The sequence below is a fragment of the Alligator mississippiensis genome, chromosome 3 (assembly GCF_030867095.1).
Source record: "Alligator mississippiensis isolate rAllMis1 chromosome 3, rAllMis1, whole genome shotgun sequence".
Classification (NCBI taxonomy): domain Eukaryota; kingdom Metazoa; phylum Chordata; order Crocodylia; family Alligatoridae; genus Alligator; species Alligator mississippiensis.
This window is the reverse complement of record NC_081826.1, coordinates 172,405,196-172,477,284: the sequence shown is the minus strand read 5'-3', so window position 1 is coordinate 172,477,284 and position 72,089 is coordinate 172,405,196. Positions and strand designations below refer to the sequence as shown.

Below are 72,089 nucleotides of genomic sequence, written 5' to 3'. Positions count from 1 at the left end.
ATTTATAGTTTCATAGTTTCTAGGGTTGAAAGGGACCTGAACAGATCATCAAGTCTGACCCCCTGCTCTGTCTAGGAACGAGTGCTGGGATCATAATACCCCAGCCAGATATCTATCCAACCTCTTCTTGAAGACTCCCAACCACCTCCCTTGGGAGCCCATTCCAGAGCCTGGCAGCCCGAACTGTAAAGTAATGCCTCCTGATATCAAGCCTGAACCAGCTCTCAATCAATTTAGTTTGCATTGATCTTAACTTGACCAGGGGATTGGTCTAGATGACCTCCTACGGTCCTAGTCCTACTTTTCTTCTATTGAGGAAGTGTACTTGGTACCCAGAAGCTTGTCTATACAGTTGGTCCAATAAAAGATACTACCACAAAAATCCTGGCCTTGTGCATGTCTTCTGAACCACAACATCACTCCAACACTACCACAGCTTTATTTATGTCATTGCTTACCATTTTATCAGACTGGGCAGAAATAAAACAGGATGGGAACAACTGGATGTTACTGCAGAGTAATGATGTCAAGTCAGGGAGAGAGTAGAATAGAAGAGACGTCAAGTCAGGGAAGGGGAAAAGAAATACAGAGTTGAGGATGGGGAACGAGGAGTGGTGAAGGCAGGAAGGAAGAGAGATAGTGGTGACTTTAAAACTCATGTTTTCCAAAGAAGTGATGCTGAATATGATAATAAGGTACTTAATAAATCATAAAAAAAAATGTAGGCACTATATAGAGATCTTATTCTTCCCTTGATCTGTGTCCAGACCTCACATTGAAATTTCAGGGAGTTGTGCTGTAGATTGAGGTGAGTATGAAGTCTTATAGTTATACTCCAGTTCATGACCACAATTAAAAATAGATTTAGTCTTCTGCCATGAAAAAGCCTCTTCATGTCAGAGACACAGAGACATTGATAGTAGCAACAATTATCATAGCAGATGTAAGAGTAAGGTGAGAAATCTAGAACAAGCTCCTTTTGTTGGATGGGAGACAGCAAAAGGACATGCAAGGGTGAGAAGAAAATGTCCTTACCAACTATCTGTGATTTCCGATTATACTTCCTTGCAGTTGATCTCACCTCCACCTCCCATAGCCAGTTCTGACTGTAACAGAATGAACCAACTGACTTTTTGTAAACCAGGATTGCACTTCATGAAAAAATATTAATCTCAGTTCTTTTGATACAAGTTCTTTTGAACATTTCTGTCACTCTGATGGAAAGGTTGTGACAGCATGATTTCATAGATTTCATAGACATTAGGGCTGGAAGGGACCTCGGAAGATCATCGAGTCCAGCCCCCCGCCCAAAGGGCAGGACGTCAGCTGGGGTCATAGGATCCCAGCAAGATAAGCATCCAGTTTCATCTTGAAGGTGTTCAATGAAGGCGCTTGAACAACCTCCGGCGGCAGGCTGTTCCAGACCTTGGGGGCTCGGACAGTAAAGAAATTCTTCCTTATGTCCAGCCTGAAACGATCTTGTAGTAGTTTGTGACCATTCGTCCTCGTCATCCCTTGGGGCGCTCTGGTGAACAAACGTTCCCCCAGATACTGGTGATCACCCCGATAAACTTGTAGGTGGCCATCAGATCACCCCTGAGCCTGCGCTTTTCCAGGCTAAAGAGCCCCAGGGCTCTCAGCCTGTCATCGTAGGGTCTGCTTCCCTGACCCCTGATCATGCACGTGGCTCTTCTCTGGACTCTCTCAAGCTTCTCCACATCCTTTTTGAATTGTGGAGCCCAAAACTGGACGCAGTACTCCAGCTGCGGCCTCACTAAGGCCGAGTACAGGGGGAGAATGACGTCCCGGGATTTGCTTGAGAAGCATCTATGGATGCAAGCCAGCGTTTTGGTCGCTTTACTAGCCGCAGCATCGCATTGCAGGCTCATGTTCATCTTGTGGTCAATGATGACCCCCAAGTCTCTTTCTTCCATAGTGCCAACCAACATAGCACTGCCGAGCCTATAAGGATGCTGCGGGTTTTTCTTCCCAAGGTGGAGAACCTTGCATTTATCGGCATTGAACACCATCAGATTCTCATCCGCCCACTTGCTGAGCCTGTCCAGGTCAGCCTGGATCACCCGCCTGTCTTCTGGCGTGGATGCTTTGCCCCAAAGTTTGGTGTCATCGGCGAACTTGGGCAGTCCGCTTCTGACTCCAGTGTCCACATCACTAATGAAGATGTTGAACAGTATGGGTCCAAGGACAGAGCCCTGGGGGACCCCACTGGTCACAGGACACCACGATGAGTGACTTCCATCAATTACTACCCTCTGGGTCCGACCCCGGAGCCAATTTTCCAGCCAGTGGATCGTGGGGGACCCAAGGCGACAATTGGCCAGTTTCTCCAAGAGACGATCATGGGACACCAGATCGAAGGCTTTTTTGAAGTCAAGATATATGACATCAATCTCATCTCCCTTGTCCAGGTGATAGGTCACCTGGTCGTAGAACGAAATGAGATTGGTCAAGCAAGACCTACCCGCAACAAACCCGTGCTGGCTATCCCTTAAGATGTTGGCGTCGGCCAGTCCATTAAGGATGGCCTCCTTAATAAACTTTTCTAAGATCTTCCCCGGGATAGAAGTCAGGCTGATGGGCCTATAGTTAGCCGGATCCACTTTCCTCCCTTTCTTGAAGATAGGCACCACGTTGGCCTTCTTCCAGTCTTCGGGCATTACACCAGAGCGCCAAGAGTTTTCAAAGATCCGCGCTAGAGGCTGGGCTATGATGCTCGCCAGCTCCTTGAGTACCCTGGGGTGAAGATTGTCAGGGCCGGCTGACTTGAAGGTATCCTGCTTCTCAAGATGTTCCTTCACAAAGTCAGCATTAATGGAGGGCAGGGGATCACCCTCACCCGGACTTCCCGGCCCTGTAGCAGGCACAGGCGTCCCATGGGGCTGATGAAAGACCGACGCAAAGTACCTATTTAATAGGTTGGCTTTTTCCTGGGCGTCAGTTGTCAGTTGCCCCATCTGGTTCAGCAGGGGTCCAACGTTGCCCCTGCTTTTCCTCCGGCTCCCCACATATCTGAAAAAGGACTTTTTATTGTTCTTGATGCTCAAAGCTAGCTGGAGTTCAGTTTGCAGCCTTGGCTTTCCTGGTCTGCTCCCTACAGGACCGGACCAGTGCAAAATAATCCTCCTTGGAGGTGACTCCCATCCTCCATCCTTTGTAGGCCTTTCTTTTTAGCCTCAGGAGGTCTGCTAGGTCCCTGGAGAGCCAGGGGGGCTGCTGTGCCCTCTTGCTGCCTTTCCTCCGAGATGGAATAGACTTAGTTTGTGCATTGAGGATCGCTCCCTTGAGGAGCAACCACTCTTCTTGAACTCCCCTCTCCCTGCGGTCACAGTCCCTTAGGGCCTCACTGACAAGCCTCCTGAGCTTGTCAAAGTCGGCTTTCCTGAAGTCAAGGACTTGCATGTTGCTGACCGACTTGCCAGCTTTTCGGCAGATGGTGAAGGTGATCAGCTCGCGGTCGCTGTCACCCAGCTTCCCATCGATCACTAGGTCGCCGACTAGGTCCTCCCCAGTAGCCAGCACCAGGTCGAGAAGCGCTTTGCCTCTCGTTGGCCCATAGACTTCTTGAGTCAGGTAGAGGTCATCCACGCACGAGAGGAAGCTCTGCGACCGCTCAGATTTTGCTGAGCGATCCTCCCACGAGATGTCTGGGTAATTGAAGTCACCCATGACAACCATGGTCCTGGAGCAAGCTGCCTCAGCCAGTTCCTGGGCAAACTCCTGGTCTAGCTCAGGACTTTGGGTGGGAGGTCTGTAATAGACTCCCACCATTGTGTCCCCTGTGCCGTGTTCCCCACGGATTTTAACCCAGAGGGTCTCCAGCCGTCCACCCTGGTCGCCAATATTGGCTTGCAGGGACGCGTAGCTTTCCTTAACATAGAGAGCATATTTATTCTTTTGATATGGGCAACAATATTAAAAGCCATCAAATACCAGCATCACTATATGATGATGGATATCACTCTGATGGCCTCACTGCTGATCCTTTTATTTGGTCTCATAAATGTTTTATGCAATCAAGAAGAAATTCAATCAGCATTTTGAAGTGATGGTTCCTATACAAAGTGAGATATGTTGATAAAGCTTATGAAGTCACCTATGGTATCACTGTACAGTAGCCTGAGCGTAAGAAGGCATAGAGTATCTATTCCTAGCTGTTCTGCACACAGAACAATTCACTCCAGTGAATAATAAGGGCCTGATTCAACTGCTACTTCACAGTATAAATCAGGCATAACTCTGTCAAAGTTAATGGAATTATACCAGTGTCACCCTGGTGTAAAAGAAATCAGAAGCAGGCTTTGAAACTAAAGATTTGCCATATTGTATTTGGATGGGAAAGAGGGTTTGATAGCTATTTTGATTGGATCATTGCCAACTTGCCTTAGGCATTGTGTTTGACTTGCCATCATTTCTTGACTGTTGGGAGTGTTAAAAATGAGGAGTATTAGATGTTGTCTTGTCATTCCTGGAAGAGCTGTAGTTTGGGGAATTACATCAAACTACCATGTATAAAGCACTCAGAGGAAGGGGTGGGTGGTTTGGGAGGTGGCCACAGGGTATTTGCTGTTGGCTGGCGTGATGATCCTCACTGTATAATGTAGCCTCTTAGTTTGAAGTTCTGTTTCTTTGTTTTCTTTAATCTCTGACAATACTAGTATAACACATTGAAAAGTTTTGTAAATTACACACTGCATTATGGTTGCTGCTGCTAATATTCTTTCCAACTCACTCACTGGACATGGCATGTTACCAGCAAACAGTCCTATCGGTTGCTATCAGGGATCCTTATTGATACTTGGAAGCATGGATACCACTTTAATGAAATAATTACTGGGGAGTTAAGAATAGGTAATATTGATTGCATTTATTTATTCTTTTGATATGGGCAACAATATTAAAAGCCATCAAATACCAGCATCACTATATGAGAGGCCATTTAATCCCAGCCATGTGTTTCCATAAGAAGAATTGAGATATAAATAAAGGAAGTATGACTTTCCAGTATTAATTAGGATTCATATTGCAGTTGGGAAATAACATCCTATCTCAAAATATTGTGGAACAGAGTAGGGAAACTAGGTTTGAGCTGAAAATGTTATGATGGTAAAGAGGAAAGGGGAACAATGTATCCAATGCATTTAAGAATCTTTTGTGTTAAACTTCACTGAAACTGATGAGTGTAACAACTGCCCTTTATTTAAATTAATTGCACTGAACAATAAAGGGAATCAGACCAAAACTCCGGTTCCCCAAAAAGGCATATGTATGGTTCAAGAATTTGAACTGTGTGCATTGCTAAGTACTGTAGAAGAGGGTGTTGGGGGGATGTATGTTTGTCAGACCATAACGATTAAATATGGACATTCCCTTTAAATACGTGGCATTGGTGAGAGTACTGGTTTGTGAGCAACTGGTTTGCAGTGTACATGTTGTCTTGTCCCCAAGACCAGAAGCCATTGTGGCTAAGTACAGAAATTACACATACCAAATACATTGTTATAAGTGATTGGAAATTGGTTCAAAACTGTAACACAACAGAAGTTCAGCGCACATAAACCACTTTAAAAATGGCTGAAACTAATCTAAAACAAACCTGGATTGTGTAGTATCAGACATAACTGATTTAGATTAAATCAGTTTATTGAACTTCTGTCCCAGATCCCCTCCAGATTCAAGTTAACTCACAGTCCCCCAGCATCCCAGGATTCTCTGCAACTCTCCTGCAAGTTCCTCCTCATAGGGTGGGTGAGTTAGCTTTAGCTCTAGCTGTCAGCTCCAGCTGAGCAAGGATGTTTGCTTTAGCACCCGCCAGCTTTTGCCCTGGGCTACTGCAGACATGTGGCTGCATTTCTGGAATCAAAAGTGAATGCCTGTTCATTTGCTTATTGGTTCAATCTATGCAGCTTAGAGTAACCTGCAAAGATTGAATTGATTCAGCCTCAGGTTTTTTGATTGTGCCTAGCCTATAGGAGCTACCTGCTATTATAGCTTTCCAAAATGAATGGTTGAAAAAATTAACATCCATGGTCTCAGAGGAATTTTATATACGAAAGTTCTTGTGGATCTGAATCAGGAACAGATTCCTGCTTATTTACTTCTGACAAGGAGCAAATAGTAGCAAAAGGGAACAAGTGCAAAAAAATGAACCAGTGAATCTATAAAGGAAAATTAAACGGGGGAAAAGTGAGGTTCCGGAGCTTTAACTAGACTTGTTCCCTTACAGTGTCTTCTCTTAAATAAGAACATAAGAATGGTATAAAAGGCTTTCTGTTTACAAATAAGGAGCTGTTCTCTCCACTTATCAAAGATAGAGGTTGTACTTCATTTGACCAGCACAAGATTGATACCACAGGACTATTAGCCTCCTTACTTAAATAAAATTGCTTTAAAGATGCTAACTCATAATCATGAATCAATGACACTCTAAATACTGTAAGCCAGGTTTCAACTTGGGTTTTCCACAGTGGATCTTGAGAGTGGGTACCAGCAAATGGAAGTCAAAAAATACTTACGCAGCAGGGCAAGACTTATGGCAATTTCAAAGTGATGACTTTTTGCTCTACAATGCACTCAACACATGTGAAAGGTTAATGGAGGAATAGAACATGAATCTTTCAGCCTGTTTGTGATACCTAGATGATACCCTGGTACATGCTGAAAGCTTTGAGCAAGAACTGATAACTTTTCAGATGGTGTGTAATAATCTTGAGTCTGCCAGTATCAATTGGAACCCAAATAAATGTGAGTTGTTCCAAAAAAAAATAAATTACCTTGGGCATACAATCTGTGAAGAGGGAATTTCCACTGACCAAAAAAAACTGAGACTGTTCAGAACTGACCAACAGTTCTCAGTTAGAATGGCCCAAACAGCCTTTCATGTACAAGGAGCATATATTTTGGTTCCAGCAAGCTGGAATGCCTTATCAGTGGGTGTGTGTCTTTATGAGACAGTACTTCACTGTAGCTTTGAGCTACAGTTATGTAGCTCATCGCTACGGCGATGTAGCATTGGTAGGTACTAACTGTGATGCCACTGCTACTGTGCAGTAGCAATGAGCTACTGCACAGTAGGGTTGAAAACAACCCATGCGCCACTGGGACTGCACAGAACCAACTGCACAGTCAGGGACATATGTAGATGCACCCAGTAGCACTCTAAATTCTATCAGGTTGTTTTGCTCAACCCTACACTAAGTATGTAACAACATATGAATACAGTATAAACTGGAAATATGGACTGAAATAAATAGGATGATATTCAATAAGGACAAGGGCAAAAATACTTAGGAAAGAGCGATCACAAGCACAAATACAAAATAGGAGACAGCTGGCTAGGCTGCGGTACTGCAGAAAAGAACCTTGGGGATTGTAGTGGACTATAAGATGAATATGAGACAACAGCATAGCATTGCTGGAGGGAAAAAAAGCAAGAGCATACTAAGAGGAGTTTGGATACAGGTCATGAGAAGTGATTCTTCCACTCCATTCAGCACTGATGCGACCTCATTGGGAGGCCATCTGTGTCTAGCTTTGGCCACTGCACTTTGAGTAAGACTTAGAAAAACTGGAAAGAATCTAGAGGAGATCAATAAAAACTACTGGAAACTGAAGAGGAAAGGTTGAAGAAATGGGGCGATCATATTTATTCAAATCTAAGATGACTGTGAATTCTCTATGGGTATATTTAAGTGTGACTAATGCTCAATAAGATAATGTGCATTAAGCAATTTTTGGCAGGTGCCTACACATGCAGAGACTTTCACTAAAATTAGTGCCAAATCCCTGCAGCCCTACCATGTGCCCCTAGTGTCTGGGCAGACCTGGCACTAAAGTTAGTGCCACATTGGATCCACACATGAATTAATGCACTTTAATTAATCTAGTTAAATTCGCCTAATTTTGCCATTTTTAATTCCCATTAAGGATAAGGATGTACGCAGGTAGACACGTGCCTGTAATGCATGTTAAATTAAGCTAGTGCACATTAACGCATCACAGGTAGCTGCACCACATGTATAGAATCTATTTCAGAGTTATCTTTAATTCACCCTTCCCACTGCTGCAGGGGGGACCAGCAGTGGGGAAGTGGGTGGTGTGGGGAGGTCAAGTAGCTTGCTCCCTATTTTTGCTTGCCCCTTGCCTGCTCTCCTGTAGCTTGTGCTCCCCAATTCCTCCCAAGACTATATTCCCTACTTCCCCACTCCTACCCCTTCCGCAGCATCTCCCCCTTCCCCCAGCATCTGCTCCCCAACTCCCCTTAGCCTCTGCTTTCCCCTATCCTCTAGCCTCTTCTGTCTTTATCCTCCCCCCCCCTCCCCCCCAGCCTCTGCTCTGTACTGGAATGCTCCATCCCTGTTCTAGCCTAGGGCACTGAGCATTGTCCCAGCCCACCCCCCTGTAGCAACCATGCAGGCTGCACACTGCCGCTATGGGGCTAGGCTGGGGCTGTGCAGTGTGCATGGAGCCTGCTAGCAAAGAGCAAAGGTAAGAGCAGTAGGGAGAGGGGCACATGGGGGAGCAGAAGCTGTAGGGGGCAGGCAATGGGGGAAGAGGCTGAAGGGGGGAGATCGTGGGGAGCAGAGGCAGCAGGAGGAGAGGGGGAGACAGGCAGCAGCTGCAGCTATGGCCTCAACGCTGGGCAGGGGCTGGAGCCTGAGGCACAGGAGCAGTCTGCCCCCATCACCCTCATCTATGAGTCTAAGAGAAGGGGCTTTTTCTCCATGTTCAGTGGGGGGAAAGCATCATCTTAGAATTGAGTAAATATGGTACTTAATCTGGGGAAGTGAAGACTAGTGGGGGATATGAAAATATCAAATTCAAATATAAAAAGCTTATTGAGAAATTGATGATCAATTGTTTTCTGGATCTACAGGGGACAGAACAAGAGGTAATGTGCAATCTTTGCATATAGCATGCAGCAGACTGGTGAGGGGACAGGCAACATAGTGGTATATAGGGCAGAGAGCAGAAAACAGAACAGTCAATCAGGCAGGGGAAGGGGAGTGAAGTGGTACTTGGAGAGGGTGTGGGTCTAATTTGTGGTGCACCTGCCAAAAAAGTTGTCCCCCCACTGCTATACAAAATGCTGCAGAAATAGAATAATGGATAGTAGACAAATTCACAAAGTCCTGTGGGTGAGAGCTTCAGGTGGTTAGACACTAACACCCAGTTAACTTCCAGTGGGAGTTGGCAGCTTGACTATCCTTTGGGCGTTTGAAAATCTGCCTCATTGCAGTAATTTTCATGGTTGCAAAATATGAAAACCAGCAAAATAAAACTTTTAACCTTTTATGTCAGGTTACACAAAAGGCAACTAACATTTAAAATCACCTCTCTGTCTAAAAATTACAGTACCTCTGTCTTGTACATAATGCAATTTTTTTATTTAATATTTCCACAATCACTGTTATTACAGCAGTGTCCAGGAATTCCAGTGAAGATTGGGCCTAATTTTGTAGGATGATGCATCAACAAAAAATAAGGGTGAAGTTACAAGTTACACTTAGAGCAGAGTAAATCCAAGGATGTTAGTTGCTGTTAAAGTTAGAATGTGCTGTGAGCAGTCGCACATTAAAGGTTAGTACTGTTTCTTGCCTGCATATCTCTGATTTGCCACGAGATAGCTGATGAACAGGGGCATGGTTAGGAGCCAGGGCACCTGGGCTCTATCCTGCTCTGGCTTGCGGGGTGGAGTGGGATCATGGAACTGGGAAATGTAGAGGCATAGGGGGAAAAATTTCATGTCCCCATCCTGGGGTCGAGGTGCAGAAGAGGGCTGTACTGCAGGGAATCCACCAACCCTTGCTTACTGGATCCCAGCCTCCATGAGTTCATACCAGTCCCTCAACCTTCCCTGGAGAGGGTTTCATCTTTCACCGGGAGCTGGGCAAAAGCTATGGAAAATTAAATTAACTTCACACGGTGCCCCATGGTTCCATGCTCCGATCACTCCATGCTGGGATTGGAGCTGCCAGCACAGCAGCAGCATGGAGCAACAGGGAAACATGCTTCCCTGCCCCTTGTGACTATTCTAACCTCCAGGGGCTCCATGCTGGTTGCACAGTTCTCTCCTCTTGCAAGTCCAGGAAAGGAATGGGAGAGCATGGAAGGAAGCCACAGCCTCTATTAAGCCACCTGGCCAGGGGGGAAATGTACCAGGTGGCATGAGAAAATTTCAATTAACTTCAAGAAACTGAGGTTAATTAAACTTTTCCATGGCTTTTGCCCAGCTCCAGATGAAAGCCACATCCCTGTCTGGGGAACATTTCGGAGGGGGAAGTGGGGGGGGGCGGGGGAGAGGGCTGAGATCAGGTCAAAGGGGGGCTGGGACCAGGTCAGCAGAGGTGGATGGAGATCTCCCCAGCACACCTCTTTCCCATCACCATCCATCTTAGGACAGGAACTCATAGGCCTGCAGAAGGAAGCCACAGACCCCACGCCCCCATGCTTCTCCTAGCTCCATGTTCTCATTGCTGTAACCCCCTCCTGGCACCAACAAGTCCCTGCCTGGAAAGTACCACAGCCCAGGCAGTAGAGTTTAGGAGGCTAGAAAGTACATGCACAGGGCAGGAGCTGGGGCAGGGGATGGTGAAAGTAATACATCCTGGAATTCTGGAGGACTGCAAGTTGCTGATTTTATCTGCACAGAGCAGACAGAAGTTACCCTAACACAAGCTGGGTATCAGCCCATAGTTAACCCTTGCCTGCAGTGGCATCATTTTGTAATGCTTAGAGAACACTTAGCACAAAATAACAAGCGTTAACATGTGGCTATTCACATTTTAAGTCCCCGTAGTCTAAGTGTAATGTGTAACTTCTTCCTAAAAGGCCAGGAAGTCTTTATAGTTTTTAAGACAGAACATAGCAGGTATTCTAAATAGAGTATCAGAAGAAGAATCAAATGATACCACATGTAATTGTGACATATAAATATTGGTCTATATAACTGAGACCTATTCTGGCTTCCACTGAAGTTAATGCCAAAACTTCAAGAATGGTGCCTGTCCTTGGAGATTTCTTGCCCCATATACAAAACAGAAATTATCCGTGTTCAGCATTTACACCAATAGAGAATTTGTCTTGGTCAATTTTGAACATATTCAGCTACCTCCTCTTTTATTCTCCATTGAGAAGGCCAGCTCCTGTCTCCCATTTGTGAGTGCATAATGCTTTTTATGGCAGTGACAGTAATGTTAACATGGACAATTAATAATACAAAATATTACAATTTTAACTTCTTTCAATGTGATTTGTCATCTGGAAATGAGAAGGGGAATCCATGACAAGCAAAATCTCTGCAAATGATCAGAGATATTCTATTCTATTTGGAAATTCTGCACTAGGTAATAGTGGACACATCTACACAAACCGCTTAATGCTCAGAAGACTAATTCTACTGCACATTAGTGTGGTGGGCCAATGCCCATGGTAATGCGCAGTAGATTTAGTCTAATTCACGGTATCATCACATAAAAACCGTTTATCAGTGCTAATGAGCAGCAGCACCGATTTATGGCTCATTAAGTTAGTACCTGTGATTACAAGTACTAAAATTAATGTGCCATAATTACAGCCCATTAATGAATGTGTAGATGTGCTCAGTGTGTTCAAGAAGAATTTGAATGGTGTTTTAATCCGTTTTCTTCTACCTATCTTCTATCTACCTATTGCACATGGCCACACACAACATAGCTCAGAGTGAAAATAATTTAGTAGATATAGTCTATTTCTCATCTATCACCCAGCTGACATGAGCAACTCTAGTGTTTCTTAGGATTAAGAAACAGAAAATAATCCACTCTTCAGTTGTCAATTAATATAAATATAACTAATCAATCTTCTATCCATCATGCTAGTATAATAGACTTCTGAGTCTGTCCATCAATTGTTGACTAAAGTTAAAGGTGATTGCTTTATTGAAATCTAGGACATTATATTGTCCTAGATAATTTTCAAATTCAAAATGTTTTGTGATGCTTGTACATAAAATGACATAGAAATATATGACACAGCTGCTAGCTGCACAGGCCAACAAACAGGAGAGTTGAGTGGGAGTCCTTCTTGGGAGATGAACAGAAAACAACGCATGCCTAGGGAGAGTGTTTGGCAGTGCTGGTGAGTAGGAAGGCCTGCCTGAACTAGGCTTAGTGATGTAGTTTTAGTCCTTTTAACAGGAGATATTTTATACAGTTGTTGGGAGGAGTAAACTGTTTGTGGCTGGTTGCAACTGACTGCATTGTGACAAGGAAATGGGGCTTGTCTAAGCAGAAAGGTTAGATCAGCCAGACCACAGCAACACAGGACCCAGTGGTGCAGGATCAGTAAACAGTCCAGCAAATGGGAGTTTGACAGGGAGCTTGCCTTGACACTTTCTCTTCCTTCACTGTAAGCTTGCTGAGTGGAAGCAGATGCAGGAGGAAGAGCAATTTCTTTCCAGGAAATAGCAACAGAAGAGGAAGGCGGCATAAGCAGGAGAATCAACAAGATGGCTGGAAAACATTGCAGTGACAAAGCTGCTGCCACTGTCAGCCCTTCCTCTGCCTGTACCCGTGTCCAGGCACAGACACTGACCACTGGAGCTTTCACTCAGGTCCTGATCTGGCTTTGCATGTCCCTGCCACGGACAGCCGGGTGCAGAAAGTGCTTGCAGTGCAAGAGGTGCCTCCTGGTGGATTCTCTCACGAATCAGGTAAAGAAGCTGAAGAAGGAGGTCAGTGGGCTCGGGAACATCTGCAAGTCATTGACACAATGTACAAAAAGACTTCCAGCATCATGCAAGAGGGGCATCCAGAGAAGGCACTGAAAGACACATGTACTCTGAAAGGTGGGGGCTGGCAACTTGTCACCTTTGGCAAAAGACAGTACTTCTCTTCCAGAACTGCAGCTGTCCAACTGGAGAACAGGTATGAAGCCCTGGAACTGGATGAAAAGGAGTCCACTCCGGTGGCAGGAGAGGCCAAGCCATGCACCAGTGGGTGAAGAGGAAGTGACAGGAGGTGGTGGTTGATGACTCCCTCCTGCAGGGCATGGAGGCATCCATCTGACAGTCATATCTGTTGGATCAGGAGGTCTGCTGCCTGCCAGAAGCCCACATCTGAGATGTCACAGAAAGGTTGCCGAAACTCATCTAGCCCTCTGACTACTATCCCATGGTGCTCATCAATGGGGGTGCTAAAGATACTGCTGGGAGTTACCTTGAGCAGATCAAAAGTGACTACATGGCTTGGGATGCAAGGGTGAAGGCAACAGGGACTCAGGTAGTATTCTCATCAAATCTTCCAGTCAGGGTAAAGGCCTGGTTAGGAACAGATGCATCCTGGAGATCAACACATGGCTGTATAGATGGTGTCACCAGCAAGGCCTTGACTTCTTTGAACATGAGGTGGTGTTACAGGAAGGTGGACTGCTGGGGGGAGATGGGGTCCATGTAACTATAAGGGGAATGAGTGGTTTGCATGTAGACTTGTTAATCTAGGGAGAGGGCTTTAAACTAGGTTCACTGAAGGATGGAGATAAAAGCCCAGAGGTTAGTAAAGAAACTGGGGACCTGGATGAAAACCTAGTGAGGGGAAACAATAACAGAAGCCTTAACAGTGTTCTCAGGGAGACAATAGGACAGTCAGTTAGATACCTGAAATGCTTATGTACTAATGAAAGAAGTATGGGGAACAAACAGCGAGAACTGGAGCTCTTAGTACAAGCACAGAATAATGATGTAACTGGGATTACAGAGATGTGGTGGGATAGTTGACATGACTGCAGTATGGTCATGGATCGTGTTGGCTTAAGAATGGAATTTAAAGGTTTGTGTAACAGGCGGCCTTCTCAGGGCTGATTTAGCTATGGCCCGCCCACCTGTTCCTGGGCTAACTGCCCGCCTTCTTGCCCATCACGCCTTGATGTTAATTACTGATCTTAATAAGTGGGAGGCTACCCATTTCTTGCCCCAATGCCAGGGGATGCTATCTGCGGCTCCGTACCTCCCCTATACCACAGCCCGTGCCTCGCAGATAGCATCCAGATGTTATTAGTCACACCAGCCCCACACTAGGCTCCAGAATCCTCTGGGCAGGACCCTCCTATGATCTCTCCACTCAGGTGGCCTACGCCACCTTCATTCAGGTGGTGAGCTCCTTGTAGCTGACTCCCCTCTCGAGAGTGGTCCCCACTCAAGAACTTTGGCCACACACAGGCCCTGGCCTCACCTCCAAGGCCAAGTGGGGTCCCAGGCCCACAGCTCTGAGTGCCCCTCACAGTGGGCATCTGGCCTTTTTGACCTTCTTGGTCCTGGACCCAGCATGGACCAGTCAAGGGGGCACTCTACCTCTGGCCTCACTAGCCCCACACTCTCTCTAGATCCCCCTTCCTGGATGTGGGGAGATGGAGTGACTCAGCATCACAACTGGTGCTCCAGGGTCTCACAAGGGACTCTCACTCCCCACCTGGAGCAGCAGGTCATGGTGCTACCCTGAGATCTTACACTATGCCCCCTCCACTCGGAGCTCCACAACGCACCCCCTCTACTCGGGGTTTCGGGGCCTCCCTCTTCAGGTGGGCTCAGGTGGCCACAGCTGTGCCTGGCCCCCTATACCTCGATGTCCGGACCCACCGGAAGGTGGGAGCTGGGGTTAAGATGCCCCAACCCGCCTTTCACTGGGGTGGTAACTGGCCTGGCATTTCCTGGGGGCTCCCGCACCACTAAGAGCCCCACCAGGCCACCCACTCCTGGCAGGATGCAGTTTTAGGTCATACCCAGGACCGGGAGCTTCCTGACCAACCTCTACAGCTCCTGCCCTTACCTCCAGTTGATACCTGCAGCCAGACTATGTTGTTGCCTCGCCTTCCAGCAGCAAAATGCCCTGTTTATATGGGCAGCCCTGGATCCAAAAATGGCTGTCCTAATCAGGCACCTGCCAGCTTCTGGCTTCAGGCCCTTAAAGTGGCAGGCACAAACAGTGCCCTGCCACAGTTTGCTTTTGGGGACTTGGCTTATAGGTGTGTATATGTGTGTGTGTATGTGTATATATGTGTGCGTGTGTGTGTATATGTATGTATGTATGTATTAGAATGGTTTATGATAGGCAGCAGGGGTTAGTTGATTTCTGAAAGCCTGGGTCACACACACACAGTTTCACACAGCTTTTGAAGCAGGCAGGCTGTCTAACGCAACAAGGCCAGCGGACACACATGGTCTGAGAACCTGGGCGTATGTACCATACTGTTCAATAACATAAGAAAAAGTGGCACCAGCTAACAAGACCTCAGGGGGAGGTGGGCCTGAGTCACAGAAGTCATCAGGAGGGAAAGAGAATACAAAAGCAGAGACTTGAGAGTAACAAGGGTCCTCTGCCCAGGTCCCTCCCTGTCCTTCCTCCCTGTCTCTCCTCCTCCCCAGTATGGGGCCCTGTCCCCTGGAAGGGGTCCCCAAAACCGCCATGGATAGAGGGCACACTACCAGCCCATCTCATCCACCCCACTCGGGAGGTGGCAGGGGGGAGGCCTCATCATCCCACCTCCAGACTGCTAACATCTAAGAGAGAGCCTCAGAGTGAAGCCTGGTCAGATATATTTTGATTCTGATGACAGCCCTAGGATTTGGTAGATATATAGAATTTCTTGATTGTTTGTATTTTTTTTTCTGTTTTCACTGTGTATCAATAAATTTGCCTATTATCAAATGGAAAGGTTGTGGTCGGTTCAGAACAAGATATCTGGGTCCTAAATCCAGAGCCAACAATTGGCACCCAACGTGAGGCTCGGGACTTTGACTCAGGGAACTGGGACCAGGTCCAGTGCCAGCAATTGCTGACTGGAGCCCTGGGACTAGAAGTAGAGGGCAGTGACCTGACCAATCAAGGAATTTGTTGATATAGAGTGACCCTTCCTAGAGGGGTCAGCTAAGACTTGCAGTAAGGTACAGCTGTATGGTAATTGTGTAGGTAATTGTGTCAGTTTTGTGAGAGAGAAACTGGGCTTGCTCCCTTTATTGAAGATTATTTCATCAAACCTGATAACTACTGTGGGATTGTCATATCTTTTGACCATAATTTTTTTCAGTGCTGCAATCCTCTGATACACTCCCATTTTTAAATGCCAAATTTAATGGGAAATAGCCTTCTTTATTCCGTTTACTGCTTTACCAGCTAACAGATACTTTCTTTTGCAAAGAATCTTGAATGCTGTTAAACCCTATTTATGACTTTAATAGCTTTGCATTAATGAAAAAAATCAGATACCCTATATATACCCACCTCAGGGGTTCAACTTGAAGATGTTCTATTGATGTGAAACAGAGTCAAATTGATTTCTACTAAAGATGAGAAAGTAGTTAAAAAAACTGCCTCTGGATAATAAAATTACTTGTTTTATCGCAAACATTCACTACAAACTTTATGAAGTTGCATATTGCCCATGTAAAATATAAAGATGCCCAAAGGTGTGTGCCTCTGAAAAAAACCCAACATTTTGACCAGTTTCATAAAATGTTCAAACTAGAAAGAACAACTGTCTGCATGGCTGATAAAATGTACACAATTGAATAGTACTGTTCTGCAATTTCCATTTTTCAACTTAATAGACCCAGTTCACCAAGATCTGGGCAGACTGCGGATGTTGAGTCCCTGAAGATGTATACCATTAAAGGAAACAGGAACCAGGAATGTGAGGGTAAACCACTATTGTTAAATGGCAGAGCTCAGGAGGTTGTTGATATCAAATGTAAATTCCTTGGCATTTAGAATATGACCCTAGGGAAGGCAGTAAACAAAATGTAAATTACAACAGACATTAAGTAAACTAGAAATGAGACGGGCCAAAATGGATTTGGAAGAATAGATAAAGGTCCAAATAGTAATGAAAAGTTCTTTAAGTATGGAAGTACTAAGAATGAAAGGACCTGCTGGATAATCTAGGAAGACAGATTAACTTTAAGGAAGATAAAATATTGCTGAGAAGCTAAATAATTTCTTTTATTAGCATTTACCATTGAATAGGATCAGGAAACAGGTACACCAGAACTGTTGTTTTCTAGCCATAAAGATTAAATCTTTTAGAGAAATAAGTTCTGAAACATATTGCTCATTTTAAGAGCAAAGAGCCCCCAGGCCTAGACAGTTACATCCAAGAATTCTAAAACTACTTAGGTCTGAATTGGCCAAGCTGCTAACACAAATTTGCAATCATTCACTCATTAAAAACATCCACTGTTTCAGAGGACTGACAGATAGTAAATGCTTAACCTATATTTTTTAAAAGGGCTTGGGGGCATACCTGAGAATTATAACTCAGTAAGCCTTATGATTCCCTATTAGATCCTGAGAATATCGCAACACACATTAAAGGCTGAGAAGATTGCCAGGGAAGGGGAGGATGCTGGACATTTTGTGGGGTGAGAATTCTTGCTGCTGAGTAGGTAACTATGAAAAAAAATAGAAACTGAAAGGATGAAGGAAACTTTTGTCACATCTCAAATTTTGTAGGTTCATAACTACCAAGTTTTTTAGTTAAAATTTCCATAGAACAGTTATTTTTCTCTGGAATACCAAGAGCTTAGACGCAGATCTTCAGTGGTAGCTGAATTCCTGTTTAGGTGCCAAGCTACCCTTGAAATGAATAGAAGCTTGTTGCCTAAACACTTCTGAAGATGTGAGCCATAATGTTAGCTCCAAATAACGTTAATAAAAATTGGATCAACACATGGGGCAGTGGATAACTTTATGTTTGGTAGTAATTTATACCTGGTATATATGAATTAAGATTGATTTTTTTGAAATACTCGTTGCATCCATTCCATTGTATCATCTGTATGAAAGAAACATGAGTCAGCTTTAAAACCATATTGCTAAAGTTTTGGCTGAAACAATTTAGTGAGTTTTTTAAAACTTCTTGTACCTTCAGCAAGCAAAAAAACCCTTGCAGACTCCTGAATTGTTTTTCATTCTTTATGGAGATGCAGGGAGACCAAAACATAACCTTTAGACCTGAATTCTCAGCTCAAATACCGTAAGTACAGATATGAACTGTAATTCTTAAAGGTTACATATTTTTATATTAACCAAGGGACTGGGAGCATAAAAATGGTCCCCTTTGATCTCTCCTTAAAGAGAAAGCATTTTTTTGCTCTCTAACAACCTGTCCTTTTTTCAATTCCAGTTTTATGAATAATAAAATATTAATATTTAATCTGGTTTACTTTTTGGTCAATAAGTTATTCCAGAATGACTTCACACAAGGTTCAGTGCTGTGTTATCAGTGACCAGTGCTACCATTCAGGTCTTAGTTAATTTAAGGGGGCTCTAGATAAACTCCAAGAGAAAAATCCATTGCTCTTTCTGCATAAATTAAGGAGCCAAAGATTTTGCATAAAAGAGACCCAAAATAATGATATGGAAGAAGGGATATTTTGACCAACAGACCCAGCCAAGAAAGCCTGACAGAAAAGAAGGGGTCCCAGGCTGCAGCAAATGAGGGAAGAAATAGTTTCTTCCTGGAAATTAAAGTATGTAATATCTTCTATTTTAGGAACAAAAGAACATCACCAACACTACTTAATGAAGCATCACATTACCTCTGGCAGTTACATTTTTACTATACAAAATCTTTAGGCTGTGAATTATATGGCTTCTGCAAGTTCACACGAGCTCCCTTCTTTGGACCAAAAAAAGCCACAGAACACACAGGAAACCAACCACAGTTATATGTTAAAACCTCTCCAAGTTTTCTTTCTTTCTTTCTTTCTTTCTTTCTTTCTTTCTTTCTTTCTTTCTTCTTCTCCTTTTGATGAAATGGTAAGAATGCCAGTGATATAACTTCCTGGATAAAAAGAGAGCAACAGACCCCAGAATTATGGCCTTAATTTGAACTCTGTGGATTCTATCAGGCTCTTTTGCAAATTACATAGTAGATCACAAGTTACCCCCATACGTGGTACTGGGGCATTGATCTTGTTTTTTCCAACAATAACATATAGCAATATCAAAACAATTCTGTTTCTGCTTTGCTGAAGAGTCAAAATATAAACAAGTAATCACTTCTTTCCCTCCGTCTCTCTCACTACCTCCTATTATTGGGATGAGCTTGTTCAATATCCACTATTCAGGGAGGACTTTTGTATATTGGCCTGCCTCCTTGATTACATGCAATGAGCATTAATTTCTGTGAGATATCTAAACCATTGTAGATGAGTCATTTGCAATAAAAAAGGAGGAAAAACACGAGGAAGGTAAAGCCTATGAGGAATATTATTTTGTTCTGTCAATATTCATTTTCTTAGTGCAAGTACCAGAGAACATTCTATTATGTACAGGTATCCTACTCCTAGAAATAGACCAGAAAAAAAAATCTCTCCATCATAATGAATTCTATATCATGTTTTAGTTTTAGGATTTTATTGAATTTGCAAACACACTAGACATCGCAAATACCGTGTTGAAATTTTATTTCAAGTACAGATCTAAAAAATAAACAGCAAAAAATACATCCAGTAAGGAAACAATTAAACTCAGTGAAGTGAGGTGGGAAAGAACAGTTCATGAATCATTGGGTATATCTTCAAACTAATAACTGCTAAGAAAAGTAAGAGGGAAAAAATTACCTTAAACTAGAAAAACTAAGCAGCAGAAAGCCTTGGTTCAGGAAAGTACTTACGCATGTTTTTATAAGCAACCTTAGTCAGAAAAGCATAAGCAACTGATTATTGTACATTTCTGACTCATTGTCTTAAAGCTTAAGTGCTTTCTTGAGCAGGGATGTTTTCAAAAGGAGGGGATGAAAAGAGGGAGAAACCGAACCGGGGAGGAGGACTACAGATGAACAAATCCTACTTGCTTTTATATGGACTAGCAGCCACAGCTGGATTCTGAATCCTTGCCCTTCCCTGACTGCTTGGGGTTAGGACCAGAAACTTTAGAATTTTCTTCAAGAATAAAAAAAGAATAGAGAAAAATAGCAGCCCACAGAAGTAAAATTCTTGTACAATAATAATGTCCTGATACCTGTATTTGTGTTATGAAAGAGTAAGAGAGGAGCAAAAAGAAGATGGTGACTCATCCAGATAGGTAGGATGCAAGGCTAAGTTATTAAATAATAAAATCCCTGGTAGCCTGACTTTCTGTTATTCTTATAATGAATCACCAGTTTATTTTTGAAAATGGAAAGTACCATTTCTGATTCTTAGAGAAGAGTATGGCAAAAGAAACACAGGCTAAGTACAGATGTTCAAAAAGCCTGAGGCCAAATCACTCATTTTACTCAATGCACTTTAGAATAGGTCAGAATCAAACAGAACAGGCGCATTCTGTTTTGGGGAGGGGAGGGGCTTGAAGCCTGCCTGCACTGGACAAAGCCAGCAGCTTGGGGGTGATCTCGCACACCTCCCAGTGTGCCCTGCGGGTTCCCTGGCCTGCCAAAGACTCCCAAATGCAATCAAATAGGTATGCCATCCCTGATTGGCTGCCTGGTGAAGGGGAGCAGTTCCCCCCCACCCCCTAACTTCTGCTCTGCCAGCAACAGAAATCACAGAGGTTGGAAGGAACCTCTGGGCCAGTCCTATGATGCCGTGAGGCTAGGATCCAGGCAGGGGAGCCTATCTGCTATGTACCTGCAGGGCTAAAGTGGGCACCAACATCTCCATGAGGCCATGGTGGGGACTGGGGGGCCTGTGTCTCATCTGGATCTGTGAGGGATTGGTTGTGGGGATGGTGCAGGGCAGGGTTGCTTGGGGCCAGGTTGGACACACACATGCAGATCTCTCCTGTGATCACAGACACACACCTCTCTCTCTCTGTCTCACTCACTCACTCAGTCACATGCACTCCCCCCAAGTCTCACTCCCTGCAGAGAGCCAGTGCCAGTGGCAATGGTGGCATCAGCTCTGCCACCCTCCCCTCCGTGCCATGGCCCCACTTGGGACCAGGCAAGAATTGCACACACACACACACACACACACACACACACACACACACACACACACACACACACACACACACACACACACACACACACACACACACACTTGCCCAAAGCCTCACTCCCTGCAGAGAGCCAGTAGCAGCAGCAGTGCCATGCCTAGGGCCACTGTATAATGATAGAAAAATACAGAGATACAGACACTCCCTTCCCCATCCCCTCTTCCTGCCTGTGATTTACAGCTTGGAGCAGCTGACTGAGCTGAATTCCCGTGCATCTCTATGCAAGTTGGGGGACCGTTAAGTCACCTGGGATGCTGGTGGAATGCAACCTATCTTGACTTGTGATGGGATCTTCGATGGATGGGATCTTCAATGAATGTTTGATAAAGCACTCTAATGTAAAGCACTTTAGTCTGATAGCACATCTATCCAGTGTTAACTTAGAGCAGGATTCATCATTTTTAAAGTGCTCTATGTGCCGTAAATGTCTACTCAGTTATGGTTGTAGAGCACGTTCTGCATGTTTATTGCATGGAAAGTGTAACATCTGTACCTAGCCAACGTTGCTAGAAACTTATAGAAAATCTTTGGGTGTGTGTAGATGAAATGGATGAGATGGAGGATGGGAGTCACCTCCAAGGAGGATTATTCTGCACTGGTCTGGTCCTGCAGGGAGCATACCAGGAAAGCCAAGGCTGCAACTGAACTCCCACTAGCTTTGAGCATCAAGGACAATAAAAAGTCCTTTTTCAGATATGTGGGGAGCCGGAGGAAATGCAGGGGCAACACTGGACCCCTGCTGAACCAGATGGGGCAACTGACAACTGACACCCAGGAAAAATTAAATAGGTACTTTGCGTCGGTCTTTCATCAGCCCCATGGGATGCCCATGCCCGCTACAGGACAGGGAAGTCCGGGTGAGGGTGATCCCCTGCCCTCCATTAATGCTGACTTCGTGAAGGAACATCTTGAGAAGCTGGATACCTTCAAGTCAGCCGGCCCTGACAATCTTCACCCCAGGGTACTCAAGGAGCTGGCGAGCATCATAGCCCAGCCTGTAGCGCGGATCTTTGAAAACTCTTGGCGCTCTGGTGTAGTGCCCGAAGACTGGAAGAAGGCCAATGTGGTGCCTATCTTCAAGAAAGGGAGGAAAGTGGATCCGGCTAACTATAGGCCCATCAGCCTGACTTCTGTCCCGGGGAAGATCTTAGAAAAGTTTATTAAAGAGGCCATCCTTAATGGACTGGCCGACACCAACATCTTAAGGGATAGCCAGCACGAGTTTGTTGCGGGTAGGTCTTGCTTGACCAATCTCATTTCCTTCTACGACCAGGTGACCTATCACCTGGACAAGGGAGAAGAGATTGATGTCATATATCTTGACTTCAAAAAAGCCTTCGATCTGGTGTCCCATGATCACCTCTTGGAGAAACTGGCCAATTGTCACCTTGGGTCCTCCACAATCCACTGGCTGGAAAATTGGCTCCGTGGTCGGACCCAGAGGGTAGTAATTGATGGAAGTCACTCATTGTGGTGTCCTGTGACCAGTGGGGTCCCCCAAGGCTCTGTTATTGGACCCATACTGTTCAACTTCTTCATTAATGATGTGGACACTGGAGTCAGAAGCGGACTGGCCAAGTTCGTCAATGACACCAAACTTTGGGGCAAAGCATCCACACCAGAAGACATGCAGGTGATCCAGGCTGACCCGGACAGGCTCAGCAAGTGGGCGGACGAGAATCTGATGGTGTTCAACGCCGATAAATGCAAGGTTCTCCACCTTGGGAAGAAAAACCCACAGCATCCTTATAGCCTCGGCAGTGCTATGTTGGCTAGCACTATGGAAGAAAGAGACTTGGGGGTCATCATTGACCACAGGATGAACATGAGCCTGCAGTGCGATGCTGAGGCTAGTAAAGCGACCAAAATGCTGGCTTGCATCCATAGATGCTTCTCAAGCAAATCCCGGGACGTCATTTTCCCCTTGTACTCGGCCTTAGTGAGGCCGCAGCTGGAGTACTGTGTCCAGTTTTGGGCTCCACAATTCAAAAAGGATGTGGAGAAGCTTGAGAGAGTCCAGAGAAGAGCCACGCGCATGATTAGAGGTCAGGGAAGCAGACCCTACGATGACAGGCTAGAGCCCTGGGGCTCTTTAGCCTGGAAAAGTGCAGGCTCAGGGGTGATCTGATGGCCATCTACAAGTTTATCAGGGGTGACCACCAGTATCTGGGGGAACGTTTGTTCACCAGAGCGCCCCAAGGGATGACGAGGTCGAATGGTCATAAACTACTACAAGACCGTTTCAGGCTGGACATAAGGAAGACTTTCTTTACTGTCCGAGCCCCCAAGGTCTGGAACAGCCTGCCACCGGAGGTGGTTCAAGCGCCTTCATTGAACACCTTCAAGACGAAACTGGATGCTTATCTTGCTGGGATCCTATGACCCCAGCTGACTTCCTGCCCTTTGGGCAAGGGACCGGTCTCAATGATCTTCTGAGGTCCCTTCCAGCCCTAATGTCTATGAAATCTATGAAATGGGGGCCCTAAATTGAAATGGTGGGATTTTAAAAACACCACTTCAATTTAGGGCCCTTTAAATCCCCATGACATGAACACGCCCGAACTTACCTGCCTCTCTGGCAGTGGGGAGGGGAGGGCAAGCTGCCAGCAGGTCGAGTGGTCCCTGGGCTGCAGGGGGAGGAGCTGGTGCTTCCCTCCGCGGCAGCAGTGGTCCCCCCAGGCAGCACCCACCTGCAGGCACCCAGCTCAGGCAGTCCCGTGGGGGACTGCAGCCACAGAGGGAAGCACCAGACCCCGGTGCAGCTCAGGCAGGCAGGCAGGCTCGGGGAGGGGGGGAGATCAGGCTTGCCACTTTTTTTTTTTTTTCTGGAGTGGAGCCTGCCTTCCCAGGCTGCTGCCAGACTGCCTGCATGGGCTTCCTGCAGAACCCCTGAGCTGCACAGAGCCAAGTGCTTCACTCCATTGCTGTAGGGCAGCAAACTAAAACTTCTCCTTGGAATTTTAGTTTGCTGCACCCCAATTCATTTAAGGCGCATTATGTCACCAAATTTGCTACAGTGGCTGAAATTACTGCGCAATACACTGCCGACGCATGCAAACACAACACCAGTGAAAAAGAATTTAATCCATTTTAAAGTGTCTTGCACACATGCCCCTTGTTTCATCTACACATGGTTTTTATTTCTCAAATCATATACCACAGATACCACAGTATTTAAATTAGACCACATAGTTCAAGGTCAATAACAAAGAGTGCTACAGAAGTCTGAGTTTGGGAATATTTGATTCAGGATCTGACAGAATTAAAGCGGCAAGTTTGAAAAGTCCTGCTTTAATATAATGTGAGAGGGGCAGTGGAAGCCCCTCTAGGGTGCCCCGGACCCCCGCCCCATGAGCCCTGATACTTACTGCAGGGATTTAAACAAGCAGCAGCTGGAAAGAAGCGTGGATGCAAGCTCCACGATTCCGGAGCTGCCTGCAACTGCGGATCAGCCAGGGACAGGGGCAGAGCCTTGAAGAGATGCGGGCTGCTCAAAAAGCAGCTGGGAGAACAGCTGAGTGGCTGGCAGAGAGAGAGCAGGAAGCTGGCAAGGAGATGACTGCTGCAGGGAGGAGGATCACCAGCCTGTAGACAGGAGAAGAGGAGGAGAGCAGCAACCAGAGGTCTCTGTCAGAGCAAGGAGGAAGCCCAAGCCCGAAGAGCCAAGGGATGTCCAGGAGCGATGCTGCATCCCCACCAAGAAGCTCAGGTATGATGGCAGGAAGTGGCAGCAGGGAGCTGCTGGCCTACACAAGCAGCTCGGTGGGTAGGCAAGAGCAGCATGGTGGGGGAACCGCATGCCCCACCAGCCCAGGAATAATGACCAGAGAGTGACCCCAGGTCAGCCGGGATTCCAAGGCGGTCAAACCGGGGAGACAGATCAGGGTGGGGAGCGGGGTGGCTGCCCGCCCCCATAATCACTAGGAGCGGAAGGACAAGTGAGTCCCCTTCCTTTCCTGTTATTTCCGTTATTGGAGCAAACAAGAGGCACTGGGAGACAGGATCCCAAGAGTCCGTCGGTGGAGGTTGGAGGTTTATTTCTGTTGGGGCGGATTTATGTGTCCCCGCCGGCCTGAAGCCAAGGAACCGGCTGTAGGGAAGGCTGAGCTGGCATGGAAGGCTCGATCTGTTCTGAGGTGGGCAACCTGGGTGAGAGGAGAGATCATCCAGGAGAAGACCTGCAAAGTGTGGTGTTCGTCCAGACCGTGGATGTGGTAAGGATGGGGTAAAGATCCCATTAAGGAAGAGGTTTGGAGCCCCACGAAGAAAGTACTGGGATCGAGACCTCTTCGCTTGTGGACACCACCTGAAGGGGACTGCCTCCCCAGTAAAAAACATCTAAGACATGGCAGGCGAGTAGGAGCAGCACCCATAGGTGGCACCTGAGCCTAAGTCTCATCCTGACATCACTTGGGGGCAAGGCGCCTATCAAGAAGGTGCCAAAGCCCTACAACACCTACAGGCAACATATAAGTATACTGAATATAAGTTAAACTTCCAATGTGCCCCTTACAAGGGCATAACCTAATGAGAAAAATAACATAGCAGTTACAAAAGTCTAGCTTTCCTGATCCTGAATTAAAAACCAAGGACATGGGTCAAACATAAAATAGAAACTTTTTCAAGAAATGTGGTTTAGAAATCATGGGCACACACTATAGAGTAAGGAGGGCTCAATTGCCAAAGGATGTCTTTGATACCTAGTTGGCTAAACTAAAGTTAGTAAAAGGAGTTGTGTAGCACCATATTGATATAAGAATAGTTAAAAGTTACATTGTCTAGAACTCCATCTTTTCATGATTTTAAGGTCACAAAGGGACCATTGTGATCATCTAGTATGTTTGCTCTGATCTTTGTTTTGCTTTTCAGAAAGAATATAGGAAAAAATTGTGTCAGTTAGACAGGTCAGGTTGACTCTAAGTGAGGGTTATTGTCATTTTTGACTGTAAAATAGTATGATGAAAACTGTAATGGCTTTAGTCATGCAAGTTGATCCACTGAGGTCACTACTTCTAATTGTGCAAGGAAGGCAAGCAAGATTTGATCCTGTATCTAGATGAGAAATTACCTTAAAAAGTATAACAACTTATCTGTAAAGTGCTTTTCATTTATTTTGTCCTATGTAAATAGTCAGGACTAAATATGAATGCAAACAGATTGTTCTGTATTTCTCTTGTTGTGCCTGCTATACTATAAGTTCAATGGTAAAAGATCTGATTAAAAAACAGAAAGATTGAAGGTAAAAAACACTGATAATATTCATATTTGTTCTTGTAGGAAGGAACTGTCTTGTTATATGTGTATGAATGGCCATAACATCAATATAATTTATAATACAAATTTTGACTAAATGCAAAAGGCATGATAATCCAGTAAAAAAATATTTTTGGGTTTCCACATAGAAGCTCAGATTTTCTATTCTTATAAACACTATGATGTCTTGACATCTCAAGAGCAAATTTTTACCAACCCCTGTGATGTTTTCATCATGTAAAATAAAGGTTAAAAGCAGTGGTAAGTAAACATCAGTGAAATGCAGCACAAAATTAAGAGAGGAAGAAGTATATTTCGTGCTGGAGCTATATTAGAACACATTAGAACCTGGTCAGACTCCAATAGGATGTGCTACAGAAAGAGTCCCTGCTTCTAGGTTTTGTTCTTGTTTTTGAGTTGCTGTCCCTTTCTCATGGTGTCCCTGCAGCAAAAAACCTTTCTTAGCTACTCTCTTATTATGGCAGGCAGTACTAATTGCCTTTGTGTCAGTAGGACCCTAAGACTTTAATAGGTCTCTTCCTTATCTTTAGGACTCTCTGTCCATTCATGCTCCCGTACATTAGCACACAGCATGTAAGTTACTGTGGCAAAACTTAAGAAAAAAACTTAACTTAAAAAAAAACTTAAATGGAGATAGGCAAACCAGATCCAAAGCACAAGGAAACTGTTGAGTACATTTATTTGGACCCAGTGGTAAGGCAGGCTGAGTGGAGACCAACTCATAAAAACAAACCAGTCTCTATGTCCTCAGTGGAAGAAGCAGATACAGCAGTGTGGGGGAGGGATTATTTTAAAAGCATCATATGCCGTCCTTCCCCATAACACTTCAATTTGCATTTTGTTTTCCTTTTCCACCACATGGAGGTATGTGAGAGAGTGTCCATAAAGCAACTTCAGAGCCATAGGATACAAACTTAGCTTTGAATATTGGGATATATTTCCCTTTTGCAGAGGTAGGCCTTGGAGGGATTGTGCCTCAGAGTGTTAATTCATCCTGTGCTCTCTGGGGAAAAGTAAATGAAGCCATTAAAGTGTCTTACTTGCTTTCCCCTGTGCCAAGCAGGCACCACAAGCAACTCTGCACATACAGCTAAGTCTCTAGCTACTTTCTTACCTTCCACATCGCTCCATGCGTCAGACTTTTTGAAGCATGACCCTCTCCCACAATTAATTTTGATGGGTTATGAAAAATTAGAATTTAATTAAACCTATTATGGTCCACAATGAATTAATGCCAGTCATGTACTCTGGAGTAGAGGGCAATGTCTTTTTTGGAGGCATGGAGGGGAGAGGAGGAGATTACAGCAGGGTGAAGTAGGAAACATTTTTTAGGCAGTTTCTTGTTTGATTCATTATATAATTTTTATAGTCTAAAATAATAATTTATAACATATTATAATATATAATTATATATGATTTATTTTTAATGTGGGGGCTTACTGTAGTTTCTAGGAGGTTGCAGATACCTGGAGTAGCCTTTTGAGAAACTGATTAGTGGGCAGAATGCAGGTGAGACAACCAACTGAAAGTGTATGTTAAATGTACTTAAGCATATGGTTTAGCAGTTTATATATGTAAATACATCAATGCACATACATAAGTTTGTATTATCTTTATGGCTATTTCCCAATGGAGAGTTCTGTATGTATGAGTTGCTATTTCTTTCTCTCTCACTCACTCCCCCCCACACACAGAGACAGGAAGTTTTCAGTTGTAGGCAATATTACTGCTGCAGACTGTAGAGTCTTCAGCTATTCAGAATTTGCAAACATTTGTTCTCAAAATGTACCTGTCTCTCAGGAATTAGTACTGCAATGCAACAGAATTCCAGAAAAGCTGGACATCTCTGTGCACATTATGTATTACACATCTTCCTGTACGCTGCATTGTTCATGGAGGATAACTACCAACTACCATATGTATGCATTAAAATGTTGATTTAAGCTTCCTTTAGTATTATATTTATCAAGTTTTCTGTAATCTAATGCAGGCAGCAGGTTTTCTCCCCCTGCTTTGCAGGGAAAACTTTGTGTGGGAGTGAATTGATTGCTACAGTAGATATTTCAATTTTTGTTTCCTTTGATTTTCTTGTCATTTAATATGGTAAGCCCTTACCACCTAAACCTGCAAGCCTCACTTTATTTACAGCATTTCAATATGAAACAGCCAGGGAAAAGGACAAAACCTGCATCTGGTGCAGCATTATTAATGTATAACTGTCATATAGAAATGAGACTAGAATGCTGTTGATATAATTTTAGCAGAATACACATAGCTGCTAAATGGAGACATAAATTACATCCAGCGTTTATATTGTGACTTGATGCTATTACAAAAGACAATATAAATTTTACTCTCTAACCATGCTAGCAACTATCCTCAATAAAGATCTAGCTTTGTGTGCTGATTCTTCTACAAAATAAGACTACAGTAATTAGAGCATTACCCAAGTGACAGCTAAAATTCTCGGGATTTCCTCAGTCCTGCAGAGGAGGTAGGATTCAGTTTCCTTTTTTAATCTATCAGTCAAAACAAAAGGAAAAAAGAGAGCATTTCTGCTATTCAGGAAGAACCTTTTACATAAGAAACTTTCTTGTTATTATTGACATTTATAGAAAGATTTGCCATAGTATTCCTGCCACAGACCCTTTCTAGCTGCAGAGCTTTCGAGAATGACATATATTAACCCTTTTGTCTATAAAAATATATATTAGCATTAGTTCTACAGGTCTTGCTCCCAAATAATTTGTAGCTTGAAAAAAAAATAAAAATCAGAGTTCTGTGTAGAACAGCTGCGGTTGTTGAGTTGAATTGTGCTTCCTTTGCACTATCCTAATTCCCCCATTTGAAAGGCACCACCTGTCAGACAAATGACTGTAAAGCATTTTATAACCTCTGCTGTTGTGGCCCTCATTTAAGTTAATGGCCTACTATGAATAGGTGCTGGAGTCTTGCAGCTCCCACTGACTTCACTGGTAACTCTGGGAGCTCAGAACCTCTTCAAATTAGGCCGGGAATGCTTATTTTTGGTGCGCTTTTGTTTGAGGATGCCAAACTTTTTGGCACAGGAGGGCTTGGCTCTCTTTTCCTCTCATTGAAACTAACTGCTTAACAAGCTTTACAGCTTGAGTTTGTAACCTCTCCAGCGAAGGGACTGCCTTGTCTTGCACAGTGCCAATCATTTAGTTGTTTTTAAATAATGAATGAGAATAAATAATGACCTTTTCCAGTCTCGTTCAAGCACAATACTTAATCATCCTACGGTAGCAGAGATCACAGGTAATAGTTTGTAAGAGAGTAGAAATCATCAACAAGCAAACGACTCTCAACAACAGTAATAAATTGGGTCCAGTTACAGTTTAAATGAAAAGCAGTTTAGAAGATACAACCAGAACCTTGAATCCAACCCCCTGCACCTCTTAGAACTATGGAAAGAGTGATGAGTGAAGGGCAGCAAATTCAGTGCTGTCATCATAATTCATGAACAGCTTCCACCAAAACAGAACTGCAGCTTTTTACTTTGAGCAGCAGTAACCTGAGCCTGATTCACTAAGGCATCTGCAGGGTTTCCAAACCCAAGTCCAAATTTATGTTCTGAAAAATTTCTATTCATCTGTTCTCTAAACCTAGAAGTACCTAAAGTCCGCCAAGTTCAGATGCTCTTAATTTTTCAGTATTAAATGTTACTGAAGTACCTAAAATTCTGCTTTCAGGTATGCCTAGAAGTGTATCAGTCTGGACTGCTGAGTGGCACCTTTCTCATGTCTAACCTCTGCTTGGATTTACAAACAAGGCATTCCTTCACTATCCTTACCTGAGCAACCCAACCTTCTTTCTGTTCTCAGAATGGATCTAGTAGGACAGGATCCACAAATAATGCAGCAGCAACCGTTACCAAATTTTGGAATGTTTTGGAAGGGTGATACCTCTATGTCATCTATAGCTCAGTAGATAGAACACACACCCAGATGTGGGAGACCTGGGCTAAATACTCTCCTTGGTCTAGATAATGTCCTGACCAGTAGGCTATTCAGGGAAGTGTGAGGGATGCTCCTACACCCTTTTGTTGAAGATGCTCAACATTACATAGAATAAAGGTTCAATGGAGAGTCATTGGAACAGACCTCTCTGTCCTGCCAAGTGAATGCCCTAGCCCAGGGGTAAGGAGTTTTAGTGAGCTGCTGTAAGCCAGGAGAGAGGATGAGGGGGTGCTGACCTGGCCCAGTACAGGGGGAGGGGGACAATTGATCCTATATAGCCCCAGGCCCCTCCTACCTACCTCTGGAAGCACTGGACTGAGCAGACAGGCAGGGTCTCCATGGAGACTGGTCCAGGACCCCAATGGGCAGGGCACACTTGGCTAGGCAGATGAGATGGGGCCACAGGCAGGCAGGGAGCTGAGCCTGAGAATGGGATGGGTAGGTGCAGCTGGGATCACAGGGCAGTGATAGCACAGGGCTGGGGCTCAGGGCAAAGCCACAATCTGCTCCTGGCCCATCCTTGCAGTAGGCACTGGTTCCACAGTCAGGGACATGTAGGGTGTGGATCGCAGTTCTACCCCAGGTCCCAGCCCTATACTTTCACTGCTCTGTGATCCCGGTCCTGGTCCTGCTCACCCATCTCACTCCCGGACACTGCTCCCCACCTGCCTATGGCCCCATCCCATTCACCCAGCCAAGCACACCCTGCCTGAGGAGATACCAGGCCAGTCTCCACGGAGTCCCTACCCGCTCCATCCAGCACCCCTGGCAGTGGTGTGGAGCAGGTGGGCCAGTGTGCCCAGCAAGTGAAGGCGGGACCAGCGGCAGAGATATTAGCAGTGGCATCCAGGTAGAGTGAGTCACTGTGGTGGGTGCTGCCAGAAAGCTGAGTTCAGCCACCACGCCGCCTCCACCCCACCACACACCCAAGAGTGGTGGGACCAGCTGCATGCAACATGGCCCAGGCTGCCCCCAGCACCTGGGCAGGGTGAGGGAAAGGGACCCACCATGGGCTGGATACAGCCCAGGGGCCATATTTTGCCCATTCCCACCCTAACCACTAAACTGTAGATTCATGCTTTCTGTCACTTGCTCTCTCCAACCCAACGTCAGATTGGGCACAATGGCAGTTTTAGGAGCAGGACTATAGACTAGTCTATAGCTTAGTCATTAGAGCACTGCCTTGGGAGACAGGAGAGGTAGGTGCACAGCTCCACAACACAGGAGGGAAACAAATGTTTCCTACATCTTGTGGGAGTGCTTTAGCTATTAAGCTATTAGTAGTCACAATAAAAAAAGAATGGAGAGACTTCTGCTTTGTTTCTAAAAGAAAGTGCATAAGAGACCACCTTCAAAAAAGTGTTCATGAGTGTCAATTGCAAATAAAGGGAGGCATTTCCCTATATATGTGCCTAAGCCCAAGAACAGGTTAGGACTTGAGAGACTTCATTATGCTCAGGATTTGGTACCACCCAGTGTATATACTCGGTATGCTGGCTCTATACTCAGTCTGCTGGTTTTTTGTAAATCCTAATCTGAAGTGCCTAACTCTCCTCAGACAGAGGGAGAGCCTAACAGAGGTTTGCAAATCATACCACAAGGGCCACCAAACTAAAAGTTAAGCATTGCAATATGTAGTTTTGCAGCACCTAAGTCCTTTTGTGGATCTATTCCAGTACTTATCAGCCTTTTTTGGACTCAAGGCACCCCACAACAGACTCACGGCACCCCACAATGGACTCAAGGCACTCCTCCATAACTTGCAAATTGAGCAGGACCCAATTTCAAAAATTACTTTCTATATTATAGCGCTTACCTCCTTATACAAGGGCTGGGCTATAGGAGTGGGGCATTGTTTAAGTAGGGATAAGCCGAACTAGACACTGGCACCCTGGCTGAGAACCAATGATCTAGCCTCTGCTGCTACTCCTACTGAAATCTGTAACAACATTCCCAGTGACTTGCATTGTGAAGGATAAGACACTAAGTGCTCCACCTTTCAGTGCAAGGCAAGCTGTACATAAGTAAATATACTGAAGGAACCTCCTTTCTTGAAATCTCAGGGATCACTGTCTAGAAACCCACCATTATGGAGAATTCCACAGTTTCAAGTAGATGTAGTTTTATTAGCTAGGCATAATAAATGGAAGTAGAACAGTGGAATAATGACCGAGGCCTCAATTCTTCAAACATGGAGACAGAACACTGCAACCATATGGAACACAATTAAAGTCAGCAGGACTCTGCTCTGACAGAGTAGTCAGCCCACATGTTACTCCTTGTGGGACTAGAGACTATGCTGGAAAATGAGGGAGGGAAAAATAGGATAATTTCTTTAAAAAGGCCACGTGAAAGAGATTCAATGAAAAGTTATTTATTCAATTTAGCTTAGCTAAATGGAACACACTTGGACACTGGCAAGCAAAACAACCCATTCACTATATATTAACTAACACAAAGGAATAATAAAATAAACAATGCTATCCTCCCAACATTACCTACATGTTGATAAATGGGAGAGGGCCATTGTCACGAATATAATAGGGACATTCAGACATTCTTTAAAGGACTACTACAGACCAAAATCCAAATGCTACCTCGCAACTATGGGACCTAGCCATAAAGAGTTAAAAGAAAGAATTTGTACCCATGGATTAAACCTTAATTATAATCTGATAAATGTTAATCAGATATTGGAAATAACAGGCAGAAATGTTGCCATTAGGATGTCAAAAGCATTTTGAAATAACTGCAATATTGGCAGTTTCATTCATGGTAGTGAAAGTGTCATCTGAATCAGATCCCTCATTTCTAATAGTCTGCCTACACTATCTCATCCCCAAAATTCACTCTTACCTTGACTCTGGCTCTGTAGAATTATTGTAGAATTACTACTACCTTATTAACATCTTGATCATTCCCTGCGTGACTATTACAACCCTTTCTTGTAAGATCTCCTAGAATCCTTACTTTCTAAATGTCAGGAGGTCTTGACTGCTACCTCATACCAGGAAGTAGGATCCTCCTTTGTCACCTTGGTTTCTCATTCATCTGTGAATCCAATTTGAAAATCTTTTTTGCCTTTTGTAAGTGTTCACCCTAGTATAGCTTTCTCACCTCAAGACCACCCACACAACTCTAGAACTCATTTGCTTCACTACTTCCTTCTGAGCCTTCTTTTCAGCTCTTCAGTTTGGGGATTATTTTTTATACTTTTGTTGTCCCCTCCACCTGCTGCTCTTTCCCCTCCAAATTGCTTTTTACATTTTGATTTTTCACCTTAAACCTCCCTTTTCCTTTTTAAGTTTACACTATCTGGAAATAGTCTATGGTACCATACATTAAGTATGTAAAAAGTAAATGTTATGTTATCTATACCCCTATTATTGGCTAATGTAATAAATCAGGGTTTAAGTCCCAACAACTACCCCAAGATATTTTTTCCTGTGAGGGGCAGAAAAGAAGTTCTCCTGACCAGGACTGTACATGTATCAGTTCAACAGAAGTAGTTTAACATAAACAGATACTGACACTAAACCACTTCAATGCTGTTGGCTTTTGGGGAGACCAAACAAACAAATCAAGTTAGACAAATAAGCTTCTCATACCCTACAGAGACTCCTCTCTAACCATTTTTCTGAGAAGAGGCCTGTCCAATTGTAAGCCCCTTGAAATCAGAATGAGGCCCAGCTGTCCTAATTGCCTAATCAGGCCTCATTAGAAAAATCAGTTGCCTTATCCAAACCTCCTGGCACTAAAGAAGAAGTTTATTTGTTCCTACCTTGTCAGGCTTGCAGAGTATATCTTGCACAATTGTATGGTTTGGAAAAGAGCATTGTGGCTCAGGGGCATTCTTTTTGAGTATGAACGATTTGCCTACTGCATCCTATCTTGACAATAATGGATTTTCCATGGTGCAGCATTTATCTGCCTACTTAAATGGCCATGCTGCTAAACAAGTTGTCAAACACACACACACATACATAAATTCACACCAAATTTTAGTTACTGGAACTTAATCATATGGCATTTCATGTGGTTAACCTTCAACATTATATAAGCAGTTACTTTAATTTTGAAACACACCGGCTTGCATCTTTTAAATTACTATATTAAATGTTTCATGTTAGGCACCTATTTGCAGTCTTCACAAATATGCTTGCAAAAATAATTAAGGGGACACAGTGGTATTTGATATATCCACAGAGCAACTTACCTGCAGAAAGTGTGCTTCCTTATTTTAACTTCTCTTACAGCTTTCTCTTGTTTTCTTCAGTTTTAATCTGATTTCTAACAGGTGTTTTTAAGGTGCATTTAAGAATGACTCCTTGGAGAATATCTTGAATTTATATGACATAAAAAAATTCTAACAGTTCCAAAATATAGGCAATCTGCCTAGTGTCTAGTATACCCAACGGTATTATTTCCAAGAAAGGCATTGTCCCTTTAAGTTCTAAAGGACTATTTCTATTTTTGGTTACACTTGTATAAATTGAGTTACTTCATATTTAGTACTTGGGGTGTACAGTAAAACTGGCTACATGTACACAAAAATAGTGGATTTGGATGGTTATAGTAATTGTGGGCATAAATTAATTATACACAGGCAGTTGTGCTTCCACAATTACCTTGTTGGCCTACTGATAATGTTTCCTCATCAAACACTTTTCTTTGTCAAAATGCTTTAGAAATATCACACAGCTCTTACTTGCTTTACCCTTTCAGTTATACTGGACTCTAATCACTGTCCATAAACCATTATAGGGAAAAAAAATCACAGCAGTGATTCTAATACTGTGAGAAGGGTGACACATTTCTCTATATAATGTGGGTCTTGCCCATTGATCAAAAATGCTGGCAGTCTATGACAGCAATAATCTTGGACATTATTAATTTTTTTACTGCTGCCATACAGCACAGTCTTCTACAGATTACAGGCAATCTAAAGGCCAAATACCATCCTCATTTAAATTTATTAAATAGGATCAATAGAGTTGCATGCTAACTGAAGAAAGAATCTGTTTTAAAATGTACAACCTACTGACTTTGTTGAGTTAACCACACTGGTAAAAAGATAGCTTACAGTTTTGTCCATGAATAAAAACTGCCACTATTATTTTGGATCAAGACTTCATGAAACACATTATTTCAGAGCTGTCATCAAATAAAATAGCATTAATTAGATATAGAGGGAAGATAAACATTCTAAAAAAAAGTATTAAGGGAAAGGCTGTCATGCCACGTGAACTATGGGACTAAAGGTGACACAAAAAAATCCAAAACAAAAATGGGACTTGCCTCATGATTAGGACTGCTAAGCAGGAAAAAATGTACCTGTAATAGAAAGCATGATTCCAAAATCTGGTGAATGAAAGGTCATCTTTGATGCGTGGTGCCAAGATACCAGCTTAAGTCAAAAAAGTAACTTATGCTAACCATGAAAGACAAATGCAAAAAATCAATTTCAACTTTCTACAGTAAACCATCCAATGTACTGAAACCATAGTTCACAGTTAAACTCAAAACATTTGTTTCTGCAAGAGGGTTAAGAAGGAAAAATCAGACACTAGAAACATTTTTAGTCATGTGGGCTCTTTCAAAGAAGACATAATGAACCTCAGATAATATTTTCCCTCTGCAAGTTGCTATAGCAAAATCAAACAGTGCATAAACTAGAATAAAAATTTACATTTAAATTATGTACCTGGTGTAGGATTACTTACAACAATGTCAGACCTTACATAACCATGTGCAGGTTCACCTTGATAGTTAGTTTGCATGCTAAGTTGTGTAAGTTATCTGAGTAGAGGCCCATAATGGAGCATTCTTGCCATGAAGCTTGCAAGGAGTATGGTGCACTATTCAGGAATGCTCCACCAGGGCTGAGTCAGAGGTAAGTAAAAGTAATGTCCAAGAGGAAGTCTTAGTCAAAGATGAAGGTGTAGAAACAAACTCTGGAATTATGTGGACAAAGTATACTCTCTACACTATCTGCTCCCAAACTATAAGCAGTATAGCCACATTTGCATGCTGCTGCACCCTGGCTCTGTTTCTCAGAGCTAAATAGTCCAGGTGCACTGCTGTGCAAATGCAGCACACCGGGTGCCTGGGTGTAATTACAGCATGTTGGAGCAGACTCAATTACATTGGAGCAGACTCAATTACCGTGCTCCAGCCACTCATGTATCAGTGTCCTCTCGCTTTGTTAAGCTTTAGATAAAGCACCCCTGCTGCCATTTTGAAGTGTGGGGATACTGATAAACAGGGCACTCCAGGCGCTTTAATTAAAGCTCCCCCCCCTCCCCCACCCACACGCACGCACACTTCTGGAGTATATATAAAAATGTCCACTACTTCTAGTTTGGAAGTTACCCAAGCTAGTTCTGCACATCTCTGAATCGCATTGCCTTAGCCATATAGACTTCACAGAGGTAGTTAGCTGTGTTAGTCCGAAGTCAGGTGGAAAACAGAGTAGAGTTGCACCTTATATAAACTAATTAGATCAGAGATGCATTAACTGGTTCTGGTTTACAGACGTTTATGTAGAGGCAGTCCCAACATTCTGTAAGGGTACAAAGTACTGCCTGTCAACCTACTTTGGGCAATTAATATGAACAAAGACAATGTAAAATATTTAACTGCATATGTTAAAAGCCCAGCCTCACCTTTCATTTACAAGGAATTGTTACTATAACTACTGACACTATTACAGTGTCTTAGGAAGTGAATATGTTCTAACACAGTATCTACAGAGTATGTATTTTCTTGAACCGTACTGAAACCAAATAAAAATACAACTGAAAAAAGCATTAACCTGATTTATCTAGTAAAGAAGCAATGCAAACAGCTCCTAAATCAAAGACACATTTTTAATAAATGTAGAAACAAGCACTTTTATTTTACTAACTTTCCAAATTACTCTCCCAGGTTTATTGTTAGCTCAATGTTTATTATTTTATTTTGATATAGTGTGCAGGCTTTTAAGTTGGAAAAATACCCCAGAGCAAAACTTGAGTGAAAAAGACTCAGAAGGCAGAAGAGAAGCAAGAAGGGATGAAAGCATGGAAAATGAACCCAGGATCTTAGGAGCTGTGAAGCAGAGAGGCCTGGAGTTCCATAGAACTCCATAAAAGCCTTTGAGCAAAGAGAAATATAGTATGGATACAGACACAATACAGAGACAGTAAGGGACTGAACCTGTGAAACAGACTGAATGAATGGGGAACTTCTTAAAGCTGAGAAAGAATAAATAGGTGGGTAGAAGAGAAAAAAACTGGCTGCAGTAACAGAGATTGAGGGGGGAGGGAGTTAATACCAAGGAGTTAAAACAACATTTCTCAATCAGGATACAACACCACCCTAGGGTATCATGAGAGCCTTTCAAGGGTGATGTGAAGTGCCGCACAATGCTAGCACTGTTAGATTTGCAAACATGATTCACAAAATAAATCCAGAGATTTCAAATAAAAATCCATGATTGTGGTCTTTCTGAGTTCTTTACAACATAAAAACTCTGGGTTTTTTTCTATACTCAAAAAAAAGAGTCAAAACTAAGAACGGGCATTTTCCAAAGGGTGCCATGAGTCTGTCCAGGGTTCCTTGCATCAAAAAAGGTTGGGAACATAAACCACAGGGGACAGCATTCAGTAATTTCTCTTTAAGAGAAGCATTGTCTGTACCATTTCCTCTCATAGTACTGCATCGAGAGAACAAGCAGCATGTGCTGTTAGCCTGGAAGTATTAAGCACATCAGGCAACAGATGCACCCACTGCAAAAAATCCCTGTAGCACAGTTCAGGAGGTAAACTAGACATGGGAACAGTAAATTCTTGTGAAACCTAGCCGGAACCGTTCCTGTTGGCCATGGGGGGAAGAGGGGAAACTTATTTTGTCAAGCACCAGACAGTGTGCTGTGGTTCCCTCTGTAGTTTGGGGGCCCAAGAGGCTATTAAGAGCAGGACTGTTTTACTGCGGATTCTAGCCAGAGATAATCCCACTAAATACCAGGTCTAGTTTTAGTGAAATTCTGTAGACATACACAGGTCATTGGACAAAGGAGGAGCAGAGGGAAAAGTTGTACTAAAAATGTAAACACATTTAAAAAAAAAATCTTGAGTCTGCACCCCTTTGCTTCCAGTTAGTGACCCCCAAGGAATTATGTATCCTAATCTCCTAACGAAGCTCCAGAGTCTTTCAGTATCAATATTGTTCTGACACAGCACATGAAAAATTCTACATTGCCCACTAGCAGAATATCTGTAAATTGGATTCACATTCCTCTTTGAACCTATGGCAACCAGATTAACAATAGCTACCATATACTGCATAAAGCACAATTACTTTTAACTGTCATCCTCCTCCATAGGTAATCACCTGCCTATTGCCTTCTTTTTTGTTACATTATCTTTCTTAGCAGGTGGGTAAGGTAAAACTGGAAGGTTCTATTTGCCTATTAGTACTCCAGGGGACAGAGGCTGTAAACTCCTGCCCTTTCAAATATAGTTTGAAAAAAAAAAAACGATTATATGTGCTTCCAGGGCATACATCAGCGTCACAAATCAATGGTAAAGAGCACAGATCTCTCCAGGGAATCTTGTTCAGATAACACTAGGTATAGGTTAGCTACCTTGTTTTGCATAAGCTATAATATCCCTCTCTGCTTGGGACCTGGACTTAATCCCATTTTAAAAAAGAGGAAAATTAGCATGGGAAATTGAAAGTAATGAAGCAAAATGAGCTGGATCATTACCTGTAGTTTATTCACTCTCTGCCATCTGATGGATGCCACAGCAATGCTCAAGGTCTTATACTTTCTTTAAACAACTACATGTCAGCCTGAGACTGATAACTCCAGAGAGTGCCTATGTGTAGTGTGGTAGGGTGATGTGGGGAAAGGGATGGGGAGCTGTTCAGCAAAAAACCCCTTTCAATTATATCATCCCACTCATAGCATTCCTTTCCTAGCCCTCCTTAAACCATTTCCTTTAGTACCAAATCTCCTTCTGTTCCTTGAACACTTTATTTCCTTCAAAGGACATTGATTTGTTCCTTTATATTGTATGAAAAAGATCTTGATTTAAACATGTCTCTCTCTCCCTCCCCCATTTTTGCATGAAAAGGGATAGTACATATTTAATGAAAGTACCATGAGCCTATTGACTTTTTAGTTAGCCTGAATGGATTTCTTCCTCCAGTATAAATTTGTATTCTCTGTGATATACCTGCAGGCTACACTATTAAAGGTCAGCTGAAGATTTGCTCTGTTACTTCTGCTCAATTTAAAGTAGCCACTTTTCTGGCAGACTGGGAACTGCATAATGGTTCTGGTCATGCAATGACCAGAAGAAACTTTAAAAAGTTTCTTTGGAGGAAACTCTCCATTGCAACCAGTCCAGCCCTGCATATGTATCTCAAAGCCTGTGAATGCAGGCATTCACTATTTGGTTATGCCAAAGAGAGTCACAAAAGAAGATCTGAGGGCAGTATTATTTGTGTTACTATTATATCTCAGGTTACAGGAAAGCCTTTAACTAAAATACCGGGGCCACACATGCTGTAAAGAGCTGCAACTCCACTAAAAGCAAGGGGCTCCTATAGACATGCAGAGAGCCTGCTCCAATGCACTGGAAATCCAGCACATCAGAGCAGACTTGATCGAATCTGCTGGACCATGGAAATTGATGCGCTCCAGCAGCCTTCTGTATCACATATATCAGTGTGCCTGTGTACTCCCACACTGAAAAAATGGTGGCAGGGTACTTTGAAATAAAACATGTTTGATGAGCATTAGTTCAGAGTGCCTCACCGCCATTTTTTCAGCATGGGGACGCTGATACATGCGACATGCAGGCACTTTTAATTAGCATGGCTCATCCCAGAACACACGTAAAAATGCCCAGGAGTTTCAACTGTCTATACCAAGTCTTAATTTAGCCTTAAAATCATGAGTTTAAGTAAAGGAGGGAAGCGGGCATTAATTAGATATATCCATCACTGCCAGTTGTTGCCTGCTGGACATTAACAAAACTGCTTGAGTATCTGAACCAGCATACACTGGCTCTCCTTATTATAATTGATTATTTATTCTCAAGAGTACCCTCATTTAAAAGCAATTGGATTTGTTTCAATAAAATATTTTTTTCTTTGGAGCTGAACATTTTTCCAAGAACATACCAATTTTGACAAAATTCCTGGACTGAAAAAAAGGATTTTCAGGTCCAGGTTGGAACTTTTGATAAAAGCAAGCCAGTTTAGTATAGGTGGGACAGTCTCTTTATTTTTTTGTTAAAAAAATTTGAAAGGTCTTAGTTTTGTCCCGAGGAACAAAATGAAACTCTTTCAAATCTTGAAAAGTTTCACAGTATGAAATAACCATTTCATTCTTCGTTATATCAGAGTGTGCTATGGGGTGCTCTCCAAAAAGGAAGGAGAGCTTGGTTCCTGACTTGAGGAATTCAAAACCTAAAGAGAGGGGCTAACAAACATAACAAAAAAGAAAGAATCACAACATAAACTAGTATATTAATGATAAAGAAATAGAATGATAAAAAGTAAAGCTGTGAGGGACCGCAGGACATAGATAATAAATAGATTTCTGAGATAGCAATTAGTTACATGGGCAATATATATTGGGAATTTCCCATTTCTGCCTGTACATATAAGGTAATCCGCAAATGGCAAATGAAAGCACAAAGGAGCAACATTCCATAGAACCTGTCTTTAAATTCAGGCATTTTTAATATCTACCTGTGAATATATGCTGACTGTTTCACTTGACACAATGAAGATGTAGGACAGAGACACAGGTTTCATCTTGGTAAGATTACACAGCACATGACTCAGGGAAGAGCAAGCAGAGTTGAAATATTCTGTGCTAGCATGTATGTTCCTCAACTTTGGCTCCGTGAACTGGGAAAAATCAGGGGGAAAATTCTGGAAACTTTTTCAATCAGGGATTGGCAACCTTACTTACAGCCCATGGGCCAAACTGACCCATGAAACCATATGATTCAGCCCAAAGCTGGGGTGCCTTTGGTGGCAGGGAGCTTTGGCAGCATTTCATGGTGGGGGAGGGCATAATTCATGCTGCACCGTGCCCAGGTGGTAGGGTGAGGCAGCAGCGGTGGTTGGCTTCTAGCACTGGCCTGCTTGGGCTTGGGTCATTCTGGAAAACAAGCCAGCATTCTGGAAGCCACTGGAAAACAATTACAGCTGCTGTTCTAAAAGTGGCTCTGGAGTATAAGGCCTGTTGACTTCCAATGATATTTAGGCTTCTAAGGCTCCTGAAACACATTATACATACAACATATTTAACTGGTAAATCATGCCTTAAGTAGTGACATGGCCACGTGTTCATCCAGGAATAACTGACAACGTTATTACACAAAATGTGTAATATTATTATGTTGTGGTGACTCCTGTCATGCCTCTAATTGAACACATGGCCTGTGCTCCCAGTTTCTGGAGCACACTTCTATATACTCCAGTTGCTGGAAGCCCTGATCAGCTGATCAGGGCTTCCAGCTTGGACAGCATAATGAGCTCCCCTGGTGGGAGCACTCTCAGGTGCAGAAGTGCAGGGTAGTCCCTGCATGGCTGAGAGCAATGGGGATACCATGCACCTCTGCATCTGGGAGTCCTGACAGTGATAAGCATTTTCAGCACCATGTATTCCTGTGGTTAGGAGCTTTCAGCCATGGGAATGAAGCTTGCTGGTACAGGGGGAGCCCAGGATCATGCATCATCCAACACATCCCATCACACTTTCTTTTTAACATCTGTTAGTGGCCTAAGTACCTAAGTTACTTTTAAACTTGGTGCTTTTAAGCATTTTTGTACCATTTGCTATTTAGGAAGCACTGCCTCTCTTTACACCACACTTTTAGGAGCGACTTTTCATGCTCAGAAATTGATGTCAATACCTGAAGGACATTAAGACAGATACTTAGTTTCCAGTTGAAATAAATTGGAGCATATTGATTTTCCCTCACCCCAGTGAATAAAATAAAAACTTAGTAAAATATCCACAAATCTGTAAGTTCTGTCCTTCCTGAATAGGGACAATTGGCTTCTATAAGGAACTACATTAGTCACAGACACCTGAAACCTTAACTCATGATACACCTTATATAAAATCAAGTCTCAGAGAGTGGCAAGTGTCTTATTGCACAGGTATTAGCAACAAAAACAACTAATTTGTGCTCAGTCATCGATTACAAGGTTGGGTGTGGTACAAAATGATTTTCCCATAAATTTTGCAGCAACCTTTTGAAGACATGTCTCTGATGGGGAATTTTACAGACCACACTTTTACAACCAGAATAGCTGAAATTGAAAAGAAATGGAAAAGAAACAAGGAAAGTACTGTTATTCAGCCATCACCAAATTGTGGAGTACAACAAAATCTTCCTTATTACACCACAGTGAAAAATCAATCAATAAGTAAACAAATAACACCTTGTTGGGCTACTTCAGCTACACCAGGAATATGCCAGCTACAAAGAACTTGCTACCTGCTATTAACTGTGGTAAGCAGAAGAAGGGCCTGCTGTTAATGAGTAATTATCTGAACAAAAAAAGATGGAGTTGGTGTGGTTCTCTCACTGTCTTGCTGTTCTTGGGAAAGATTTTGTCTATTATAACAATTTCCATGCTGCAAATATTCATCACTTATAATAAATCAATCCCCATTGCACTTAATGGATTTCCCCACTGAAAAAAATCCATTCTTATGATAGATTACCATAGCGGAGGCTGCATATTGGGTAGCCTTGTGAAAGAATCTTATACGGTTGGGAGCGTGTTGTTCAGTATTGTACCTAGGCAGTGTACATTTGCTCAGACTGATGCTTCAGGAATACTGTGACCATGTGCACAGAGGTCAGGCTAATGACATGATGGCAAGTCACAATAGACTATATAATGACTGGTCCTAATGTAGTTGTATGAGAGAAGAACAGGAATACACAAAGATTCTCTGTCATTTGCATACCTTATGCAAAAAGCAATGGTAACATCATAACATTTATAGAAGTGTCTGGACTCCTTTTGTCAGTTGTCCCTAGGAGCATATATTGTGTCTAAGGAGACAGGGAGAAGCAGAATAATTGCCCCTGTAACAGAACTGGAGCCCTGGCTGTGCAGGCAGGCAGCTGAGCCAAAGCTAGCTGCGCTGCAATAGCCTTGATGTGAGGGGCAGATTTCTAGGCAGCCTGAGAGTAAAGGCTGCAAGCAACTTAGTTAAGCTGTAGCAGGGAAGGGCAGGCTGGCCATTAGGCACAAGGGAAACCCCCTGTGTTGACAAAAAGGAGTCACCTGACTCAAAGAGACAGTGCTTCGGGGTATATAAACTCAGCACAGGAAACAAGGCAGGCAGTCTAGCCCTGTGTGCTGCAGGGAGTGGTGCTCCTGGGAGACAGCTGGGCAGGTGCCCAAGCCACTCATGGGAGCTAGGAGGTGAGAGCTCAAGAAGAAGGGCTTGCAGGTTGCCATTGACCCACAGTGGGGGAGACTTTTTGTTCAGAAGCAGTTGCTTGTATTGTTATTGTGGTTAAGTTTAAAAGCAGAGAACCAAGTTGTGGTTGTAGGGGAGGACTGGAGGTAAAGTACCAGGGTGCCTGGGGCACTTGGGGTTTCAAGCCCTGCAGAGGGATGAGCAAAAGATGGGATGGGTAAAAGCTGAGATGACCAGTGCCTGTGTCCCGAGAGAAAGGGAGGCTGAGACCAAGGAGCCTGGCCAGTGCTAGTGGGCCTAAGTTTAAGAGCCCACAGCTAGACCAACTAGCAGGCAAAGTAAAGAGGGCTGAAGCCTGTACAACCTGGTGCATGGAGCAAGAGTAACATCTATGGGGCATGAGCAAGGCTACAGGGGTGGACAGAGGCTACAGATATAGCCCCAAGGCACAGATAGGACCAAGAGGGGGGCCACAGCTCAGCACCTTAAGGGCAAGACTAGGGCTGGCTGAGCATGGGAAAGACCAGCCTGCTGAGGAACTGAGGTTCACTTGGAGACCATGGGGGCAACCTACCTATATATTATAAGAGACATCCAAATGTGGCAGGTGAAGTAAAAAAGGAAGGGTACCCTGAGGAGCCAGAGTGGGGCATGGACCATGTGGCCACCAGAAGACGCTGTGGCCACTGCTGGGGGCCAGGCTGTGTTACATTTTCTCAGGGTGCAGGCCCTGGCCTTCTCAGCTCTCACTTGCCCTTCTCAGGGCTTAAAACCTCAAGTGTCCCAGGCACCCTGGTATGTAGCCACCAATCCTCCTCTACAGTCACAATCTGCTCCTCTGGTGTTAAATTTAATTGCAATGGAAATTCAAGTAACCACTTCTGAACAAAAATTCTCTCCCACTCTAGGTCAGTGACATCCTGCAAGCCTTCCTTCCCTTTGACTTCTCTCCTTCTAGCTCCCATAGGAGGCTTGGGAACCTGCCAGGCTGTCTCCAGGAGCTGCACACACATACCCCCAGACTGCCTGCTTTGTTTCTGGCTTATATCTCCTGGAGGCCTGCCTTGTCCAGTTAGGTGACTGGGGTGACAAGGACTCAGGTGACTTGTCCAGTCGAGCACAGGGGTTTCCCCTTGTGCCTAATGCCCAGCTTTCCCTTCCCTGTTGCAGTTTAATCTGTTTGCAACTTTTATTCTGGGGCTGTCTAGACATATGTCCCAGACATCAAGCTTATTGTAATGCAGCTGGCTTTGGCTCATCTGCCTGCCTCCACAGCAAGGATGGCCTGTTGAACTTTTCCCCATAAAGTAACAGGAGTCTCTGGCTCCTTGTTATAGCCCCATTCCTCAGTTTTTTCACCCTGTTTCATCAGCTGCCCTGGATCAAGATGTTACATGGGTAGGAAGGTGAGGGCTCTGTTGTTTTGGAGTAGGGAACGTGAATTATAACAATAGCGCTACCATTAAGTTTTGAAAACTATAATATGCAATACAATAGCAATCAGGAAGTCTGACCACAGATCCTGAAATAACCACAGATGTGTTCATTTGGACTACCCCATGCAACAAGGAATCATTGCCTAGACCATTCCAAAAATCAAAAGAATAAACCGAACCCCCACATCAAGCCAGTAAAGCCACTGCACCATTTTATATTTAGATTTAAATGACAATAAAAAACCCTGATGCCCATACAAAGATACTTCAAACTTCTTAATAATGAATGCAACTTGTATATGCAAATGAAGTTCACTCAACAATAAAGGACACCTTTATACAAATAATGATCTTACTCCTCCAGACAATTCATTGTACTTGAAAAACAGCCTCTTTAACCTTTTCAGCAGATACACAACCTCAACCTTCTCCCAAATCCCCATCAAATAAATGCCTTTTACAGCATATGTAAAAGATCATCAAGTTCACTCTATTTCAGAACACAGAATATTTCACCTCTCCCAGCAGATGATGGCAGCTAACATTCTTATTTCTTGTTCAAGTGCACAAATAAACCCAAATGCATGTGTGTTCAAAGTGATTCTTGTAAGAATCTTCTTATAAGATAGGTCTTCTTTGAAGACAGTCCCAACGGTGGTCTCTCATCAGAGCATACATCTTTCATAGCTGTTTCTTTGTTTACTGGTGTTGGGTGGAGAAGATATTTTTTGCAGCAAGTTTTAATACCTGTGAAGAGCTCAGACTGACTAGCCTGGTCATTTCACAGAAAACAGATAGTGCAAGCAACCATGCACCCTGCTTCACCCTGCTCTGTAGGAAGCACCTGTAGAGGTGAAAGGAGTAGCATACTTTCTACCACCAACAACATCTGAGGCTAGTGGAAGGAAAAACTAGCCCTCCACAACTGGAAGAGCTCATCCTCACATACTAAAAACAGATTTAGTACCATAGCTCACCTGCCTGGCTGTACCTTCCAGAGATGAACATTTATTTATTCCAAGTACAGCAGAACAATTTCAGTGCACTCTCCTGTGAGGTGTCCTCTGACTGAGAAAGGAGTTAAATCTCAGTCTCAGACATCCCATATAAATGCCCTGATAGAAGGGGAAAACTACCAAATCTACTTTCTCCTTTCAGCTACTGTGTGCGGTGCTTAGTCCAGAAGAACTGGACTCTGCAGGCTGTAATAGGTGGAAGAATACCTAAATCTCAGTAAGATTATACTTAAGCCACCCACCTAACTACATATCTTTAGCAAGATTTGGGGGTAAGCTTTAGAAACTGGGACAGAGGTATAGCAGGTAAGCTCTACCCTCTGGACAGCTGGGGTGAATGGGGCAGCACTGGCTTCCATGGTGTCAATAGCAGTGACTATTTATGTGCCCCTTCCCCAAAGACAGAGCCTTAAATCCACCCTCTCCCTCCCCACTCAGTTATGCTACTGCAATGGGGCACAGACTTTAGGCAACTTAAGGGTTAAGTGGCAAGTTTTGATGTGAAGCCTCACAAGACCAGTAAGTGTCTATGCCCCACCCAACTCCCTGAATGGATCTAGTCCTTACTACTTAAAAAAAAAAACCCTCTAAAAATATTGATATAAAAACACAGCTCACTGTGAATTTACTGGAAACAAAATTTTGCAGGGAACACAACGTCCTCTTAATCAACATAGTATATATCCCAGCAATATATGGATCAAAGGCATAGGCAGAGGGAGAAAAATAATTTAGGAGGGGGTGAAACACGCACACACATGTGCACACATGCACCCCTCCAGGTGGGAAAGTCTGTGGAGGAAGGGGCAGGGGGAGGGGAAAGGGCCATGGGAAGTGGGGTGGGGTGGGCCTGGGATCAGGCAGGGATCAGAAGGGAGCAGAGCTGAGCGAGGCCCAGGATCAGGATCGGGGCTGGGGCCAGGGCCCACTGCGCCTGTGCGGCTGCTCCTTCCCCTGCACCCGGGGTTATTGCCTCGTTCTGGTGCCCCCTGTGCCAATGAATCCATCCCCACCACCACCCAGCCCTGCACCAGCCCCAGCCCCGCACCTCCAGGGGGCCTGGAGCTGGGAGCCAGAGAAGGGCTAGCTAGCCTCAGCTGTGCCACTGAACTGGAGAAAATGGAGCCCCCGGGACCCATGTGCCTGCCCCAAGTCATTGTTGCTCTCGGGTGCGTTGGTGGGGGGGAGCTCCCACCACTGCATGTGTCCCAGGAGCGCATGGTGGGGCACAGGACCCTGGACCTGTGCGGGACAGGGCAGAGTGCCAGTGCAGGGTGCTTGCTGTTGACTTTACTAGGGCCGGGATTTCACCCAAAGAGATTTTTATTGACTGCAGAGGGCTCAGCAGCAATCCTTAAAAGAGTATTGTTCTAGCTGTGAACTCTAGTTGGGTTAATTGATGCAAACTTGTACCTCCATGTGACAGTTAATTTGCAGAGTTTATAGGTATGAGATTAACACAATTATATAGAATATAAATTGATTACAAATTCCAGTTTTTTAAACATAATTATCCATATAAAATTAGAATGCGTGTGGGCATTTATAATGGAGGTTGAGTGGGGTCATCTTCATTCTCCTAAACAATCCAAAGCAATTTCCAATCAACTGCTATGGAGAGGCCATAAATTATACCCTATCCTTAATTTGTTTTAACCACTGCATTGTTCCTTTGTGTAATTATGACATGCACCAAATTACAACTTGTAAAGCTGGCACACCTTCCTTTGTGTTCTGGCACACTAAAGCATCCTAACACAGAAAGGAATCACTAGTGTTAGCGGTGAAATGCACATTCAGGATTTATGAGACCAAATTTACTCCACCTTAAGACTCTTTTAAGTTTTGAAACATAATTATAAATACAGTCTTCAGATGCTTTCTTATTTTACACCCTCTATTTTTCTTAAAAATGCAGTGGTGTACAAAGGCAAAATTTCTTCTCTCCTTCCTTGCTGTAAATTTCAGTTGTGTATTCTGCATTTTCATTCTATCTGTGGAATTTATATTAATATCAATGCTCATTTAAGATCCTGACCAAATGCAGAACATTCCTGAGCAAAATGCGGTACATATATTCAGTACCTTTCATGTCAAAAACATATTACAGACGACATATTTAAACACTGCTAAAACACAACCACCACTGTGGTATAGAGCAACAATTAACAGGGGTTAATTTCTGCTTCATTTCAAGACACAACACAACTAGGTGTTAGTGGGGAAGAAATCTAATCTTACAAAACTGCCATCTATTCTCCAGTATCCGTGCAGAGGATGTAGGACCTCAGTCTTTAATTTCCTGTCTGAACAATGTATGTGAATGTTATTCCTTCCTATTAAAAGACTAAGGGTGACAGATTGTGATAATGGAGACACGGAGAGCCGTAAGACATAAACGCCACCTTTTACTCTGCTATGCTGGCTCCCTCTAGTTGTAGGTAGTCATGCAGAAAAGAAACCAGTTCCTCCCAGGCTGTTCTTCCCTCTCTGGCATAGGTGTGCTATCACAGCAGAGGAAGTAACCTGTGCCACAGGTAGGACTTTTACAGATCACTTTTCTGACAGGACATATGGTGAATCAGAGCACAGATTGTGACTGTGTAGTAACAATCAGGTTCCCAGTCTGTTGCTCAAGAATGGCTTTTGGCCACAAAGTAGCCATAATATAATGATATTAATAGGGTAACTTATGTAACTAAGAAGGATTAAATGCTTCAATGCTGCAGGGTGCTATACAGTTTGCAGAACATCCAACACTAGCAGGTGGAGGGATGGCCTGGCTTTGATGGGTGAAAAGGATAGGATCACAAAGAAACAAAAAGGATACTTGGGAGCACTTTCAGTCAGACACAGGAGCCATCCAGGGGCGCTTGTCCACATTACACCTCTCCTGTTTCCATGTTACACTTTTCCTGTGTCCATGTGACAAAAATTTCCATTAAACTCGCTAAATTGCATCTATGTATCCATGTTATCAGCTGATTTTATCATTTTAGGGGGGGGTTTCGTGGTAATTTAAAACACCTCTGACATGCTTTATTTTTAGCTCCTGAATTTCTTCCATGAGGGTTTTTTTTCTCGTTTTAAATTTTCAATGTGTATCTGATTTATGCCCAAAAACGTGATTTTCCCTGCTTTGCAACAACGTCAACACCAGGTGGCACTTGGGTTCACTTGTAAATCCATGAAAATCCATCGAATTTCTCCTGCAATGATTCAACCGAAGGCCAGGTGCTAATCTTGAAAATTACTGATTATTTTACTAGTTATTTCAGATTAATGAAAAATGAAATTTCCAAAACAAATTGTTCTGCCTTTTCACATGTACTTTGCTTATGGCTGTCCTTTTTCCTGCTGCAGCTGCTGCTTATCAGAGCCTGCCAGCCTCAGCCTCTACCTTTCCTCCCAACCCCCAACTTCTTATCCTGCTCCTGCCACCAACCCCAAGTCTCTTCCACCCCTCTCCGGATTGTTTTCAGTTCCAGCAACCACACAGGAACCTGTATTGTATAGATAAAATGTAAAACGTAAGAAGGATTTCCATTTCTAATCCCAGCCAAAAAGAAATTCCTTTTTTGAGCCTGTATACTTAGTACAGTGGGCATGGGGGGGACTGTCAGTTGGCAGCTTGGCACACACAAACCATGTTTTGGGCTAGGCAAGATTCTGGTCAGAGATGTCCAGGAAAGTCCCCCAATGCCACAGACGTATGCTGTGGGGCGGACCAAGAAGTATTTCTAGCCCCAAATCCAGTTCCTTATTTGGTTCCATATACTTAGCACTGTGGCTGGGGTGCTGTCAGTTGGCAGCCTGGCCCAGTCAAACTGCATTTTGGGCCAGGCAAGACTCTGGTCACAAATGCCCTCACAGACTTAGGAGATTAATGGAGTTGCCAATATTGCTGGGTGACAGGGAAGCTGCCCATGCCAGCACTGTCCCCGCACCCTTTGCCAACCTTTGGCACCACGCAGGCCATTGGGCTTTCCAACAGGGGTACACACCAGGAGCTTCACACCTCATCTGTCAGCCTTGCTGGGGTGCTGCTTTTAGGGTGACCCCGCTGGGGGTGCAGATGTTCCTTGACCTTCAGTAGAGGCAGGCAGTTTGAAATTGGGGGAGCAAACCCTAGCATGTGACCTGGGGCACCCTAAAACAGTGGATGGTGAGAGCAGGCCACTCACTGCGAGTAAGGAGTCCCCCACAGCCCCAGGCCCAGGCAGAGCGGGGACTGGCAGGGAATTTTGCAAGTGAAATGTTCCTGGGACCTCAGAAATGGGGGGGGGGGGGGGGGGGTAGAGCTGACTGATGAACAGAGCAAATAAAGTACATGGCTTGCCAAATGCAAGTCACAGTTAAGCAGGCTTTTGCCAATTCTGGAAAGAACCCTAACATGTAGCATTGGGTGAATGTGGTACGGGTCAGGTAGTTCTGGGTAATTATTATGGAATAGACCTTTGGCATACTGGAAGGTAATGCAGGAACAGGGATTTGTCTCTGCATGGCTTCCTCCATTCCTAACAGGGTAAGCAACAAGAAAACAATAATATTGCTGGCTGTAGAACAGTCACATCACTGAAGTCTGCTTCTAGAAGAGGAAACTATATGGACTATTGAACTGGGCTGGAGTCTGTTTAAACTCCTGGAAAGCCATGTTCCGAGGTCTGCCTCAAGGTACAGACTGATGAGAGCTGTAACCTGAGCTGCTGGGGAACTGGAATTGACATGCAAATAGGGTTACTGTGAAATGCTGATAGAACAATGCACTATCAGATTTCAATTCTCCCCACAAAAAAAAGGTCCTTGGACTCTGCAGCATAACATAACAAAACCATGTATAACTCTGTCTGAAAATAAATAAAAATAATGCTCAATCAAAAAGTGTGTGGTCACTGATTTGTCACACTTTGGGGTGCCTCTCACTCTCAACCTGCAGCTCCTGTCTTGCCAGCCCTGCCGGTGCCATCATCCAGGGCCCCAGCCAAAAAGCAGCTTCATTGGAACATTGGGAATGCAGACCAAGCAATTCAAAGTGGGGCCGGCACTCCAGGATTTGGCCAGTCACTCACCTGGTTTTAGAGGTTCTGTTGAGGGATCTTAAGCCAATGGCCTGAGGGAGGATGGGAAATGGTCCTCTCCAGTCCTACAGGAGGCACAATAGACAACAAATCACACAGAAAACATGATCATGCTTTATAGCCAAGCCACTGCCCCCCAGCCCTGCCAGAATGGCCTCAGCTGTGGTGTGTAACAACTGCATATAACAGTGTACGGGGAGGGCCAAGATGCACCCAGCTCTGGGGTGTAACAGCCACATATAACAGTTTAGCACCGCCCTCACCATACAGTGCCAGGGCCCTTCGCTCCTGACCCACAGCCCCCTACCCTCCCAGCTCTGCTGGTCTCCCTCACTCCTGACCTGCCCTCCCAACCCCCCACTCCCAACCTGCAGTCCCCTGCCTCCCCAGCCCTGCCAGTTCCCCTCACTCCTGACCTGCCCCTCACTCCAGTTTAGCACAGACTACACTATACACTGTTATATGTGGCCATTACAACCCAGAGCTGGGAGCATCACAGGACCCAAGCCTCTCTGACAGTCTGTGACTCTCCTCTCCCTGCAGTGGCCTGGGGGTTGTGGCATAAGCATGTGGGGGGCTGGTGGGGGCAGCACCCCTGCTCTCCCCCAGCCCTGCCCGTGTCCATCACTCCCAACCTGAGGCCCCGTGCCCCACTAGCCCTGACAGTGCCCCTCATTCTGAGCTAACCTGCAGCCCCCAGCCCAGCAGGAACCCCTCACTCCTGACCCACAGCCCCCTGCAATCCCAGCCCCCTCTATCCCCCAAACCCTGCCAGTGCACCTCACTCCTTACCTGTAGCCCCCTGCTTCTCCAACCCAGCTGGTACCCCTCACTCCTGAGCCACAGCACCCTGCACCCATAGCCCAGCTGGTGCTCCTTACCAGGCTGGGTGCCCGGAAAAAGCGCGCAGAAAAAGCAAGGGGCAGAAGAGCTGTGGCACCAGGCTAGGGCAGGGGGTGAACCCCTTTGGGTGTCCATAGCCATGTCAATCCCCCTTGGGAGGACTCTCCTGGGCATTTCTTGTCCTAAAACACCACCTGGCAGTCAAGCAGTACTGAAAGGGCAGGAGGGTATTATTGTTTTGATGTGCCCCCTACTGTATTTTACTAGTTGTAGCATAATAAGCCATTACATGGTAAATCACATCCATGTTAGTTTATGATGGCTAAATAAGTAAGAAGGGAAAATTAAACTGGGAACATTTTTAGTGGGTAAATGCCCATTACATGGACAAGCACCCCAGGGTACATTCCATGTACTCAGCTGCTATCGATAGGGATCAATCTGGAGAAAGCCAAGGTCCCTTTATTCTTAGGGAGGGCACAGGCACATAATGTCCAGTGCAGCATTACATATAGTAGCTACTAAAGTGATCTGTGTGCTCATGAATCAGCAGCAGCTCCTGCAGCAGCATAACTTGGGAGAACTGTGGAGCTGCTAGCGAGAGGGACTGCTTTTCTATGAGATGCTTTGAATAAAACTCCCTGCTTACCAGTTCAAAAAAAATTCAGTTTTAAAATCTCCTCCCTCCCCATCCAATCAATAAAACTGTAAAGCTAGTCTAAATGAAAAATAATATTGGAAAGATAAACAAAGAGGATGTGTGGCAGGACTAAACCCAGTCACGATGTCATAAGGAAATCTGAATAAAACCAGACAGAGACAAATGAAGATAGATAATAAAACATACTGCAAGCTATTTCAGAGTCTGTACACAGAGGCAGCCCTGAGAGCACCAATGTTAGAGACAACAAGCATATGGAAGGAAAAACAAAAACCTAAAGAAAAACAGCTTAACAAAAAGGCTTTTAAGATGGATAAGATCAAGTGGGGTCCTTAGATTTATGAGTCCTTGGAGAACTGAGCCATCCCTTCACCTGCTCTAGTTATATCTAAGAGACAGCTGCTCTATTCATCAATTCAGGAAATTCTGATGGTTTGGTTTGATGTGTTTTGGTTTACTTTCCATACAAGTTGACCTGCTTAATGTTCACTGTTTGGCTCTTTTTCCCAGAGGTTTTATGCTTTGGCACTGTTCTTGTGGTTGATAAACTGTGTTTCTTGGACAACACAGGCACTTCCTGCAAAAAATTCTCCAGGATCCTTGCTACTAATGGCTCTTCAGATTTGAGGTGGGCTCAGAGTAAGCAGATATGGGAAAAGAGAGGGGTATGTTGGAGAAACAATTTATCCTGACTGCTTCTTCCTCAACTGAAGTGGACAGTGGAACAGGAGGAGATAGGAGGACTTTGTCTATAGTTCGCAAACACTTCCACTAGCAACAGTTGTATTTTTGTCCACCTCTAATGCAAAAAAACTTTTGCTAATTGAATCAATTCTTCTGTTCTTTCCTTTACAGTGATCCAGCAGCACATAATTCTGCTTCTAGTTGCAGCAGTACCTAATGGCATTCAGTTACTAGCTGGAAACAATGAGTTCAAAGAACTTAGTGACCATTGGTCCTAAGGTGGAGTACAGGGGTAGACTGGGGTCGTAAGTAAAAAGCAATAGGGGATTGTAGCAGGAGGCTTGGTGCTCCTGCTACTTTAAGAGAAGGAAAACTTTAGATCAGGGGTCATGTGATCCAAAAGGCGGCTAGGCTTACAAGATATAAGCCCAGAGCCTGAGATGGGGTAGTAGTCTGATTCTAGTAGGTGAAATGTAAAGCACTTCTGAACAGCAGGGCTGAAGCCAGGCTCCTGGCAAACACCTAACCTGGGGTAAGAAGACTGGTTGTTCAGGGACTGAGACAAGGGGAGGAAACAAGGTTTTAGCTAGACCAGGAACAGGGCTAGGGCCCAAAAATTAGGGGCCAAGGCTGAAGAGCAGGGTCACAGCCAAAGGGTCATGAGAGCAGGGAGGGTCAAGAACCCATATCCCACAGGGGGCAGAAGGCAGGGTCAGAGACTCGTAGCCCAGGAGGGGTGAGCAGGGCCAGGATGGGCCACAGATGGAGACTGCTTGGGGCCAGGGAGCCAAGAGATCTCAAATGGCCTAGATGCAGGGCCAGGGTCTAGGGACCGAAGGCTAGGAGGGCCACTACCAGAGACTGCCAGGATAAGGGACTCTCAGCCCAGAGAAGGGTGGAGGCAGGGCCTGGTACCCAATACCTCAGTGGAGGTGGGATCCAGGCTAGAGACCCAGGGATGTGCCCAGAAGTAGCCAAGGTGGTCAAAGTGCTCAGATATCGGTAGAGATAGACAGCTTGATAGCTAATGGTGACATCTGCAAGGCATGGGTGTGATGTAAGGGGCAGTTGGAGCCATGCTATAAGCCCTTAAAGTGAAATAGAGACACCAGAATACCAACATGGGATTGGGGATCCCTGGGGAAGCCTCCTTTTCTAAAGATCTAAGAACAAGGTGTGGCAGGAAAGGTGAGGGGGAGCAAGCTTAGGAGTGAGAACAGGGGCTGCAAAGTCACCATCAGGTATTGCAACACCTCATGGTGGCTGCTCAGCCCCTGTTTCATAGATTGTAAGGCCAGGAGGGACCTTGGAACATCATCAGGTCCAGCCCCCTGCACCAAACAGGGAAGATAACTGGGGGTCAGGTGACCCCAGCAAGGTGATTGTCCAGTCTCGTCTTGAAGATTTCCAGGGTAGGCGATTACACCACCTCTGGAGGGACCTTATTCCACAGTCTGGACACCCTGACTGTGAAGAAGTTTTTCCTAATGTTGAGCCTGAATTGGTCTCCCAGGAATTTGTGGCCATTACTCCTAGTTTTCCCCTTGGGTGCCCCGTGAACAGTTGCTCACACAGCCCTTGATGTACTCCCCTAGAGTAGCTGTAATCTGCTACCAGGTCCCCTCTCAGCCTTCTTTTCTTCAGGCTGAAGAGTCCCAGATCCCTCAGCCTTTCCTTGTACAGCTTGCCATGCAAGACTCTGATCATACAGGTGGCTCTTCTTTAGATTCTCTCAAGCTTGTCCACATCCTTGTTAAAGTGTGGTGCCCAGAACTGGATGCAGTACTCCAACGGCGGTCTCACTAGTGCTGAGTACAGCGGAAGAATCACTTCCTTGGTTTTGCTGGAGATGCATCGATTGATGCATGTCAGAGTATTATTTGCCCTACTGGCTACAGCATCACGCTGCCAGCTCATATTCATATTGCAGTCTATTATTACCCCCAGGTCCCTTCCAATCATGGTGCTAGTCAGTTTGGTGCAGCCAAGCCTGTAGGTGTGTTGGGTTGCTCTTCCCAAGGTGGAGCATTTCACATTTCTTGCTCCTAAGCTTGCTCCCCCTCACCTTTTCTGCCACACCTTGTTGCTCTTAGATCTTTAGAAAGGGAGACTGCCACAGGGATCCCCAATCTGCAGCCACCCCTGGGACTGTTACAGGAATGCCTGTGTAACAGGGGGCCTCCTCGGGGCCAATCTCCGTGGCCCACCCATCTGTTCTTGGGCCAACCGCCCGCCTTCTCGCCCGCCACGCCTTGGTGTTAATTGATTCAATAATTGATGTCACTCAAGCGGGAGGCTGCCCATTTGGTGCCCCGATGCCAGGGGGCGCTCTCTGCGGCTCCTTTCCTCCCCAATACCGCAGCCCAAGCCTCACAGATAGCATCTTGGTGTTTACATCCGCACCGGCCCCCAAGCTGGGCCCCTGAATCATCCTAACAGGACCCCTCTATGATCCCTCCAATTAGACGGCCTCTCCGCCTTCATTCGGGCTACTAGCCCCCCAAAACCATTTTCCCCTCTAAGGTGTGGTCCCCCCGGGACCTTCAGCTACCAGCCCTGGCCCACCTCTAGGCCAGTCGGGACCCCAGGCCCCTGGCTCTTGGGCATCCCTCGCGGTGGGCCTCTGGACCTTTTGACCCTCCTGGTCCTGGCCCCAGCATGGGCCAGTCAAGGGTACTCTCTTGTTCAGGTCGGGTCTCTAGCCCCTCACTCTCTCCCAGGGTCTGCCCTCTGGGCCCTTCAAACAAACGGGGTTATCCACCTGGTGGTGGAGGCAAAGGGTTAAGGCACCCCAACCCACCTTTCACCGGGGTGGTAACTGGCCTGGCATTTCCTGGGGGCTCCCGCACCACCAAGAGCCCCACCAGGCCACCCACTCCCAGCAGGGTGCAGTTTTAGGTCATGCCCAGGACCAGGAGCCTCCTTACCATCCCCTACAGCTCCTCCCTTACCTCCAGATTGTTCTCAGCAACCCTCCAGCCAGGCAATGTTGCTGCCTAGCCTCCAGCAGCCAAACTGCCCTGTTTATATAGACAGCCCTTGCCTCCAAAATGGCTGCCCTCGTCAGGCACCTGGTGGCTGCCAGCTCCAGGCCCTTAAAGTGGCAGGCACACACCGTGCCCTGCCACAGCCTGTTACAGGAGTTCTACCACCAGGAGGGATCCGGGTATCACAAACTTCCCTTTTTATTTCTATTTCTAGGATATCATCCCAAAATAACCTGTGGTGTGGTGGTAGTTGGGACATGCTTGTGAGAGAGATGAATTCCTCAGACTGAGTAGAGAATTAAGCCTAGGTCTTGTACATCCTAAATGCTTTAATAAGCTTTCAGTTATTGCACGGGTGTCACATTTTGTTCCCTAGGCTGCAAGGAGCACAGCAATCTGCATGTAGCCCATGGCATAATGAAGTGATAGCTTCAGCAGAAGAGCATGCAATTGCAGCACCAGCTGCAGAGCCTTTGTTGCATGCACCTTGCTAGAGCCAAAGCTGCCACAAGCATGTGCCTTGTGTCATGGTGTAAACTCTGGCCCTGGCTCCAATGCAGGGGCTGCAATGGGGGCTAGAGCCACCATCATGTGGTCTACCTCCACCACCACTGTAGGCACCACTACCACCACCATGTGCTCTGCGGCCACCACCTTAACCCAACTTCTGGTGTCTTTCTGGCAGTCCATTAGGCTAGATAGAGTGACTTTGAAGGCTGGATCCAGCCCATGGCCTGTTTTTTTGACACCCCTGAGCTACTGGATAAAGGAGAGCACTTGTACCCACTCCTCTTCTACTCATTTCTTGTGAGAAAGGGCTAGGTTAGCCATGTAACACTCAAGATTGTGAAAACCAACTGGAGAGTAGTGTTTATTGTACCTAGAGTATGTGGTTTAAGTCCCAGAGAGGGATGCTTCGGACACACCTTGCCCTTGGCATTACTTATTGGCCGCCTCAGGCGCCTCAGCATACTGACTTTTGTAGATTCAGTTTTTAGGTACCTAACTCTCCTCAGACAACATATGTGAAAACTAAAAGTTCAGCATTACAATGCTGAACTTGAGCCTCCTTTGTAAATCTTGCCCTAAGTTTCCTGTTTTCCTGTGAAACACTACGCATGGCAGTCTACTCAGTTAATACAAATTTAATTTGTAATAATTACTTCCGTAATTCATAAATTACATGGTGCAGTATAATAAATGATAATAGTACAGATTACAGAATGAGCTGACATCTTAACAAAAATATACCCTAACATGACTATTATGCTGCAGCAAAACATTATTGCAAAGTGGCTCCACTTGCATTTCTGTTTAGTAAATGAATCATAATGGTTCAATGCCTTCAAATAATTTGCAATTAAATGAGCTACAAATAAGATCCAAATGACCACTCAGAGGCATTAGTGTTCTGGGGGGCAAAAAGAACAAGTACAAGAAAAAAAGAAAGAAAGAATACACCAAGAAATATGCCACTGTACAGTGTTTAACCACACAAGGACTGAAAAGGAGTCTGTGTGCACTTTTCTATTTATTACGTTTCTGATTTGTTTGCTAATAAAATTTTATTGTACAGTCTAATGACAATGTTGTATTTACTACATAATGATGTTAGTGTAGGTTATCTTATGTTAAATATAACAATATATTTAAAATCATAGTTCAATGAGTGCAAATTAAGCTATAATTCTCATTTTTTTTATCACAGATTTTATTTTACTCTGCCTGAGCATTAATGATACTGTGATCTGTAAGCTGGTTTTAAATGATTTAGGGTTCCACAATAATTTTACCCTTCATAACTCATTAATTACTTAACATACTACCAGTAGTCTACTCTATAAATAGCAGAAAGAAAATGGGCTACAAGGGTGGAATACAAACAGGAAGAAACATTCAGGAACCCATCCTGGGTGTGGGTCCATTGCAGTGCTTTGGTGCAATTGTGTTTGTCATCATTCCTGCAGGCAAAGTGAGGAATGGTAGCAATATATTCAGTTCAGTTACTTAAATTCAGAAATATCTTCAGTCATATTTTCCTGTCTCCACTTGTTTCTTGCATGAGGGTACTACCCAGACCTTTGAAATATCAATTACTCTTCATGGGCACCTGTAGATTAAGTACATATTACCCATTTTACAAGTGCTCCCAGTGATCACAGAATGTTTCAATGATTTGCCTACAAATTACCAAAAAAGCCAGTTGAGTATTTGGTCATAGCCCCATGTAAAAGGTATTGTGTTTGCATGCCTCCATGGAAGCAGTCTAAAGACTACTAATCTGATACTGACTCAGGTCTGTAGCAGATAAGCATCCACACTGGGCCAGTCCAGCTGCACTGACTGGTGTGTTCACAGTGGGAAGAGCCCCATCCTTGACCTTTCTGGGCATCTTGTGTAGCAGCCACAAAATGCTTTACTTGCTCCTCTCTGTTTGCAAATGAGATATTTCAAGGCTTCAAAGAGGACTGGACAGTGATGTCCTAATTCTCATTATGCCACTGCAGAAATAGCACTGACTGGCCCTGTAACCACATAGCAATAAAGGAACACTGAAGTCTCTATTCCTGGTTCTTGCAGCAACCATCTGACCACAGACTAGTGTTGCCACACTAAGGAAACACAGAATCATATAAAATTTGGGTTGGAAGGGACCTCGGGAGGTCATCTAAGCCAACCCCCTGCTCAGAGCAGGACCATCCCCAACTAGACAATTTCAGCCAGGCTTTGTCTAGCCAGGCCTTAAAAACCTACAAGGATGGAGATTCTACTACCTCTCTAAGTAACGCATTCCAGTGCTTCACCACCTTCCTAGTGAGAGAGTTTTTCCTAATATCCAACCTAAAATTCCCTTGCTGCAACTTGAGACCACTGGTCCTTGTTGTCATATGCCACCACTGAAAACAGATTTGGAGTGCACTGCTGTCTTACTAAAGTGCAACCTCATTTTTTAGAAAACAGATTATTGTGCTAGACAGTTTTAGAAGCCATGAAGCAAAGAAATTAAAACAATAAAGGAAACAAGTTACCTCAGCTCCTTGTTATGAGCTACTGTAGTGGTGTTGTATGCAGAGGAGACCATTGCACTATGGCCTAGGATCAATTTTCCCCACAAGCTTGGGCCATCTAGCATTTATATAATCACATCTAGCTATATTCTTATACAGAATTTTAGCCCAGACTCAGTATTTCATTAATCTTCCAATGGGCCCTGACCTTTCTGAAATTTGAAATTGTGTTTACACCCTTTTGGAAAATCAGTATCTTTAGAACTTTATTGTTCATAGACTCAAGTCTATCCCTGAGCAGAAAGTAGCTGTGTATATTACAGTGGTGGGAGGAGGGGAGATTTCAGCTATGAAGCTGAGGGCTTAAGAGTCTTCATTTAAACTGAACAGATACTATGCATGCTTTTTCATGTATGTTTGCTAGTGTGCTCTAGTTTTAATTTGTGCCAGATAACATTACAACTGATTTTCCATGAAGTTGAAATTGCATTGATGTACTGCCTTCATGAAACACCAAGGATCTGCAACAAGACTACCGCATTCTGTTTTACTTGAAACTGAACCAATGGCTGAACCAAGTCTGCCAAGCAGAAGGCTAAAATGTTGTGCTACTATGGCTGACATGAAACGAGATTTTTTAAAGAAAATTAAGTTTCCTACATTCACATAAATTAATCAGGAAAAGTTCAATACTATATTTTTTTTCTGGATTTGGATAGAGAAAGAAGCATAGAGAGATGGGAGGAAGATGTAGTTCTTTTACTTATCTTTAGCGGAACAAATATGGTTCATAAGAAAAGAACAAGCAGCTCTCATTTAAAATGCAGATTTTTTCCTCTTCATTGAAGTCTGTGCAATTATTACTTATATTTCATCAATTGAACTGTATTGTAAGCATCTTCAGAGAAAAGAACCAAGTCCTTAGATCAAAGACCAAACTGAGTGAAAAAATGAATTATGATGCATTCTGTTGTTATAGAAACAAGAGATCTAAGAGTGATATACAAGATAGGGTGCCAGAGCAGTGCAGTATTTATATCTAATGTTTGGGGAAATGTTTTACAACTACCGTATGTGGCATAACACATTCTATTCCTTGCATCTGTTTCTTTAATCAGAGGTCAACAAATGAGACCCTAGGCCCTATTCATACATTAGGATGGCATGCATACATTCATATGTTAGGATAGCAACTTGGTTTGCACTTTTAAAAACCCATTCCCAAGCTATGGTTCATAGGGAGCAGACCCTGGCAGGATGATCAGCTAGAAATATAAATTTGCCTTATGAATTCAGACTACTGATATATAAAATCCAATATCCTGCCTCTACCAGTGACCTCTAATGGTACTTCAGGGCAAAACTGAAATCCCATACCATAAAGCACCCAGGCCATTCCAAACAAGAATGGAAATATCCCTTCTTTTCCCCTATTCTGAACTATGAGATATGTGTGCCCTTACTTTAGCATTCATGCTGTGATCACCATTAAAAAGTCAGCATTTGTCAAATTTGTCAACAGTTAACACACAGTGCTGAGACACTATCATTTTCTTCTGTACTTCGAATCAAAAATAGCCACAGTATTCCAAATCTCTGTGGTGGTGACAACCTTTTGCTCCTTTATAGTCACTGTTGAATTTAGCACATACTTCACTGATACTAACAGATTCATTTCTCTTGCAAGAAACCTAAAGGAAAGACCTGTGAAGCTGTTCTGTAATAAAAGATGGCAATAGTTCCTGAACATTTAAAGATTACAGTAAGAAATTAATATCAATAAAATAAATCTAATTTGGGCTTGCAAAGAGAAGGATTTCTAAATTAATAAATATCATTAATAAACATATCTTAAGAAGTCTATGTTTTGCTTAATAAAAGCACAGTAATGTTAGAAGTCATTTCAAAATCTCAGTAGGATGTGTAGAAGAAACCACTCTCTATGCAATAAACCAAGGTAAATAGCATGTCCTGACATATTTAGCAAATAATCATGACAAACTACAAATGAAAAACATAGATGGAAAGGGGGGAAATATATTACTGGCAGGAAAATCATAAACCATTTGTTGCCAGCAAACACATAGCTTAAAAGTGGAATTTCTAGATTGTCTTCAACCCCAATTTTAAAAAATGCTGACTATCAATGAGGGATACATGCAGAGCATGAGTTTGTCTTGCATCATAGTCGTGTCCATTTTTCTGCGTAGGGACTAATCAGACACATGTAAGAACATTCTATACCACTTTTACATTTATCTCCATAAAATGTTCCTTACATGGTGGTGTTTACAGCAATAGGAAATAAACTTCTGGAGATGATTCAGGAAAAAATTGAGATTAATGTGGACTCTCTTCAGCTGTTGAGTTATATGATCTGGGTCAAGTATGACACAACTGACTCTACAAGTCAGTTATGAGCCCATCCACCTTATTCAGAGCCTATGCCAGCCTTATGCACAGATGGAAAACTATGACAAAGATTCCAGCCCTACACTCAGGTATTTTCCTAGATAAAGGAAGTGTGGTTGATCTCAGGTAACTGGACTTCAGCAAAAACATTAATACAAGGCCATGTGGGAAAATATTAAAGCTGGAGAAATTGGGGACTTGTAGAAGATCTATAAGCTGAGTTAGGAGTTATCTAAAAGAGGAGATGAAATGTGTGGTTTTGAAAGGAGAAAGATTTGAGGGAGGTTATTAACGGGGTTCCTCAAGGACCCCACATTCTCATTAATAACTTTGGGTGGGAAGGCAGTATTATACTGATGAAATTCGCTGATGATAAAGTTAGGAGGCATCATTAACAGAGAGAAGGACTGGGATGTCAGTCTGAAAGAACTGGGTGACCTTGAGGACAGGTATAATAGAAACTAAATTGTACAAAATGCAAGGCTAGGCACCTGGGAACCAACAATAAAAACTTGTTCTGGAAGCTTATTGGCTGGAAACAACTGAAGAGGAAGAAAACGTGGATGAACTAATTGATCACAGCAGAGAAATGGAAATATTGTGCCATTACCTAAGGCTCCGGTGACACCTCATCTGAAATAATGTATACAATTCTGCCCAAAAAAGATAAATTTAAGTTGGAACAGGTGCAAAGAGGGGCAACTAGGATAACCCAAGAGCACGTATCAAAATGGTGACCTTAATACAGTGATTTTCAAACTGTGTTCTGTGGAACCATGTGGTTCGATGGTAGATCATCAGGAGTTCCACAAAAAGACTGATGGAGTAGGCTGGAGGTGGTATGACATTATTTCCTGGGTCTATGTCAGGTCACATGGTCCACGGAGCCAGGATGAGGGATACTGAAGCAGAAAAAGTTATACGAAAGGGTTCTGAAGCTTTAGGAAGTTTGAAAGCCTTATCATATGAGTTCCAAAAGAGCTTGGCTTGTTTAGCGTAGCAAAACAAAGGCTGTGAGTAGATATGATATTCATCTACATAGGGACATCAAGGGGTTAACACCAAGAAGGAGGAAGAACAATTTCAGCTAAAGAAGAATGTGGGCACAAGAGGAAATATGCTAAAACTAGTAGTAAGTAAATTTAGGCTGGAAATTAGAAAAAGATTCCTAAGTGTTTGAGCAAGTAAGCCTTCCAATCAGTAACAGGAGCAAAAAAACCTACCTTTAAGATGACACTTGGTAAGTTTAGGGAAGTAACTGTATAATGTGGTACCAGAGATAGCAGAAGACTGAACCAGGAGTTTACTTCAAGACCTGCATCCCTGTAATCACAGCACCTTTGTATTAGAAACTATTCAGACACATAGAAGACATTCTCTATCCAAAACCGTTAAAATTGATATAGGCAAGAAAGACAAAGGGAATTCTCATTGGCCGTGTCTACATGTGACACTACATCGCCATAGCAATGTGCTATGGCAACGTTACATCCACAGCCGTCTACACATGACCATCAACTACTTCACCATTGTGGCGCACTCCCCCATTATAGTGAACCACTACAATGAAGTAGCTGCTAAAAATAATCGTGCACCATGTATATGGTGCAGTATGGGTAGTTACTGAACCATGCTTTAGTATTTCCGGCACAGCACAGTAACAACGTCGCCGTAGGGCAATACATAGGCATGCCCACTATCTGCATTTTACAGCACAGTATGGAAGAGGTCACTTCAAGTCTTTGAATCTAGATGCAATATTTTTCTAGAGGACATGGTGTTGTTCAACTGAAAGTAACGGGCTTAATGCAGGAACCATTGGACGAAACTGTATGACCTATTCTATGCAGGTGTTTTGAGTAGAACATTAGGTCATATGGGCCTAAAGCTAGAAATAGAAGTCCCAGTTTTGTTTTTTTAACTTACCACGTTCTGTATATTTGATTTTTTTTTGAAGCATAAGGTTAAAATATCTATATGAATATACAAGTAAGAAGCAGAGGGGCGAAGTGGCTTGCTCAAGGTTATACAGGAACCAAGAGAATTGAATTCCCTAAAGATGTATAATGAATTGGTACCAGACTCAGAGTAAGATCCAGTTTTATTTTTTTTCTTGCCTGCAGGGTCTATTCTAAACATTAAAAAACTCTGCCTCTCTTGATTTTTGTATTTTTTGTTCTGACAACAGTAATCTGTGAAATGCCCTGGGATTCCAGAAGGGGCTGTTTGCACAGCCTAAAATCAGAAGGGAACCTTATATCCCTGATATATTCCTATTTACAGCACTTGGATGTCAACAACTAATGGCCAGGTGCTGCTAATTTCCTCAGAACATTTTACTCCCAGACAGCAGCACAGCCAGATGAGTCTGGAGGAGCTGGGATAAGCTCACGCAAGTGTGATCTTGCTGAGCTGCAAAATTTTTTTTTTTGGTAATGCACAAACAAGAAAGAACCTGGCAGGACTTTCTGCACCAAGGTTAAACATAAAGAGCTCTCAAGTTAGGGAAACATATTCTAACTTGTGAACTGAGCAAATCTGAGATGGAGTCACTGAAAACAAGTTCACTTTTCAGAACAAAACAAAAGCTTTGTGAGCCACCCTGTGAACGCACATGCATTATTTGAAACTAATAGCATACAGGAATTAAAATGAATTATTTTCAAAATCATTTAAAGCACTTAGTCATAATTAAGTACTAAAGACTTGTTAAATTTGTTTTTGGTAAATAAAGCCAAGCAGGTACACATTCCTTAGGGGTGAACTTCAGAAGTCAAGTTCAAGTCTAGATTTTGCCCGTCTAATGCCATCGTTTAGATTTGTAGGACAAAGCAAGCATTCTCCTCAGTCCTTGCCTGGTTACCTTTGTCAGGGAGGCCATATTGGGCTTATTCAAAAAACTGTCCCACAAGGGAATACAGAAGCTATACCCAACAGGCTTCTCCAAAGGCCTGGACAGTAGCTGAATGGAGAATGGGGAGGAAGCAGCAGAGAGAAAGCAGTAAGGAGGGATACCTCATTGTTTCGCAAGAGCCTGTCATGGTATAAGTGCATACCACATCACAATTCCTAAATACCTCCCTCCCTTAAAAATCACTGCAACTCAACAGTGCTGATCTAAAGCTCAAGGCCTCCCAGTGCTGGCTAAAGGTATTGCTCCTGAGTGCTACTGAGACACAGTGCCTTTTGGCCCTGTTCTTGCAGAGAACCCCAGATGTCTGCAGTTTCTGGCTGTGAACTGCCTGCTGAAAGCACCATCTAGGCCAGAATTTGAGCAAGTTAACATGTTTATTTGAAGTTTATCCACATCAATCCAGAACTGGACTAGAAACCTGTTGATAGCATGCTTCTCAGCGAGATTTCTGGTACTTTCAAATTCAGGTTGGCCTGGAAATTTGGCTTAATTTCATTTCGGGAGGAAGCTTTATTTAAAGCCATGTGACTGAAAATAGATGAGGTATATGCATGTTAGTATATATTGTGGTCACTTTTAAAAAGCCACTACCTGTCAACCATGCACGATTAGATCCATGGGCTGATCTAGGATTTTGAAAAGGGGGGTACAGATGGTGTGCACATCATCACATATAATATAACACATATTTTTCTCCAGTTAAAGAGAAACTAGAAACTTTACTAATATGCTAAGGGGCTTATTATTCAGTTTAAGATCAAAGCAAAAACAAATAAAACTACTGAAATATGCACTGATCCGCTAAATATATGTATAAAGTTTTAACAAAACCACAACAAACTAGACAGAAAATAGTCAATATGGTTAAAAGATAGTTTCATTAGTTCTATAGTCATTATAGTTAAACATCCATCTTATTTAAATTCATAAAATAAAATGCAGTCTTGAACATCTTGACAGTGCCTCCAATGCTTCACTGTCAATCATTTCATCATCTGAGTTAATATTACCATACCTGAGTTAAGGTTTTGAAGTGGAGCTAAAAACAGCCTGCAGGTCTATGAAATAAAAAGACATTACCAGGAACGGCTAACAGGCAGTAAAATTGCCAAAGAAAAGATAGTTTGAAGAGCGGAACATCAAGACAATTAAAAAGAACAAGGGGCATTAACAACTGTGGAGTAGAGTGGTTAGCAGGAATCAGGGAAATGATAATAAGCCATGAAGTCAACTGACTCTCTCAACTCCGTGACTGGAAGTGTCACTGCTTCTCCCAAGCAGTTGGTTAAAGTTTGGGTGGAGCATGAATCAAAGGAGGGTGCAACTGCACTACTGCCCCCACTGCCCCCTCCACCCCAACCCACCCCACTCCAGGATCTGCCCCAGTGAGATCTGAGACACTGGAATGTCCTTCTACCCTTACAACAGGAGATATATGAAAAATGTATAGTCTATTGGGAAAGATTGTAAGGAGCCTGGGAATGGCTCTCTCAAAGAAAGGAAGCTAGGGCAAATGAGAACCAGAAAGTAAATCCTTTGGATAGCTACGATAAGGTGAGAAGCTGAGGTTGTGGTTTTTGGGGTTACTGTTGTTGAGGTATCGCTGATAGCAAACCTGAGGAAGGAAGATGATCCTGGACACTAGCTCAGGGTCTTTGTGTTCTGCTATGTATGACACGGGGACTTGGCCTATTGTCAAAATTCCCTACTTTACAGCAGGGGGGTCAAACTTGTCTGGCCCCGTGGGTCAGATGTGTGGTGCCAGGACTGGTCGGTGAGACAGATGAATGGTATGAGGCTAGCCCCATGACCTAGAGCAGGGCCATGGACTTCCTCACCCCACCCCTGCCAAATCTGAATCCAGCAAGAAGAATCCTGGCATCATAGGCACTTAGCTGCCACCCCAGGAATAAGCTGTGGTGCAGAGCATCTTCCTGCAATGGTGCTGGGGTTCCAACACTGTGTATCCCACCCATGTGCTTGGCTGCTGCTGCCAAGATCCCCCATTGCAGCCAGAGTCAGGGCAAAAGTTTGTGGGCCTGAGGACCCAGCTCTGCAGGCCATGCATTTGGTACTCTTGCTTTATAGGAGTGATGTGGAGATAGTAGTATTTCAGATTTTATGCACAGAGTAGGCAGTGGATAAGTAAAAGGAATATTTAGATGCATCATGCAAAGAATTGCTAACACAGAGCAGAGTCTGAACATTTTTTGCAGGATTGATATTTTGATTTGTATACAGATACTATATAGATCCCCTTAAGCCTGCTTAGTTATTTAGTACAAGGAGTACCAGTAATTGTACTCCATCAGAATCAATAAAATACTACCACTCTTACATGATACGGGTTTCCTTTGCTTTAGCTGAGCTCAGCAGTAGACTTTATCCAGGTAGATTATAGGTTTCATATCTCTTGTTCAATCAGGTTTAGAGAAGCAGGCAATGCTGGATGTCCACAGCATAACACATTTATAGCTCTACTTTTGGCCCAGTGAAGTGCCCAGTGTACAAACTCATTTTTATTCACCCTTTGGATTTTGAGCTCAGCTGTGTGCTGCTCTGGGGAGAAAAGGGGTGTTGGGTACTAATTCTGTAATGGTATGAAGAAAGAAAACTACCATTCTCTGTTATGCCTCAGCCCTGAGAACCACTAACCCAAATCAGTGCATTTTCAGAGGTTGCATACTTTCATACATAAAGGGTTCAGGATAAAAAAAGAAAAAAAAAGAAATATGCAAACTGCAAAGTTAGTCATTCCATAGATCACTTAATCCATGGGTCGCTACTCAGTGGCAGTTCTGGTGATACAAGACATCTTTGATAGTGCTGAATTAAGCCTGATAAAAAATGAGCCTCACAATTTAAAGTCCACACAAGCTCTTAACCAGTCAAACAAACTAAGCATTTCTCTTATCAATTGCCTCCTCCCCAACTACCTATTTGAAAGAATAATTTAATACTCACTGGTGAGTAGTATACTGATAAAGGAAGTTTGTAACCCTGGAAGCATTTACTATCAGCTTGCTTTAGTACATCTTAAAATATGAAAGAAAATGAAATTTCAAACCAGTAATTTAGCTGCTGTGCTCAATGTACTGCCTGATGAGGTGGCTGCATATTAAAAGACAAAATTAAAGTCAGCTAAAGTGGATTGGAAAATATAAATAAGATTGAACTGGAGAGGACAAAGGCTATATTAGACGAATGCATAAGCAAAACCACTAGGTTTTCCAGCAGAGAGGGAACAGGTTTCCTACTAGGGTAGAAAAACCCTAGAGACTTGGATGGAAAATATTAATCTTTCTGTAAATTTTGGGAAGAATCTTGTAGAATTTAATAAAGGATGATTTCCATGCAAGATATCTTCAGAACAGCTCACAGACCGAGTTTGATTCTCCATTAAATTCTAATGGTTTCTCAAGTGATTCCTATAGAACTTGACTCATTAACTTCCCATTGGTTTCCATAGGGTTTTGCCAGTAGGATACTATTTGAATTCAAAGGTATAACCCCAAAGATTTTTCTCAGAAGATTTTAGCCAGACAGGCTGGGAGAAGCAAAAAATCACTTCCTTGGGATGGAACAGGAGATACTTTGGTTCTGACAACAGGGAAGAAGACATTGTAGTAGGATCAGAAGGATACGACTCAGCTGCTCATGGCAGCCAGACAGTGCAGTACTGAGCCACTCCATGCTCTTTCTTTCTACCTCTTTCATGCTACCATGTGAACCCATAGCAGCGAGCTACGTTAATGCAGTGCTACAAGCATGCTGCTAACCTCTGCTGAGAGTTGAAACTTAAAATGTGGAAGACAACTGGAGAAGTGTTAAAAAGTGCTGTACTCTGTAGCTGCAAGTATAGGGTGCCAACAAACATGATGACAGACAGAAGGAGTAGTTCTGAAGCACTTGATATATTTTTAATAGTTTTTAGCCAAGGTGGAGGAAGCTATCTATGAAACCATATTACAAATGTGAGGAATACTGCACTCTACATAAAAATGAAATATATGGGAGAGATGCTTTTAAAGAGTGTACACAAAGAAAGTTTGTGACTGATCTAAGTCTGAAAAGCCAATCTTTCAATTCTGGGTGCTAACTGGGTCTTGATAATAGACCAGATCATAATTGGGACTTGGAACAAAATAAAGTTCCTACTAAAAAAAGCCTGCCAAGTCAGAAATTGTTAAATTGCACAATAGTAATAGCAAAGCATAGATTGTCACCTGCTGACATTTTGTTCAACAGAAACAGAGAACTACAATGCCTGCACTGTTAGCAATGGATGTCAGAGTCACTGGGGACTTGTAGATACATAAAGAGACAGATGACAAAACAAAATAAAAAAAGATTCTGTAAGATTTGGGATCCTAGGACTTGCTGCTACTTTATGATGCTGTGAATATCTCTGATGATAAACAATATTCACAAATAGCAAAAAATTGCCACATGGGCATATGAAATTGCCACCCTAGACAGACAGTAACTGAGGAGGAACAGGCAATCCATTCTTTAAACCAGAGAAGGGAAGGCAGGAGAAAGGCCCCAGGGGTGGCCATGATCCCCCCTGGTGGCCACACAGTTCTTGTCCTGCTCTGGCTATCTGTGTAGCTGGGTACTCTCCCTTTTCTCCCACCTTTCTGCTGTGCCTTTGTTGGAATAATTTAATTACAAAAAAGGAGGATGCCCAGAGTCCTACAGTGAGCCCTCTTTGGTTCTGCATCCAGTAGGTCCCTCTTGGACCCCACTGGTCCCAATCTAGCCACTTTTGCTAAGTGAGTCCTCCTGGCCTGTCTGTGCGCCCAGGGCATCTGATGCCTTATGGGCTAATCGTGATCTCCAGCTGTCCCCACAGTTATGCCTATACATATGCCTTGCAGATATCACTCCAGATTCATGTACTAGCTTGTACAGGCTTCAGTCCTTTTAGCTCTAGCCCACTGGTCACTCTTTGTTGTAGACTGCCAGTCTAGGTCCGCTTCCTAAGGCCCAGCTTTCAAGTCTCAGCCATGTCTGGCCCTTGGTCCATCATACTTGGCTTGGGCCCTCAGCCCCTGGCCCTTATCTCTGCTTTGGGCCTCTGATTGCCCCTTTTGCGCTTTGACCCTTAGCCCTCCAGGCCTCAGACCACCTCTACTACCTGTGTAGTATTAGGTCTTGGCCATCTCAGCATTTGCTTGTCTGTCATGAGCCCCAGCCCTCTGGTCTCTGACCCCAAGCCAGGCTGCTTGCCTCTTCAGCCCTTAGCCCTCCATTTTAAACTTAAATGGAAACATAAGCACACTGGCTATAACCAAATTCTAAGCCCGCTAGTTATATAACAACCCTCACTGACCTTGGCCAAAGTTCCCTTCAAGTCCCAGGTCTCGCTTGCATCTCCCAAGTATAACAGGATCCCAGCCAATTGTTCAGCTACAGCCCTCTCCTGAAGAGCTCTTTCCCTTGCAGCCTGCAGGGCCAGACTGACTGCTCCAGCTCAAGCCCTGGGCCCATTTCTGGTCAGGGGGCTTACCAGCCCTGGTACAGCAGCCTCTCTTTCTTCTAATGGGCTGTTGGTATAGCTGCTATAGCAGTGCCCTCGCTACCCAAGAAGGTTTATGTCTTATTGCAGCTAACTCTACTATAGGCATTCAGAGTCTCTGAACCCTGGCTGCTTATTCCCTTGCAGGCCACTCAAGGCAGTGGTTTCCTCCACCTGGGGAACTTTCTGTGGCTGCTTTCTTCTTAAAGTAATGGGGGAATCTGGCTCCCTATTACAGAGATAAGAGGCCCTAAAGTTGGCTGTTTTGCCTAAAAAAGTCCCTGACAAGCAACAGTAAACTGAAATGGCTGAATTCCAGAAGATGGAATGACTACAACTAGTGAATTTACAGCTGTCTGAGGACCATAGTGCTTATGTCTCATAAGATCTGAGAAGATCTCAGGAGATCTGCAAATCTATGCAACAGCACAGACAACATTAGAGATTAATTCATGTTAGCTTATTTAATAGATTGGTTATGAATAGTCAGGATTTTAGATTATGTTCTATTTCACGGGAAAAGGAAGAAAGAGCAAACTGCACATTTAAAGTGTGGGCACAATCTTTTTGGATCCAGTTGTGTTGTGCAGAGGTCCATGTAGTTTAAAACTAATCAGTCAGAACTCAGATGAAGAATGAAGGAGACTTCTGTGAGGCTCTTTGGCTCTTACTGGATTTAAGAAGTTTAGAATTAACCATGTGCTTTTTTGAACAGAGATGTGTCCTGAATTAAAACCTGTAGGCATGAATTAAGGACCCATCTCCCTTTGAAAATCAATGGGAACTGAGTTCCTTATCCTCACTCGCATCTTTGAAAACCTACCATATGTGATTTGGCCAGTGATATAGCAAGTCAGCAGAAGAATCAAGAGCTCTTACAACCACTTCTATTTCCTACCCACCTGGTCACATTTTCTAAAACACCAAAAATTTTTTTGTTTCTTCCATATTTAATCAAAAGACATATTTTCTTTTGCTTCACCTATAAACTACAAGATCTGACAGACTGAATACAGACTTCAAGGTATGTGTTGAACTCTAAGTTGACTTTCTCTTTATTTGCTGATGTTATTTTAAAAGACCCATGCACTTCCTGTACTTTTTGATGAAAGTGCGAGCCAAGAGACCTTTCAAAATGTCTGTGACTCACTATAGGTTTCTTAATACCCTTGTTGTGGTCTTTGAAAGCAGTTATGAAAAAAACCCTGTGGATTATTGCTTGACCATAATGTAAGACCACAGGAAATAAATGTCCTTGGAAAGAAAGCCATCTCAAACATCTCAAACTGAAGATTTTTCAAAGTACGTTCTAAGATTATGTAAAGAAGGGAGAGCATATTGTATACATGCTGTATTTCAATATTCACTTTCAATAGTTGCAAATTATATTTGTTTTGTATCACCACTGTAAATGACAGCTTGTTCATAAAGGAATTGATCATATTAGATAAGATGTTAGGTGATGTATGTTAAAAGCATCAGATGGCTCAAATAGTATCATGTATAGGAACAGCTTTCACAGAAGCTAATCTGCAAAAATTGTGGTAATAGTAGTAAAATTTTAGCCTATAAAAGCCTGTGCATTGATCCAACCCAAAACACATCCCTCCAAATTTAAAATCAAACTCCACCCTGCCTCCTCCTCCTGGCCCTCAAAAGAACCAAGGCAGAAAAACAGGAGCCCTTTTCTTTGTACACCAGGCCATACAGTTTGAAAAAAAAAAATCTCTCTCTGAAATGAGAAAAAAGTAGGGGGAGAGCCTATGCAACAAGATTTACCCCTTTCTATCCACATCTTAATATCATACTACTCATTCTTCTCTTTTTTCCTGGAT

General features: G+C 43.6%; 1 long non-coding RNA gene across 4 annotated transcripts; it reads right to left on the bottom strand.

Moving 5' to 3' along the window:
• Positions 1-16,262: 16,262 nt before the first annotated feature.
• LOC132249465 (uncharacterized) lies at positions 16,263-56,487 on the bottom strand. 4 transcript variants are annotated; one of them, XR_009460940.1, is made up of 6 exons: positions 56,364-56,487; positions 51,216-51,289; positions 48,977-49,061; positions 34,458-34,531; positions 28,708-28,780; positions 16,263-18,831 (listed from the first exon to the last, which is right to left on the bottom strand). It is a non-coding gene; the product is annotated as an uncharacterized LOC132249465 (long non-coding RNA). The 4 variants fall into 4 exon arrangements; XR_009460941.1 differs by lacking the exon at positions 28,708-28,780 and having other exon boundaries at positions 56,364-56,482; XR_009460942.1 differs by lacking the exons at positions 16,263-18,831; positions 28,708-28,780; positions 34,458-34,531 and adding an exon at positions 47,060-48,140 and having other exon boundaries at positions 56,364-56,477.
• Positions 56,488-72,089: the final 15,602 nt, after the last annotated feature.